We start from the raw sequence: 55,398 nt of genomic DNA, 5'->3' as shown, positions 1-55,398 counted from the left end.
AAAAACAAAAGTGAATGTAAATGTGGGTTTCTATTCACGCTTGGAGAAATGAAAGAAGCAGCGCGACACAAAACATCTAAATGAATGGACGCAGTGTTGTGAGAAAGCAACAGAAGAAGGAAGAGCCGGCGTCAGGCGGCGGGACGGTGACATGTCAAGATCGGCGAATCAGAAAGAGGAAACGAGAACAGAAAGTGTGAAAGCAGCTGAGAAACTTCACGTCTGTGTCAACTTGACCTTCTAGATAATTTGCCTGGTTCATTTCCTCCCGTGTTTCGGCTCTCTCTTCCTCCTCGCTCAAATCGTTTCTCTTTACGAAGACGATCCCGTTTGACTCCGTTTCCTCTCCACCTCTCTGCTTTTCCCGTTTTCTGCTCCAACATCAGTTCTTATTCCGCCGTTGTTGCTGCTGCTGCTGTTACAAATTGGTCTTCGTATGACCTTTTCGTTGGTGCCAATTTGATTTGAGATTTTTAGCCTTTGCAGAGAGCCTCGTACTATGCATCACTTCAGTCATTTCCTCAGCTCTCGGCTGCTCGAGGCCACTCAGGGCCGTTTGAGGATGATGAATGGAGAAGCGGAGCTAGAGGTCAAGGAATATTCTTTTTTTTTGAGAAGTGCTTTAAGTTATCGTTTGTAAAATTGCTGCGGTTTCGGCTCGCGCGCCTCCGGCCGGGTTCAGGTCGGGACAGAAATCATTGCGGGTTCAAACTGGGACACGTCACGTTTGAGGGGAAGAAACGGGACAGAGATGGTGCGGAAAATATTCCTCTAATGGGCGGATGCGACGTCGCAAAGCCATGAGGTCACAGTGTTTTGGTGCGGATCTGTGGCTGATTTAAGAGAATCCGATGGGCAGGGAAAGCCCCAGATGACGGTGGGTGTGCCTCTTCCCATTACACTGCTGTTGTTGTCACTTTGTTATTCGACATCAGCAGCTTCAGAAATAGAAGTGTTACTTGCCAGTGTTAAAGAGCTCGTGCAGCTCCGCTAACAAGAGTCTTTATCGAGATCCGCAGGGGTGTAAAATCGTGCATCATCGCCCCTGGAGAGGCACACGACTGGAAAATCCCACATTGTTGGATGTGGCTTCTCTGTGATATGAAAAACAGCTTGGGTGTAACTTACCAGCCGCAAGATGCAACACATCGTCTGTTGTTATGCAGACGAGACGTTAAGCAGCCAACGTTTCTCTCATCCCCACTGCAATGTTCTCGCTCTGGGATCATCCTGGACCACAAGGTTGTCGTAGCTGCAGAATATCCACTCGTGACAACTCCATTTCAACTTCTTGTGCAGCTATAGAAAAAATATGGACGTGAGGGTGTCACAGCAGGTGTTTGCAGCTGTATCTGGGTGCAAGGTGTCAACCAGCTAACTGTCCAGACATTGTTATGTAGATATCTGATGGTTGGAGAGGCTGAAATCCAACACACAGCCTCCACAGACATCTACGCAAACCATGAAGCCAACAGTAATGTTACCAGCAGCAGGAACCTTATAAAAACTCCAGCCAAAGTTACCTTTGCTGCCTCAGTTTGAGCGCCTACGACTATTAGCTTCCTTCTCCTGCCAACAAGTGTTGGACCACCTCTGGAAAGCCTGTGCAGGTGTCTTGTCTACACAGTGGAGGATAACTGGAATATTCCTGCAGAAACATGTTTTGCAGCATTTGTAGAGATTTGGGGTCAAACATTGGTGCAGATGTTGCGTTCACTGCCTGCACCAGAGTTTGAGGTGTCGTAACTAAAAAACATAACGACGCGCTGATGTTGAGTGTTTACAACTTTTCCAGCTGTGATCCAGAAGAATCTGTTCATCATTACACACTGGTTTTCACAGCTGGAGCTGCTGTTATTTTATCTATAACCCATCGTTAAATCATGTTATATACAAATACAGACAGCCTAAACTCATCCCAAACAGGCATAAGGATTCCTACAATCTGTAAATATCATCCCTGATCACACTGTTAATGGAAAACAGTTTATTTGGATTTAATTATTCAGCTATAAGAAGGTTTCACAGCGACTATCACCACACGCAGACATGAAGGTGTGCTTATTTGTGCTCATGTTTTCCTGCTAATTTCACCTTCAACAGCAGCGTTCATCATTTCAACGTTGTCAGAAGTGAAAAGAAATGTATGTTTGACCATGTTTTGAACACAGAACAGAATCTTTCCTCAGCAAACATCATGCATTTTTCATTATCTAATTTAATGAAAAATTTAGCGTCTTTTTTTTTTGGAAGAAATGGAGAGAACAGAGAGCATTCTGCTTTTATAATAAATATTAAAGCTGCTTCTGTTTTGGTTTGTCTGCTGGCTTCAACTCTGAAAATGGACTTTACAGCTGCAACTTATGATTATTTCATTAATAGTTTTTATATATATTTTGTGAATAAAATGTCAGAAAAAAAAGGAAAAGTCACTTTCAGCAGTCTGTGACCTGAAGACATTCGGTCTATTATTATATATATGTTAAAGAAAAACACCAAATCCTCCATCTTGTGCCTTTCACAATTGTTCTGTTACTTCAAATACAGATTTTTTTTTCCTATTTAAATGTTTTCTGCATATTTTTGAATGCAGATATCGTCAGCATCAAGTAAATTAACTCTCTTAAAGGCGAGAAACTGTGAAAATAGGAAGAGTCATTACATTTTTAACTATCTGATTTTAATTCATGACTTTTAAATAAATCACTTACTCTATGTAAACATTCAACTGACAGCAGTAACCCTGTTCTTTGAAAAATAAAATAAAATAAAAGTCTGAGTTCTTTGGTGCAATCAAACCAGAAAGCCGTTGGTGATTTAGCTGCACCAGTAGCTACGTGACAACAAATCTGAAACGTTTCCGCTGAACTGGGCTGATTTTTTTTTACATTTTAATGACTGAGACAAACATAAAACCAAAGTTTAACATTAAGTAGTTAAAATATTTCTAGCATTTAGAGCCACGTTTTCCCTCCACTGTGGGTAGCACCTGTGGCCACTTGGAAAAATGTTGATTCCATTTTTCAGCAAAGGAACTTTTTCTTCTTCGTGTTTATGGGATTTTAACTGTGTCAAGCTGCACAGGAGACGTTTCTGAGTTCTTTTTACTTTGAGTCATGGCTGTGCTGTTTCCATACATGTGCAGGACTTTATATTGATTAAAAAACATGAGAGGAACCAAAAAACATCAAATCAAAACGTCCTGTTAAGCTCACGTTAAAGTTAAAGCTAAAGTTCGAGCTTTACAAACACTCACAGTGACAAGAGAAAGTTGCGTCATCGCGTCCGGTGTGCGACCGATTAAATAAATTATTGAAGTCAGTCCACAACTGACTGAACAAAGAGGAAGTGCTGGCTCACTCCAGATGCTGCCTTTTCCCACAGAGTCGCTGATGTCGAGGCTTTCAAGACAAGTGAAAGAACTCCTTCCTTCCATGCATGAAGCATGACCCGGCCCTAACATGTGCTCGCCTGCTGGTCAGTCTGCAGCCATGTGTGTGTTAGTGTGTGTGTGTTTGTGTGTGTGTGTGTGTGCAGGGAGGGGTCAGTGGTAGAGAGAACAATAAAGACCAGATGGCCACTCGCTTTCTCCACCTGCTTCAGGCCTCTTTGTGCTCGCTCTCATACACTTCACACTCTTTAATTCTCCTGACTGCTCCTTAATATTCACACACATCCTCCGTGTTTACTTCTGCCTTTGACCACGCATCGTTCACCTTTGATTGGCAAGACTTCATTCACCGACGTACCTCTTTGTGGTGGATGAAATCAGATTTGCATGCAGCACCTAAAAGAATAGCAGTAAGATATCGCCACCATGTGTGACTAAAAATAGGTACGTTTGGAAAAAACTGGAGTAGAAACTGGCAGTGATCTTAAAGTAGGAATGAAATTTGCACCCAATGCTTAAACTAAAACTATTGAAGAAAGTAATATTGTGAATAAAATTTCCATATCGTTCATTGAAGACCTCCTGATGACAGACACGTTGCGCTCAAACAGCCAGAAACCCAGCGAGACCACACCCAGACATGTTGCACTTGATTCCAACTGCGCCTGACAAGTGAAAGCAGCGGCGGGCCATGTGTTGATCCCAAACATTCATTCAGGGCGCCGTGTGCTGCGAGAGAGCAGCGGGATTAAGGCTTTATTGCTGTGCAGCAACACATGGACGGACACCCGCTCCCGCTGCTGCAACTGTCAGAGCCAATAGCACCTGCTTTTATCTGATAAGCGCTGGTTAATTTGTGGACACGGGACACACCCTGGCGTACCCACGATCACGTTAACACACACACCCACTCGGTCGTGAGCAGTCCGGTGGAGCAGCAGCAGCTCTCACGCTGCAGCTCGCCGTATCCGCCTTCGCTGATCTGATGGAGATAATCTCATTTTCCCAAATGTGAAATCTGTGTCACAGCCTCGCTGAACGGGGCTCATTGGCTTCATTTTCATGCTAGGTAACATGAGGCCAGGGGCCGATCTGGCACTAAAAACAGAGCTGGCGGTCTGCCACCGCTGAAGGAATGTAACTGTTGTAAACTGAATTTTAATAAAGGCTTTTACCGAGGAGCTCCGCTGGATCGGTTTATGTGGATCAGTCCGGTCAAGGCGGTTCAGAGCCTGATTGAGAAACTGGCCGGGTTGTTTTTAAATTAAAATACATGGATGCAGATATATGAACACCTGTGTACATGTAAGCCAGTAAATGACAAAGCTGTAGTGCAGAAATGCTTCAGGAGACATTGTGTAACAGGAGGAACAACACAAACAACCTGAAGTGCAGCATTCAACATGTGGCTTTGCACACTGGAGAGACCAAAGTATTCAGACTGTATTTATTCCCACACTGGTCTCCTCTCTGCTCGGTGGAAGCACTTGTTGGTCGCAGCTGATGTTACACTGAAGAACACGGAGGAAGTGATTTAGATGAAATGTCACAATATAAAGATTAGATCTGGTTTTACTGATGACTGTTGGAAAGATGGGTCTTTTTACAGTCTCTGGCTAAAAGATAGACGATTATGTGTTTTTATTTTTAAGCCATCGATCAGGTTTTAGTCTTAAGAGGGGTAAAGACTTTTAATAACAGCTGATATGTCTTTAGCAAATTGTTTGAACTGTCAAATGGCAAGTCTACAGTCTGTGCATTAGCCGCTATGCTGCATTCAACCATTGGTGTCCTGACATCCGGCTAAACTAGCTTACATGTTAGCTACAAGGATGCCCCAGCGTTTATCCTCAAGTTATCACATTAAACTTTAAATAACTTGTCTGCTACTTGTGATTAAACACTTAGAAATATGACTTGAATAAGAGTTTTTCATTAAGCTAGCTGTCTTGCTGCTAAATGATAAAAGCTGCTAAGCCAAAAAAGCTAATGTCATAAATATATTTTCTCAACTTCCTCTTTTTGCGCTCACTTCATTTTCTACGCATGCATTCTCTGCAACCTCAATCCATGCTAACCCTGCTCTGCAGCTTTGGCCGTCACTGATTGGAAATTAACCATCCAGGCTTTAGAATACACACGAATCGCCACATAAAACCCTTTATGAGAACGTACAAGCGCTCAGGTGTCGATGCTGTGTTCGGAGACAAAGGCGGCTTGTCCTGGCCGTGCTGAGACCTTGGCCTGATTTGGAGAATTCCAGTGCAGATAAAGCTTTAGCCGCACACACAACGCTCAGATGCTGTTTGACAGTCGTTGTGGAACGCTCAACTCCCTTCTCCCATAATGGCTCCTGCTGTATTCATACATGCACAAAGAGAATATCCCTTCAGGGATCAATAAAGCAGCACATTATTCCTTTTATTATCAGCACAATGGCGAGGTTATGAAAGAGCACTCATGTGGTTTTGCCCTCTTGGAGTGGACACCTTTATTGCACTAGATGTTTTTTTTTCCTCTCCACAGCACGTCCATCAGAGCCGGTTTTGATTAATAATCATCAAAAAATGAACAATTTCATCCGTTATTTTCTTTGCTGATGAGCAACTTGCACGACATTGGAAACAGCGACGTTGCACATTTTTGTTTGTTTGTGAGATACGAGATGCTCTCACTGATCATCCAGGAAACATGTTGTTTGCAAACAGCGAGTTCTCAGTCGTTCAGAAAGCGAACGGTCGGACTTATGTAGCGCTCCATTGTCTGGTGTATAGCTGCATAACATCCAGTTTCTTCTCTGGATGACATTCATATCTGTCTTTGCACTCATCACACAGAACTCTGTGCTGCTGATTTAAACTCGTGGTGCTTGTTTGGTGACAACAAGGCAAGACGCTACAGAGAGAGCTTGTTTTTGGCCAACTTCATCCTTTCTGTCACCAAAGTATTCCCTTATAACTAATGCAATATTTCTTTTGACAACCAAATCCTGTTGTTGCCTCGTTTCGCTGTGTCTTTGAACAGCCGGTAAATAACGATCTGTCAGAAAGACCATGTTTTCTTTTAGCTGTAGCCCGATGCTTTGCAGTTAATTTGTGCAGCGATACATCATGCAACTTGTACATCATGTAGTCCTTTGTCTCCCACAGACTTGTCCCGATAATGTTGGAATTCGTTCTGGAGAAGTTTTGGTGTCAGCCTAACGAGATAAAACCAAGCAAACTTGGAAGCGATGAGATTATGACATCTTGCGAGCTGTGCGGCTTTAAGTGTCCGGACAAATGATTTGATTAACATCGCGGTCGTGGTGGGAACTGTGTGCCGAGCCGCTCCGTCCCCTCTGTCTGGCCTCAGTCTGCTGTTTGTCTGACGCTGAATGGACTCTCCGCAGTTTCGAGAGAGAAATTACATTTCACATGGTAATCAGCAGGTCGAGTGCTCCCCGCTGAGGGGAGGGGGGTTGTGTACTCTCACAAACACTGTGTTTGTCTTTAAAGCCTCCCTGTACATCTCTGGGATCCCCTCGCTGTCAGAAAATGAACTACTGTACAGCTTTACACACAATACGGCGGTTGATATCTCACTTTGATTATTCACTGTCTCTCCCAAACAAATGCAGCCGTCCATTTACTCAACCTTTTGATGTCTGTGCACTCATGCCAGTATCACCTCTTTGTAATATCCAACCACACACACACACACACACACACATATATACCCTCCTCTCCCCATCCTGGCACTGACTGAATAGGCCGTTACCCCTGGAGACAGAGGTAGTTTCTGGTTGGTTGGTTCAGGGACCCTCCTGCTGCCCCGCTGGGAGACAGAGACGCATTGTTCTGCTTATTTGTCAGTATGTTTTTAACTATTTATCATTCTGTTGTGCTTCGATTGTGTTCGCCGGCGCAGTTTGGGCCAAAAAACATCATATGACGACCTTTTTTTGGGGGCAGAGCTACGATCTGAATCACAACATCTCTCCGCAAATTTAGTCCGACTCGTGTGAGATTAGTTGTGTAATGTCACAGGTCTCTGCATCCGGTTTTCACTCTCATTTTATTTCTGAAGCTCTAACCGGAGGTGGTGATTCGTATGTGTGTCCGACCAGCTGGATAGTGGATATAAATATAATCATTAATTAGAATACTTTCAGCTGTCATGTGCACAACTAAACAGAACTGTTTCCAGCCTGGATTTGAACATCGTCAGCGTTGAGGCCTCTCTCACATCTTCTGAAATCCAGATTTTAGCTGCATGAAACTAGAACGCAGCCTCACCATGTTTGGTCCTGACTCTGGGCTCCAGCAGGAGACCCTCCCTGAGCTTCTCAGAGCCCGACATGGTTCATGTGGCACCAACATGTCAGAGATGCACTTTGGTGCCGGACCATGAGGACACTTGGACACAAGCAGAGCTGTTTTAAACTCAGTTCTCTGAGCGACAGGAAGCCGGTGCAGAGACCTGAGCACTGGACTAATATGGTCGTACTTCCTGGTTCTAGTCAGGAAGTGCCCCAATTTAAAGATAAAACTTGGTTAATTTGCGAGATAAAGTCACATGTGGTAAACTGACAGACTGTCGGATGAATAAAAAATTCTTCCTCTTCTGGCTGATAAATGATTTTATTTAACAAACAAACAACATGCTGCGTCCATATTTGTGCCAAAACCAATCATGACTTTGAGTTCAGATGATGTAGAAAAGTTCTGAGAATACTTTTTTAAGAAATTTATTTAACTATTTAACGACATGACGTGTACGATTCCTCTAAAACGCGGCTCGTCTGCCAAACTGAGATGGTCCACCATGCAGGACCGTCAGATCTGCCCGGCCTTGTTGTAGCGCCAGCAAAAACACAACTGATACGGATGTGAGAAAAGTGGCCAAAGTGCTCTTTAGACTGTGGGACTGGCCGCCCTGCAGGGCTCCCTTTGTGACGCTGTTTTTTTGGCAGATAAGTTTCTCCACTCATGCAAGCGTTTTGATGAAAATCGCGCATGCAGCGAGAAACGGCCACGTCATGCTGCTCCGATCATTAGCTGTTGCATAAGTTCCTTTTTCAGACTGTTTCTGCTTTTTGTGCAGGAAGGCTTCCAGTTCATAGGAAATTATATTGTCAGCCTTTGAAGGCCCTATTACCACATTAGCGCTGAGCTAACCTACGCCTCACTTTAATTCGTTTAGCGTTACATATGTATAATCTATAAAAAGCAGCTGCTCATTTAGCTGTTCGGACACATTTTGCAGCTCGGCGCTCTGCGTGTTCTCTACCAGGTGGCCTCAGAGCGTTGGCAGTGAAAAGGAGGCATGTTTATTGCTTTAATTTTTGCGACAGTCTGCTCTGACTGTACATGTGGCTTCTGTGACCTGCAGGCTGCTGCTGCACGTGATGACATTCAGTTTGTCCAGAGCCTCTGGCCTGTGATCCCTGAGCACTGACCCGGTCACTCCTAATCAGAATCCAGACCCACAAGTCTGGTTTTTTTCATTATTTCGCTGACATTTTTTTGCAGTTTGCTATGATTAAACTGCAATTTTTAGTTGCTCCAGCACAAAATGTGAATAAGATGTGTACGAATATCATTTTATTATTCTTTGCTGGCTTTGTTTGGCTTCTAACAGAAGCTTCTTTTTTTTTTCTCAGAGACATTTTTCTAGTGTTGCTGCATTTAGCATTTACCATAACTAGTGAGCTCTAAGGCTATTAGTGCTATTTAATAACATACTGCATGACTTAGACCAACATCTGGGACACCGTATAGCACAACCGTCCATCCAAACAAGTCAAGGCACCAACATTTCTCCACAATTTAAAACAACAGACATTAAGCCAAAGTGTTTTCCAACAGAGCAATAAGACAAATTTGCTAAATATTAATATTGTGTGGAGGTTTTTCCTCCTCTGACAGGAATAAGAATAAGAAGCGAGATGTTTTTCATTCTTCACCACTTTCTGACCAAACAACTGATCGATTGACCAACAAAATACTCAACTGGTTGTTTCATAATAAAATTCCCCGTTAGTTGCAGCCCTAATGAGCAACCACGAGTATTTTGACAGGTTGTGGTAGAGCTTCTTATGCAGGAAGTGAAATCCTGCTCGTGGCAACGCAGTCAACAGGACAAAAACATGTCAATGAACCCACGTTCTTATTCGTTTCTTTCAGGAACCATCCGTCCGGTGCGGAGGAGTTTCTACGATCCAGCCTCGGCCCCGGGTCAGGGCTGGCAGTGGGAGTGGGAGAACGACGCGGGCACGTGGACGCCGTACGACATGGAGGTGGCCATCGCCATCGAGAGCGCCCACAACCGCCAGCAGCCCTGCCTCGACCTGACACCGCTCGGCTTCTGCTACCTCATTGATTTCCAGAACATGACACAGGTTCGCTTCAGTTTTTTTACTGGGACGTCAGTTGTTTGTTTTACGGGCATTTTTAACTTTGGGGATGTTGTTTTTTGTCTGTCTGCAGGTGAACAGACAGAGCCAAAGGTGTCGGAGGATCCAGAGGCGTGCCGACATGGCCTATCCTTTAGTGTCTGGTCCTCTCCCGGTCCCCAAAGGAGGAGGCGTAGGGGGTGGAGGCCTGACGGGAGCCTTGCTAGGCGTTGGGGTGTCCGGAGCCAGCATGGGGTTCGCAGGCTCGGTCTACTCCAATGGGGGCTTGCCGGCTGCCGGACTGGGCCAGCCCTGCTCCTGCCAGCAGTGCATGCTGGTCCTCAGTGTGAAGACCAACACAGGAGGGACGATGGGAGGAGTAGCAGGGATACAGACTCTTGGTAGACGCTCGCTGACCATGCAGCGGCCCAAGACCTTAGCACCCGCCGCCTCCAAGCCTCTGAGTCCGTCTAAATCGGCCACTCTGGGACGAGGACAGCAGCAGAACTCCAACTCCAACTCCAACTACTACCAGACGCTGCCGCACGGCCTCGCCATCTCCAGGAACACCGCCTCTCCGAGAAGGAACGCCCAGCTCTTCGCTCAGTCGCTCGCCGCCCTCACCGCCGGCACCTCCGCCATGGGCATCTCCGTGTCTTCCAACAGGCCGCCTCCCCCGTCCCTCCCTCCCCCTCAGCCCCCGTCATCCAACCCGGGCCTGAACCCTCCGTCCGTTCCGCCCAAACATTCCTCATCCTCAGCCAACGAGTCGGTGCCAACCGCCACGTTGATCACTCCCGCCAGCAACGTCACCACGCCTCCCTCTCCCGTGCCGTCGCCGTCGCCGCTGGTGATGAAGCCGCAGCGCACGCCGTCGTCCGCGGCAACAGTGTGCCATGCCCCGTTGCCGCAGCGATCGAGCCTGGCCGGGCTGAGCAGACCGGCGTTGCAGAGGATCGCCATGGCTCAGTCCAGAGCGCTCATAGCATCAGGGTGAGTGGACACACACAGGAACCGACACACTCACGTGATCACGAGGGAGGTGATGGTGAACTCCCAGCTTGCAGAAGATAGCACAACTCTTATCTTTGTTGAAATATGATTCTCAGAAAGAGCTATCAGCTGCAGCATCTGGACAGTTTAACGGTTGCTCTAATAGCTGGATAGGGTTTAGAGGGTTAATTACACGATGCTGCAGCATTCTGTAATCAACCGAACACCTATACGCCTCCTATATTGTCATCACAACAGTTTCCCACGTCCTGCAATCACAAACATTCATCACGCTTGCACAGACACGCACCGAGAAGTCGCTGTTGACATTTGCACATGCCCACCTGCACGTTCAAACATGCAAAAACGCTGCGCACGCCCGGGCAAGAAGCGCTAAATATATACACGTACTGTATACCATCAGACTGCCAGTGACTCATTGCAGAAGTACGACTCATCAGATTGGCTTTCATTCCATCTGCAGAGCTGGTGCTACATCGTGTTTTTAGAGGGCGGCTGAGGTCGTAACGAGTTAATGCAGGTGGAAGTTATGCTGCTAATGAATTCCTCCTGAAGGTGACAGACGAGTTGACAGGCAAGAGGCGGAGAATTTTACATTCATGCCTCCTGTGTGAATGTGAACTGAGGTGAAACACTGAGTTATGTACATTTTGAATGTGGATTCATACCAAGAATCCTCATGAAAGCAGAAGTTATGAAATGTTAACCTGACCTCGTTGGAGTGTGTCAAAAATCAGCTGAGCCTTCTGAGTGTTGTCCATCTGCGAAGTGGCATCTGTAGAGCAGAGGGGGATTATGGGAGAGGGCGGACGGGGGAGTGTGAAGGCCACGGGTCAGCAGCGGCTCCTTCTCCCCGAAGCTGTTTCGTGCATGCAGCTTACAGGCTCCCGTTCTCTGCAAACTCGAGCAACTCACTCGGAGGGGCTGCAGTGAACCAAAGAAAACCTCAGTGAACTGAAATCGACTCTTCATCCAATCAGTTGGTCGCAGGGAGAAAAAAAAAAACACAATCTACACATTATGATGGGGAGACGAGCTAAACGAGCCAAATATGGCAGAGCGTCTGAAAACAGCAGCTGACTTTGTTTTATTCCTCAGCGGCTCTCGTGCTGCCATCACCAGCTAATATAGAATACGAACATGTGCAGCTGGTCTGCTCCCAGTCGCTTCTTATTATTTTTAAATAACAGCTTCAAATGATGCCACCCTCTGAACTCCAGGCAGTTCCTGGACCTTGTTTCTGCTGCAGTATAAAGTCCTTTGTGGAAGCAGAACAACCACAAACAGAAGGAGAGAGAACTCAGAAATGTCAGTTAGAGTGACGCACGTCATTAAAGAAGAAAACATGAAAGTTGTATTGTTTGGTAAATTAATAATTAGAAAAAAATGGAATCAACATGTCCAACTTTTTTCAAGGTGTCCACAGGTGTCTCTACATACTACTAAGATATCTTACTATTTATATTTTTAGTTTGTTTCCATGCTTGTCTTCTCTCGGCTTGCAGTTCAGCCGTAAAGTCCATAAATATGTGTCTCGTGGCAGCTGAGGCACTGAGAATTTTCTTTCTTTCTTACAGACTGTTGTTATTGCAGATTACTTTTATTTATTTGTATGAGACGTGTACAATGAAATGACAACAATGAAATATTCTGCTTTCTAGCAGAGATGACAAAAGAGATGGTTTAAAAAACAGTTAAGAGAACGTTGTTGGAGGAAACATTCAACGTAGTGAAACATCTTTCTGGAAATGTTTTTGTGGGCAATTGGACTCCATTTTTTTCTTCATTTTTTGATGATGTCATCCTGCACAGAGGACATTTCTAAGTCCTCTCACCTCCTAGACGTGGTCGTTCTGTTTCCACAGAGGTGCAGGACTTTATGTTGCAGTGAGAAAATGAGCCCACGGTGAGGGAGAAAATGCACAAGTCACCCTTGAAGTCGCACTGCTTGAAAGTTCAGAGGGTTAAACGAGAATCAGATTACGTATCTGGAGCCTGAAAGTGTTCAGACCTTTCTCTGGCCTGACGTTTGTGTCATGCAGGGGGAAGCGTCGCTCGTTCGCCCACGTGGTTTGATCTCAATCAGCTTCCAGTCACAGCTTCCTCGAAACGGACTCCCCGGTACTGCAGTCGGAAAGTCAAAGAAAGTACATTCCAACTTTCCGTGATGTCACACAACGTTTCATTTCAAGAAGCGTGCATGTGTGTGTGTGTGTGTGTGCGTGTGTGTGTGTGTGTGTTTCTGGTTCAAACCCTACACAGGAAGTGATGCATTTTCAGTTTCAGTTTATCACACCAGCTAATGGGATTCCTGCACATGATCACGATGCGACTGAAAGCGAGGTCAGATGGTTTTGAGATGTAGATTTTTCTGGTAATGCCTCCCTCCCTCTCCCACCTCCCCGGCTCCTCTCCTCCCTCCTCTCCCGTCGCGTCTCGGCAGTCTGGGCCCCTCAGAGCCTCATTGTTGGTCTCCACAGTAACCTTTGTTGGATCACCCAAGCCTGGCCTGCATTAGCAGCACAATGCTGAGCCTCTGCTAGTCTTCACTTCTCTCTGCGCTCGTCTCCTTCCCCCCTCACAGCCAGTGGAGTTTTCTTTTTCCTTCCTCGCGTATGTACGGCTCTCTTGATTGTGATGAGCTCTCTTGCTCCGACTGTCGAGGTTTTGGAGTATTTTAAAGCCATGCAAGTTAGTAAACTTATTCCATCGAACAAGCTCAGCCTCACAGGGGAGGTGGATGCACTGCAAAAAAAATAAAAATAAAAATCTGGGCAGTGAGGGTGCCATAAGAAATACATTAAAAAACAAACTCTCTAAAAACTGTGTAAATAACAGCAAATACCTGTGAAGTAATAGCTTTTTTTAGCTGATTTAAATATAGTAAAACTGTAATGTTACGGTCACAAACTGTAAAATTACCATCAGTAAAAATACACGTGTCAACATGTGTAGAAAAAATTTTTACTCAACGTTATCTGTAATTTAACAGAACTAAAATATGCTTTAGTCTCTAATATATGTAGTTTTTTTCTTCAAATAACAGCAAATATCTGTTAAATAGCAAAAATTCTTGCTTTTTTAAACAGTAAAAATAAAAAACAGGGTAGTTTTATGGTCAAATATTGCAGAAGAATGAATAAAAATACAGATTTTTGATGTAAATTTTATGCACAGTTTGATCTGTTCTGTGTTTTTTTGTACAAATAACCTGTAAATGAATCCTTTTTCTGTGATTTCACTGGATGGTATCTGTAGTTTAACAAACTAAGAAAAACTGAAAATGTATTTCCCATTTTCAATCCTTAATATTTAAGTTTTTTTCTTTGTAACAGTAGAAATTGAAATGATTTTACGGTCAAACACTGCAAAAGAGTGAACTGCCATCTTATATAGTTATAAATTGTGCATACAGGTTTTTAAACATGTATTTTAATTCTTTTTTCTGTGATTTTACGAGTCATTATCAGCATTTATCACATATATATATATATATATATGCAGATATCAAAATGTGGATGTGGTGGAATGAACCCCCTCCGATGCAACATATTCATAAAGTGATAATGAATATTTTTGGGGGTTGGGGGGAGGCAGACAATGGTGCCGCTCCAGTCGCCATTGTCGCCCCTGACAATCGCAGTCCCGAGGGGAGGGGTGTGTAGATGTATAAGTGTGTGTGTGTGAGTGTGTGTGTGTGTGTGTGTGCACAGACGGTCTCAGACAAGCGGCCGAGACGACGGCCGAGGGAAGGGATGGGGGAGCGCAAGACAAAGAAACGAGTCAGCAAACTGTCAAAGATTGATCACACTGTGGTGCAAGAAATCAGGCCAGAGAGAGAGAGAGAGGGAGGGCGAGGGAGGACACACACACACACACGCTTGTGCACACTCATGCACTTCACTGCCTGGCTGTGAAGGCATTTACCACACACACACACACACACACACACACACACACACACACACATTGTCCTTCTTTCTCACACAGTAAAAGTAAATATTGACGATCCTAAGAGGAGATGCAGTGAAGAATGTGTGCTCTCTCTCTCTCTCTCTCTCTCTCTCTCTCTCTGTGTCACTATGCAGTGGGGGATTATGGGAAAGGAGACAAAGGGAATGAATGAGTGGGGTATGTGGGGTGCTGCTGCTGGTGGTGCTGGTGGTGGTGGTGGTGGTGGTGGTGGTAGTTGCACCGACCACATACTGAGGAAGAGCAAATCAAACGAGGGACGATACAGACAGAAATCTGTGAGGTTTCCTGTGATTTTCGAGCGGAGGAGAACGATGAGTCGACACCTGTTTGTTCACCAACAGGTTGCGGTTTGACCACGTGTGGCCTGCAGGGGGAGCTGTGACCACAGACAGACAGTCATCAACCTTATCTGGTGCTGCTTCATGCACAATAAAACCCCCGTGCACAGAGCTGATGTCCTTGAATGCAACAGACAAATGAAAAGAAATGCGTCGGTGTTATACTTCCGAGAGCAGCTGTTTTTCTGCAGGGTGGCAGCCGATGCTTTAGTTTGCAGGTTTATGGTCGAGTGTGTGCGCTTTGGACTCCAACTGGAGGCCTGTGTGATGGCTGTTTTCACCTTTTAATGGATTAAAACCAAGGAGAAATAGATGTAATTTTCAAAGAACTACAAGAAAAGTATATTTCCAGTCCGTTTTGCAAATCATCAATCATTTTTAATGCCCTAAAAAAACAGGGTTCTGTATTACATCTACTGTTTTATCACCCAGGCCTGGTATTTATTATTCATTTCAACCTGATTATTTTATACTGAAGTGAAAAGAATAAACCAAAACATTTTTTTAAAAAAAGCAATAAAGGCCTGCTGCATATATTTATAGGATTTCTGAAAATATATCAGCTGGTGATCGCAGCACAAAAACTGTCGAGAAATATAACAAGTAAACTGCTGGTTTTACATGATCTGCATAAGTACATGTTCAATTAACTAAGTTCTTCCTCCTGCCTCCAAAATAATGGAATAACCTTGAAAGGCTGCTGTTTTCATGAAAGTAGCTCCACCGATTGTCCGACCAATAAGAATTTAACTGATTTAGAGCTTCAATATATGTGTAGGACCCAGTGATAAAGTATGCAACAAGTTGTATGCGTGCACATTAAGTAAAGCAGATGGTGTTGCTCTTTATATTTTCTAAATTATTCAACATTACAAGACACCTATGAGGAGCAGTGACCTGGGAGATGTGCTGATTCCTGCCAGCCTGCTTTCTATTTACATCCAGGACGGTGTTCAGCTCAGGTCACTTATAATCAGCTTCCAAACATCCACGTAACTTCATAATTGACTTTTTTTCTTCAAATCTGCTAATTAAGTCGGTTTATTCACCGAGTGGATTTAAAATGCGGCGTGATTTCGTGACACGACTTCGAACTCGTCTCTCGCTTTGCGTCACGTCGACCTATTTCTTTTTTTTTCTCCTCCTCGAGCGAGCGAAGGAAGTCTGCCAGCGTGTGAGAAACATAAGTGTGTGTGTGAGAATGTGTGGGAGTGTGTTATTGTCTGGTGTCTAAATCAGTCCAGCTGATGTCCATCTGTGCCCCGGGGGAACGGGAGGAGCCCAGGCCGCCAGGGATGGAGGCGGTGCGTGAAACAAAGCCGAGGGGAGTGTGTGATGTGGTGGGAAGCGGGCGGAGGGGAGGAAGGCTTTGGGTTTGAGGTCGCGGGGGGTCAAGAGACTGGGGATCTCATTCAGGTCCTCCTCCTCCTCCTCCTCCGCCCCAGGCAGGGACGGGATTCTTTGTTGTTTAAAGGTCTCGAGCTTTTCCTCCTTCGTCGCTGCTCGCATTTCTGTCCAGCATCTCCTCTGCTGGTCCAAAGACGACCCTTTACAACTAGTTGTAGATGTGTGACTTGTGTACACTTGTTAAGAAAGTAGTTGTTGAAGTTGCTGCTGGTATAAATTCAAACTATTTTTCAAAAAGGCTTCACTCCTGCAGTCGAGGACAAACCCTGCTTTCACTACTCACTTAAAGAGGACCCATTATGCTCATTTCAAGGTCTTTATTTCTATTCTGGGACTCCATTTGAGTAGCTTTGTGTGGCACAGTTAAAAAAAATATCCTTATTTATCTCCTCCACCATCGTGGAGGATATTACAAGAAGGATTCAGAAGGACGTAGAAGGTGGCGTGATGTATAAATGCTGCACTCTCGTGGGTTTGATTCGAGAGCTCAGTAACCGCCGTCTAGCTCCTCCGTCCGTCTTTATCTCGTGTCGATGAAGCGAGAGAGAAGAGGTGTTAGCATAATGAAAAGTGTCAGTATATGTGTCACTGTTAATGGGTGTAGCTGGTAAAAAAAAGTTGGATGTATCGTGTCTGCTTTTTGTGAGCTGGTCCACATGAGACGCCTGTAACAGGAGGCAGGTACGAACATTTACCAAAAACAGTGTAGTTTGACTTATTATCGTTATTATTAGCAGTAGTTTGACTTCATGTGTCACGCTGTGCCTGGACCACAATGTCAAATCATATGAAGTCATTTAGAGCAGTGGTACTCAAACTGGGGGGCGGGGACTCTCATGGGGGTCCCACGATAATTTCAGGGGGTCGCCAGATCATTGTAAAACACAAAAAATAATAAAATAAAGCCTAGATTTATCAAATAAATTTGTAGTAGGGCTGTCAAAATTAGAAGTGTATACTTCTTCCCACTCCTTTTTCGAACTTTTTAATATTATGATTCGATTATGCTATATTATTATTGTTTTTTGCTCTTTTTAAAATTATTTTCTTTTGTTTTTATATTTTTTTACCTTCCATTTGTTGGGAATAAATTCAATTCATTCATTCATTTAAAACAAAATGAACGTGTTGATGTGAAGAGATCAATCTGTGGAATGAACACATTTAATGCACAAACAACAGAGTTATTACTCATGCCAGATTAAAAATTCAAATTAGGGGTCACAAGCACAAGCTTATGTTATCTTGGGGGTCGTAGCTCAAAAAGTTTGAGAACCGCTGATGTAGAGGAACATATTTTTCATCGACTCTGTTGTCGATTCAGGTTTTCACATTAATCATTTTAAATGTCTGATCTTCAGTTTTGGCTTAAAGTTAATGAAGAATTTAGCCGCCTGGAGCACACGTGTAGCTAACGCTGTTAGCTTTTACTGAACCTACGGAGAGCTGAGCAGTGAGTGCAGGAACGCCACCAGATCACAGAGAGACACCGTCTGTTTGATGAAGTCCTGTCTTCCATCTGATTCAGCTCCTCGTCTATCACCTCAAAAATACGATCGACTGTCAAAAACGACCTGCGACCGTCCTCATAAAAGTCCACGTGCTGACCCGCCTACATTCAGCTGCTGAGCTTCAAACAGCCAGACAGTGAAACAGACTGGCAGGTGAACGTGTCAGGTCAGCATCCTGGATGGAGATCTCTAATGCTCATCGTCTGCTCCAAGCAGCTAACTTCCGTGTTTCCTTTCGGTCAGACTGAAAACAAAAACATGACTTTTTTTGGAGGGATCTCACACTTGTTGCCTCATTTGTCCTCATTTCATGGAGAGTGCAAAGTAATTATGACCCACAACAGACACACTAATATCAGATCCAGCAGGAAGAACAGGGCCAGACATCCAGCTTTCTTATGGATTCAGAGGGGTTTGGCCTTTTCAATCCACCTGAAACATCCTCCCACTTCTCAGCTGACTGTTTGTCCCGTGAACGATGTGTTTATCTGTGAGCTAATACTGCATTTATACGACATCGGAAAGTAAATATTTCCCCCAGAAATCAAAAGTCACTGCGATGACAACGAGCCACGCAGGAGGAGCGTGAAGCGTGTCGTCAGCGCATCAGTGGGGCAGCTGGAAAGTGTGTTAATATGAGCTACACGGGGCTTATCCGGGATCAGACCTGACTCAACACCCCCCTCCCCGTCTCCACCTCACACCGTAAAGCCCTCCATGCTAACACAGCAGCCTATTAAATATTAATAGATCCGGTGACAGGCGATTAGCGTGTGTGTGTGTGATCGTCGGCGCTCATTGACTCGATCTAAAAAAAGGGCCTTTCCCCTCCGTCATCAGCAGGCCGACTATTCCTACCGCCCGTCGTCATAAATAAACGCTTGTGACGGGTTTAAGATCTTAAACTACTTTGAGTTCATACGACAGCAGAGCCCTCTGATCTGATCAACGTCGATGGAAATTTGATGTGATTAAGACCAGGCAGCCGCCGTCCTGCTTCGCCGTTACATCGCCAGAGGCTCCGGTCCCGTCTGATGAAACCAGAGAAAGTGTTGCTCGTTACGGCTCTGTGATTGAAATGGTGTCGTATTGATCCGTACGAACGCCCTCATGTAAAGGCGGTGAAGTCTTTTCAGAACAAATTTGTAATGACGCCTGTCACGAAACCTTTAGAGAGGCCAAGTCCCTGGAAATAAATACAGTGCTCTGGGTAGGGCTGGGCCGTATCGTAGCGTGCACGGTAATACCGGTGTAATGTTAGGGGATGATGTGAAATTGAAATATCGCGATAAAATTTAAGTGAAACTTGCAGTGCTGTTGTTTTGGTTACATGGAGTGAAAGGCACGGCGGCGACCGAGGAGGAGGCAAATGCAGCGCATCGACAGACACAGTAGGGCTGGACCCGGATATCAGAATATGCAGTCGCTGTGGTGGTGTCCGGGTAGCAAGTTTAAGATCCAAATGTTCGCCCGCCACCCACCGCTACCCTCCCAAGACAGCCAATGGGGAAGCTGCTCAGCTCAACTACGTGGACTTTTCACCTACAAATACCTGTGTACGCATCGACAACTCTTATTATGTGTCAAACCTGATTACAGACAAATTGTGAGATTGTAGATTCTGGTTTGACAACTTCTTCTACACGTTGACAAATCTCACTTCAGACGAACAGATTGAGGTACAGACAGACAACTCTCCATACGCATGGACAATAACGCCCCCATAAACTGGCTGCAGAGTTTTATGTAGTGGATACTGGGCATTGTTATGTTCAGGATCTGTCGGCCCATTTCTATTTGAAATGCTTTTTGATTAAACAAATTGTCAGGAAGCAATTTACAGCTTATGCGCTATTGATTTTGGTACATTACAGCTTTAATGCACATCAAAAACAGCTGCTTGCTAAATGGAAATGGAAACTTGTTCTATTTTTTATTTGCACCAACAAAGTTGTGCAGTTTTAAAGTATTTTGTCTGACGTCGATTGTTATCGCAAATGTTCTCATTTATATCGTGATAACTATTTTTGAACATATCACCCTGCCCTCGCTCCAGGTCACATTTTTCTTGATTGTGGGCTCATTTTTTACTTCAATACAAAGTCCTACAGCTCCATGAAGAAGGAGAGAGAACTCAGAAATGCCTAAAAAAGGGGCATTCTTTATTTATTGTAGAAAAGCAGAAATGACCTGGACTGAATTTTTAAAAGTGCCACCAATGCTGCAGAACAATGGAGGCGCCACATGTTACAGATCCAGACAGACAGAAAGACGTTTCACTGTGCTGAATGTGTCCTCTCTGTATACCGTATTTCAGACACGCTGCATTTATTTTCCTGCATGTTTTATTTCCCCCTCAGTCTTTAGTCGTCTCCTCTTTGCTCTGCCTGCAGTTCAACCTGAATACTACATTGTTTTGTTCAGTCTCTCAGTCGTAGTTAGCCGATGGAGCTCAGATTTTGTTCAGTTGTTTGCAGGATCTTTGGAGAGTGTATGAATCAGACATGTAGAATAAAGGGATTTAAATGAGAGTATCATGTTTTTAAACTTAGATTTGGCTAATTTTCCCGACTTCATTCATGATGAGTTCAAAGACCGTCCAGGAACTCTGGAAACTCTGATGCCTCTTTAAGTTTTTATGATATATATAATTATTTTAAGCCCATCTGTTGAAGATCCAGCGACTCTTTCTGCTTTTACAGGTTTTGTCTCTCAATCAGTTTTGGTGATTTTTCTTTAGGAGAATGTTTTAGGGTTCAGGAGGTTTAATTCTGAGTCTTGGAAGCTCACCGGGTTTTATTATCTGCGATTCTGTTCACATTCTGACCATGATTTAAGTTGACAGTTCTGTGGTGTTGTTGTTTATGTCGAACGCGTGAATCTCCACACTTCATCCCACGCCCTCTTTCCCTCATTCACAAATCCCACTGACTCATCTGCTCGTGTGTCGCCGGGCGGCGGGAAGTGAAAAGCTGCTTAGCGCGCTGACAGAAAGCAGCGACGACAGGAAACGGCAGATCATGGCCGCCGTTCCCGTCAGGCCTCTCTGTGTTTGTTTGGCCGATCAGAGGGACTCGGTGCTGCCCCTTCGATAGCTCAGTTGGTAGAGCGGAGGACTGTAGTGGAGAGAGCAGGAATCCTTAGGTCGCTGGTTCAAATCCGGCTCGAAGGAGGTGCTGTTTTGTTTGCTCTGTGGTTTAATAATTCACCTACAAGGCAGCGCGGACAGATTTCTTCTCTCGGGTTTTAGTTAATAAGCGCCTGAACGCAGCCTCCTCAGCGTTAACTCGCTCCCCTGCGAGGACGGTGAAGGCTGCAGCTCGACACACATCTCAGCTCACGTGTGAGCCTCCAGGCCTCTCAGTGTCGTCTGTAATGGGCTCACCTGCCTCTGACCTCCAGCTCAGCGGCTGTTCGCCGTCACTTGGCCTCAATAAAAGCACATATAGAGCCTCTGAGACGGACCACCGCAACGCTGCTTCACATGCACATGTTCCCCTCTGAGAATAAAGACGGCTTTATTAACCGGCGAGAAGATCTGAATTCTGTACAGTTTATTAAAAACCGTCTCTCAGAGTCTGTACGTGTGCTGCGTGAGCTTCAGCCAGGTAGAGATGATGATGATGATGATGATGATGATGATGGGCTTTGTGACGAGGCAGGTAATCCCCAGCGAGCAGCTGTGTGACGTCCATCTCTCTGAGCTCACTGAGCAGATGGAAACTCCGTGGATTAGCTCGCATAAACACACACAGCGCCGCCGAGTCATCCGCTCACTCCTCAGCCTACAAACACAGTTGTGAGACGCAGAAGGAAGCAGGACAAGCAGGTTTTTTTAGTCTTTTTTTTCAGCAACATTCATCAACTTTTCACTCTAGTTTTGCTCCTTTTGGAAGTATTTGGGTAAACAATCCAGGAGATCCTAAATAGTTCAGCTGTTTTCTGTGTCGCTGTGTGAAAATGACCATCATCAGATTCTCCGAGTGAGTATTTGAGCTGGTTTCCTCCAACATGGGAACACTTTTTGATTTCTTTCCTCCTCTACGACAGTGAACTTATTCTCTAATATGTGTGGACTGAACATTTGTCGTGTCGGGCTTTGGAGAACGCTGACATTTTCAACTTTTTCTGGCATTTAAGAGACCAAACAACCGATCAGTTAATTAAAAACTAATCATTTGCTACAGTGGATTAATCAGTGTGTGTCTTCTCCTGCAGTGTGCCCACGGTCCCGGTGAAGAACCTCAACGGATCCAGCCCTGTTCACCCTGCTCTGGCCGGTAAGAACTCACAACACTCACAACAGCGATCACAGGATGACAGGACGAAGGCGGACAGTTTGAAGACCCTTTTTCTCGCCGGCTCAGTCTCTCTCTCTCTGCTGTATTCCAGGGATCACAGGAATCCTGATGAGTGCCGCCGCTCTGCCCGTCTGTCTGACCAGACCGCCGAAGCTGGTGCTGCATCCTCCGCCCGTCAGCAAGAGCGACATCAAACCGGTGCCGGGCTTCGGCCACTGCTGCAGGAAGACCACCAAGAAGCAGGCTCGCAAGGGTAACTTTGATCCCTGACATCAAACCTTTTGTCAGTTAAAGAACCCGTATTGTACTTTTTTGTTTTTCTTCCTTTCTTTGGGCTCATTTTTTGGCCACAATAAAAAGTTCTGCACTTTTGTGGAGGCAACACAAACATGACTAAGTCATAAAAAACGGAAAACTGTAGATACTTGACTATTTTTACAAACCTTCTCTCTCTGCTGTGCTCATCAGCTACAGACAGATGTTTCACCATGCTGAGTGTATCTTCGGTTACTGTTTTTGAGCCGTGCTGTGTTTATTATATTGATCCAGTAGGTTTTATTCTCCTCTCAGCCTCTCTTGTCGTCTCCTCTCAGCTCGGTGTAATCGCTGCCTGCACTTCACCTGAAAACTCTTGACTGCTGGTCGCAACTAATCAGTCGTGGCTTCTCAGTAGCGCTGAAAAATGCAGAACCTTTTGTTTTGTAGTATAAAGTGATGCCTAGAACTTAAATATTCCACTTTTTGAGCTTACTTTTGGTTATTTTTTCTGACAGTACAGCGTTTCACACGATTGGTTCAAAAACCATTTGTTGAAAGACAGTTTTTTCAGTTTTTACAGTTTCTGGCTCTAATAAGTGTTGTATTTTTTAAAATCTTTTTTGGTAAGAAAACATGCTTTTCAAACCCACCAACAGGTTTTGAGGGTTAAGGCATGCAAACGTGTTTTAATAGACCCCCCAAAATAAAAAGATAAACCTGTACATGTGCAGACTTTGGGCTCTTTCAACATCCTCATATCTTCTCCTTGTGTGCAGGTAAAACTCCAGAGGAGGTGGTAAAGAAGTATCTGCAGAAAGTAAAAAGTCCACCAGAGGAGGTACGACCGGCCGCCGTGTCTTCAGCACAGTCGTGGTCGAGATAAAGCAGAATACGGTTTTCATTTTCCATTTCTATGGGTTTCTCAGGACTGCACCATCTGTATGGAGCCTCTGGGGGGTCCGTCTGGGTACAAGGGCCCGGGAGTGGGGCCTGTGTCCAGGGCGGAGTCCGTCGGGAGACTAGCACAGTGTGGACACCAGTACCACTTCCAGTGTCTGGTGGCCATGTACAACAACGGCAACAAGGACGGCAGGTGAGTGAGGAAACGGGCTCGTCTTCTTTGTCCCGTAAGTTTGAAGACCATCGGCTGAACTTCCCTCCTGTCCTCTCAGTCTGCAGTGTCCCACCTGTAAAACCATTTACGGCGTGAAGACGGGCAACCAGCCGGCAGGGAAGATGGAGTACCACGTCATCCCGCACTCTCTACCCGGACACCCGGACTGCAAAACCATACGCATCATCTACAACATCCCACCCGGCATTCAGGTACCCCAGAACCCGTCTCAGTATTATTATTATTATTCTTTAGAAAATGGGGGCAAACACATGTCAGCACAAATGTCTGTGTCCAGAAGTAGAGCTGCAACGATGAGATGATTAATTGATATTTAGGAATTCTTTAAAAATAAAAAAACTCTCTGACTGCAGCGTCACGCTTCAGTTGACCTCCAGTCTGTGAGATCAGAGCGGAGCGTCCCTAGTTTTTATTTTCTGACAGTAAACTAAATGTTTTTGGGTTGTGGACACCTTGAGCTTTACAGACCCAACAACGGATCGAATAACCAAGAATGTAATCAACAGATTAGTGGAAACTGAAGATAATCCTCCCCAGCAGTGGTGTTTTATCCCAACGTGCCTCCCCGCTAATCGTCCTCGTCTTGTTTCAGGGACCAGAGCATCCGAACCCAGGGAAGCCCTTCACTGCCAGAGGCTTTCCCCGACACTGCTACCTCCCAGACAGCGAAAAAGGACGCAAGGTGAACACAAACTGCCTCCCTGTTCCAGACATCCCTTCAGCAGACGCACACTTCTTTGTAAACTAACCTGTTGCTCTTACTAACCAGGTACTCAGACTGCTCCTGGTAGCGTGGGACCGCAGGTTGATCTTCTCAGTTGGTACTTCGAGCACTACAGGAGAGTCCGACACCGTCATCTGGAACGAGGTAGCGTTAGACTCCAACTGCTGTGTTTCCATCTGAACATTTGAAGTATTGCTTTAGAAAATCATCATTATGTTTGCTTGAGGCGGTTTTAGAGCAAGACTAGGAGATGGTAGCGCTCAATTTTTTTGCTTTAATTTCACTTTTCAAACACTCAAACTCCTCTGGCTTCTCTCAAAGGTCCACCATAAGACAGAGTTTGGCTCCAACCTGACGGGTCACGGCTTCCCCGACCCCGGACACCTCGACAACGTCCTGGACGAGCTCCGAGCTCAGGGCATCACGGAGGACGACGGCCTGGTGGAAAAGTGAAAGCTACGACCGGCGGAGACGGAGGAGACGCCAGCGAGAGAACTGCAAAAAGGTGGAAGCAGAGGAGGAAAGAAAAAATGGAGGAGGTCCTGGACTGAGAAAGACTCTCTCTGCCAGCACTTAGAGGGACGTTTAGAAGATTTTTTGTTTTGCAGAAGTAACCACTTGCTGAGATGTCGTTGCCGGGGGTCGCCTGTCAGTGCCAGTCTGTCCACAGTTTTTCAAGAATCAACAGAAGTGAGTGGAGGTTTGAGGAAGCAGCAGCAGCTCAGAAAGAAAAACCAGGAGAAACAAAACAAACAAACAAAAAAAGGTTTTAGCTAGGTACTAAATGACAACGGTGAGAGTGAATCGGTACTAATACTTAGGACAAAAACAAGTTTACTTTACTGAGAGAGAGAGTGATTTAGAAAAAGATGGAACCATGTTAGAGCAGTTCATTAAAAACAGGGAGAGAAAGGACAAAGGGAAGAAGAAGTTGGAGGGGTTTGGGAAGGAAACCGGAGAGAGAGCCGAGCAGAAAGAGAGAAAGATGGCGTACGGACGTAGCGTAGGATAGGAGTAGAGTCAAACTAACCTGTATGGTGCTTTCTGGTACTTGAGCTATTCGATAAAAACACGAGGAGCGGTGACGGACGGACGGAGGGACTGAGAGCTGGCTTTGTTCAAACCACCCTTGTGGTTGTTGCGCCCTCTTGTGGGTTTTCCGGTGAACTGCATCGGGCTGCAAGCTGCTGGGAAAAAAAGAAAAAAGAAAAAAGCAAACACAAATATCCCTTTGAGTTATCCACCTGTGTTACTTTTATCATTGTTACTATAACCCTCATTTAACGTCATTCCATACTTTACCTCTCGATGGGTTTTATACGAGCTGTACGTTTCTGACTGTGTGTGAAATGACAAAAGACCAAACCGAGGCCTCGTCTTTCGGGCCCGTTCGGAGTCTTACTGTTGAGCCACTGTGGTACGAGTTAACCTTAGATGCACAGGTACCGGTGTTCTTTGTTTTATCTCGTGGGTTCTGGCGGCCCACGAGGAGCTGTTTTCCACTGCAGGAGTTTTCGAGGGAACCTTTGAGGAACCGCCCCCTGTAGAACTTTTCCACCTCCAGGTACTTCTGAGCAGCCCTGACAAAAAAAACTAAAAACAAAAAAAACGCTGAGTGGTTAAACTCCTAGAGGACGACGAACGCCTTAATGTCCTCGTCCAGTAGCAGGTTTCTCCTCACTCACATCGCCATCGTCAAATTCAGACCTCCGTTGTTCTGTTTTTTACATAGAACTGAAATTAGTACGAGAAAAAAGGTCCGATTACAGGGCTGCTGCTCTAAACTTGTTCCTGCTCCGGGTTCCTGCAGTGGAAAGCCGCCGTATGTGTCGGTGGATGGAGGAGCTGTTGAAGCTGGAGCCTCTCAGGCTGGGCAGAGGGTTGGAAGGTTGAGGTGGAGGACGGAGAGGAGAAAACCAATACACAAAAACCTGCAAAACACTGCAATCAGTACAACTTTAGAGGATCATTCTGGTTCATTTTACTCTCCAGTAATGTCGCGTCTCTGTGCTGACTTTACATTCTTCACCTTTTGTTGTAGAGATTCAATAAATTGAGGACTTGAGCCGTTTTTATCAGGCCAAAAAGCTCCAACCTGTTCTAAGTTACTCAAAGCTTGTGTAAAATGACAGTACCTTAACCAAAACGAGTCCAATGTCCTTTAAATGTACTCAAAATTTGTTTAAAATGGTGACTAGGTGACTCGGAACCCGTCTAAAATAACAGAAACTATTCAAAATCAGTGAAAGATTTATTTAAAATGACAAAATCTGGCCTGTGTGGTTTACAAGTTAATAAAAACAGGGATCTGAAATGAGTTATAATTTGTTTAAAATGACTCAAAATTCATTTGTGATGACACAAACCTGTCCTAAATTACTCAACACTTGTCTAAATGACATAGGCCTGACCTAGGTGACTCGGAACCTGCCTAAAGTTACAGAAATGAATCTAAATTTGTTTGAAATGATCAAACCTGTCCTAAATTACTCAAACCTCGTCTAAAATGATTATTCAAAATTTGTTTAAATAAAATAAAAAACCTGAAATGAGTTGCTAACAAATGAAAAAGGGATCCAAAATGAGTTATAATTTGTTTAAAATAACTCAAAATTTATTTGTAATGACACAAACCTGTCCTAAATTACTTGAAACTTGTCTAAATGACAAAAACCCGACCTGAGTGACTCTGAACCCGTCTAAAGTTACAAAAACTTCTCCAAAGGGAGTCAAAAATTTAGTTTAAAACGACTAAACCTGTCCAAAGTGATACAAACTGTCCAAAATGAGTCAAAGGTTTGTCCTAAACATGTGAGAACATATCCAGAAAGAGTCCAAATGTTCGTAAAATGACTCCAAATGTGTTTAAGATGACAAAAAAAAAAACCAACAGCCCTTAGTTGAAGCTCATCTAAAGTGGCAAAAGATGATGCAAAATGAGTCAAAATTGGATTAAAAATGGCTCAAACTTTGTTTCACATGACAAATACCTGTCTTAAAATAAAAAATATTTTAAAAAATCTGTAAAAATAACTTTAAATTGCATCAAAGGTTGTTTAAAATGACAAAAGTCTGACTTAGGTTTCTCAAAACTTATCTACATTGACAAAAATCTATCCAAAACGAGTCAAAGGGTCGTTCAAATGGACTTAAACGTAACAAAAAACTACTTCAAAGTTACTTAAAGCGACTCCACATTTGTCCAGAATAACTTACCATCCCTGAATCTTTAAGACGAAGGAGATAAGAATGATCCTTGAGCAGCTGATGGAAAAAAAAACCTTGATTTAATGGAGGCTGAATAACTTCTACATTACCTGAGGTGATGCTGCATTCAAAGTGGCTGGGAAATTAGCATGTCTGAGATCTAATGAGGAAAAATCAAATCAAATGCTACCAGAAATTGAAGCGTCGTGATTTCGTTCACTCTCCTGCTCTTGTCTCTGCCTCCAACCCGCCGCCCAGCCTCTGAGTCGGGTCAGTAAATGATGTTTTATCGCAAAGAAAATCTGTGTTTACGACCAACAAGCTCCCAGTTCAGGCTTCGCTTCGGCCCTCGTCCCTCCACTGACGACGATGATGATGATGATGGTACTCCTACCTTTATTATGTTCTTCTTTATGAAATGTAGTCACACTTGCTTTTATTAGCATCTATTTTTTTGACACTATCATAGAATAAATTGCCTTTTTGTTTTTTTTTCATTTTGTACATTTATGTCGTATTAATTATGCCCTTTTTCATTTGTTACAGTTTGTTTACAAAGACAGTATTATTAAATACCGTGTCTTTTTTGTTCTTCTTCTCTCTGTGTGTACAGACGTTAAGCTGATTCGCTTCATCTTTTCTTTGGAAAAGGAATTCGATGGTAGACTTTTATCTGAGTGTGACATGTTATGAATTTTAATAGAAAGTCCTTGTACACTTGCTGTTCTGTTCATCTGTTCTGCACGGAGCCTTTGTGACCGTGCAAGGTTCCACAGACGATGTCTCGGTGGATATTTTACCCCCAGCAATTAAAAAAAAAAAGAAAGAAAGAAAGGATTATTTTACATCTTGTAAAATGTTTTTAAAATCCCAGATTCCCTCTTGTGTTGTTGCAGTTTTTCTTGAAAAAGCTGCCCAAAGAGAAAAGTGGGAAAACACTGATTTTGTACGATCAGTTAGTCCGGTTGATCCTAATTTGTCTTTTTGTTATTAAACGAATGACTTTGAATAAAATATTATCACTAGTTTTATTACTGTTTCTTTTAAACTGGGTCTCAATTAAGCTACCTTTCTGTTCTAAACGTGCATTTGTTTCGCCATCACCGTTTCCCATCCCGGCTGACGGCTCCAAACGTGGACACTAGCCCTCCGCGGCATCTTTGTCTGTGAAGAAAAGGTGGGGAATAATGTGATCACAGGTGCTGGTACAGGAGAGGCAGAGCATCGGAACATGAGGAGAAAAACAAAGTGTAAATACTGCAAAAATAATTGCTGGAGTATGAATGATTAATACATGACAAAAAAAATAAAGAATGAATGAAACTTACTGTTTGTGTTGGTTAAATTTTTAGTCGCCTTAACATGCAGGACATATTTTTGACACACAGCTACCTGGAAATGTGTCTGTTCCTTTTGCTTCCCAAAAAAAAATTATCTGCAGAAGCACTTGAACGCACCCCTTCGATAGCTCAGTTGGTAGAGCGGAGGACTGTAGGCGCTTAATGCAGAGATCCTTAGGTCGCTGGTTCAAATCCGGCTCGAAGGAGGAGCTTCCTTTTCAAATGTATCACCATGACAGAAACTTTGATGTCCTTCCCAAGCTTACAAAGATTTGCTTCGCGATGATTTAAATGCAGTTTCTGCTCTTTATAAACAGATATATGCTTCTTTTAACATTTCACATGGATGACTTGTGCACATGCGCACTAGTCAGCATTGGAAATGCATTAAAAAAAAAAAAAAATGAAACGTAGTTCCCCTTACTGGTAGGATTTGTGGATAAAATCTGACATACATATGCCCGGAATTATCTTTTTCCTAAAGAATTTTTTTTTTACGGAGGTAAGTGAACACATCCCTTCGATAGCTCAGTTGGTAGAGCGGAGGACTGTAGGCGCACATTGCAGAGATCCTTAGGTCGCTGGTTCAAATCCGGCTCGAAGGAGGAGCTTCCTTTTCAAATGTATCACCATGACAGAAACTGTGATAAACTTCCAAAGCTGAAATATTTCCCGTTTGTTTCGCGATCACTTAAATACAGTATCTGCTCTTTATAAACAAATATATGCAGCTTTTAACATTTCACATGGATTACTTGTGCACATGCGCACTAGTCAGCATGAGAAATGCTTTTTAAAAAACAATGAAACTTAGTTACCCTGACTGGTAGGAGTTCATGAATAAAATCTGACATACAGATGCCCAGAATGATCTTTTTCCTAAATAATTGTTTGATTTTGTTTACAGAAGCACGTGAACGCATCCCTTCGATAGCTCAGTTGGTAGAGCGGAGGACTGTAGGCGCTTAATGCAGAGATCCTTAGGTCGCTGGTTCAAATCCGGCTCGAAGGAGATTGTTTTCTTCCTCCCACACATTTCACCACCACAGAAACTCTTCTTTCCTCCTCTCCAGGCAAGCTTTTACAGATTACGTGTTTCACATTTTACTTTAAACACATTATCTGCTCTTTATTAACACATACATCCTTCTCATGACATTTCTGTTTCTGTCACCTTTTTTTCCAACCCGGCTGAAGGCCCTAAACGTCCTGGGACACCGGTTGTCTAAGTATGAATGATTAAAATAAATAAAAACATAGAAATAAATAGATAAATAAATAGAATAAGCTTGTCTTGGTTTGTTGGGGAAGCGGGGATTTGATTTGATTGTCTGATGTCGCTTTCCAGGAGAGAGGAGGGAGCAGAGGTAACGCCCAGGGTGGGTGGGATGAGCGTGTTTTAGTTTCCCGAGAAAATGCCCGAATCTACGGACTCTCGTGAACACACCCCTTCGATAGCTCAGTTGGTAGAGCGGAGGACTGTAGGTGCTTAACGCAGAGATCCTTAGGTCGCTGGTTCAAATCCGGCTCGAAGGAGGGACTTTCTTTTCTCATATCCTCTTGACAGTAAACTGCTGTGACAATGATTAAATACTTTCCATTTCAAGCTCATTTAGTCTCTCAAAATCTGGTGTTGACAGACGTGGGGGTTACGTTTTGAATTATGTTTCCACAGTAGGTTGTTTTTTCAAGAACACTTCTATTAAAAAACAGAAGATTTAAATATTATTTTGTTTGTTTTTGTGAGTGTTATACATATATTTCTATCATTTTCTTTACATATTTTGTTTTTGTTTATTTAAAAAATGCATATCAAACAAGAGCTCGAGTCGTAAGAGTTTAAAATCATTATTTACTCCACATACATGTGCTCCTTTTAGATAGATAGATAGATAGATAGATAGATAGATACTTTATTCATCTCCAAGAGAAATTTATAATTTTAACATTTCACAGCATTGCTTTGTGGCACAAATGATTATTACATGACAAAAAAAAAAACGAGGAATGAATGAAACTTAGTTTTTGAGTTGGTTTTGACATTCAATGACGTACACTTTCCTCACAAAAGAAAAAAACATCAAGAAAACAATCGTGAACGCACCCTTTGAAAACGAATCCCATCAGGCATTTCAATCAATTAAAAACCAATCGCGTTAGGAGGCATATCTTTTCAAAGCCAGTTAAGATGCCAGCTCAGTCTTTTGAGAGCAAATTAGCAATTAGTGTATAAAAGTAGACAACAAGTAGAACACGTCAGTTGCTGAGTTGCCTTTTTCCTTTAAAAAAAAATCTACGGAGGGCAGTGAACGTACCCCTTCGATAGCTCAGTTGGTAGAGCGGAGGACTGTAGGTGCACATTGCAGAGATCCTTAGGTCGCTGGTTCGAATCCGGCTCGAAGGAGGGTGTTTCTTTTCACCGCCACTGACATTTCCACATATACATTTCGGAAGAGAAGCTTTCTACTTTCAAGATAAAATTTTTAAAAGCTGGTATCTGCTCTACATAAATACAGATGTGCTTCTTTCAGCGTCGCACAGCGATGACTTGTGTATCTGTCCACTGAGCGACACGCAGCCTTCGGTTCACTGTGGCTGAATGCGGTCTAGAAAAGAGAGATTTAATCGAGGTCGTTATGCACTGTGAAAGAAGATGGATTTCGCAAGCAGCGTGTGTCATTCGAATGTTTATAAATGCAGTACATGTGAAAATTCTAAATAATACAAATTAGAACTCGATAAAAAAAAATAGACCGTTCCCTGACCGGGAATCGAACCCGGGCCGCGGCGGTGAGAGCGCCGAATCCTAACCACTAGACCACCAGGGAAAGCTACCTTTCTATGTGGGGTGTAATGATAAATAGTTGTTTGCCCATATATGCCCATAATCTGTATATTGATTTGTGATGACAAATTTTACTCATTTGTTTTATTCCCTGCTAGAATAAACTTGTCAACTAGAAAATTCACTATAAATGAAGATTTGGCAGCTATGTGAATAACGTGGTGCTTGCAGAAGATGCCCTTTGTTTACCACAGCTCCAAGTCTGAGATGATGACGACTGCGCATGCTCCTCTCCTCAGGAGTTTGCGGTTGCCTAGTAACCGAGGGGCTTCGTTCTTTTTTGCCCCCAGCGATACTGAACCGGTGGTAAGTAAAGCTTTAACTCAAAATAATAATGTGTTGTTTAGAAGAACACTTGTCTTTCTTTTAAGTGTTCAATAGCAAACCTTATGTGTCCACCGTTTTTACCGTCGGTTAAATGTTTTCCTCGACCTGTCTATCTGAGCTGCTACATGTATGCTAACTGACCCTGTGCTAACAAATCATCGTTAACCCTTTCAACACCAAGTAACTTTGGCTTGAAACACCCTTTCAACACACATCGAAGGCAAGCAAAAACAAATAAATAAAGCAAAGGCAAGCTAACAGAAGTACAGTATGTTTATCTACTTGTGTCGCTAACAGCTAACCACATAGAAGTATGCTAACTGTCTACAGACCACCTGTTGTCATGTCAGGTGCGATGCAGAGCGCAGGAGATGAGGAGGAAGGCTCCAGCCGAGATGAGAGAGACACCAACCCGCAGGATGAAGGTGACAAAGCCGCAGAAGACAGAGGAGCGGCTGGACCAGCAGCTCCAGAGGTACAACGTGATGTCTGAGGACTCAGGAGGCATGAGGCAACCTTTATTTTGAAGTGTTCCTTCACTTTGGTAAACCTTTATGAGTGAACCAGTAACAAGCAGCTCACTAGCAACCAACACAAAGCAGTTAGCACGAAACTTGGGAGCTGTATTTGATCAATATTACTAAGTTCAATCACCACATTTAGAGTCTTGCTAAATCCCGCTATCAACAAGTTTTAAACGGTGCCAAAGTTGAGCCAATGCTCTCTGAAAACATACTTAAACAACCCATTCATACCCTTGTTTTCAACCTACTGTAACTCATTGTTAACTTGCCTAAATGATGCAAAAGTTGGTTCAAAACACAGAAAGCTTCTTGCACGTAATTCCAGTTCTACCTTAACTACACTGGCTTTTCGTTGTAGAATTTAATTTAAAATTCTGTTCACTATTTTTATTTCATGGTCTGGCTCTGTTATACACCTTAAAACTCTCAACCTCTTGTTCTGCACCTCAAACCCTCAGATCAGAGAATCAGCTGCTGTTCAAAGTTCCACAATCCAGGCTTTAAAAAAAAGAAAACGAACCATTTTACTGTTTGAGCTCCACTGCTGTGGAACAAACTCCCCCTTACTGTCAGAACAGCTGAGTCACTGGCTCGGTTTAAAAAGCTTTTTATTTTTACACACTCATCGTACAAAATGGTGCTTGTATAATATTTTATAATGAAAATGTTGCTGCTCATGTAGTTGTGTTGCTCTTATGTTTTATTGTCTTTTCTGATGTTTTGCTGTCTTTTTAAAATCGTTTATTGTTGCTCTTTTTTGCAAAGCACCTTGTAACTCCAGTTTCATAGCTGCTATAGGAATAAAGTTGATTATTGTTGCTATTATTATGGACGCGTGTCAGATATGGATGCTGTGATGTTGCACTTGTATTGTAGTCTCTACTGTTGGATGTAATAAACACTAGTCAAAGCTTAAGGTTGTTGCATACAGTGTTGGTCATGTGAAGTCAAAAATGGGGAAATGCAGCGTGTGTCTAACAATGCACATTGTCTAAAGCTTTACTCAAGACCTGCATTCATTCTTTCTGTGTCGCAGCGTGACTCACAGGATCAGTCAGCACCACAGTCTGATGTCGCCATCCCTCAGCCTCACCCTGACATCAGTACAGTGGATGAATACAACCCTGCAGCCAGAAATTCAGGTAAGTCACACAGTAAACAGTACAAAACAGCACAGCATGACACAGCATATTGCAGTCCAATACAGTATCAGTGATCCTTCTCAGGGAGAGCAAACTGCCAAGTGTAGTCAAGTAATAAGTGCAAATTGTATCTCTTAGGTGATGTAAAATGGTTAATTTAGGCTGGTTTGCTCAGGATCTTTTATTTTAAAGGTGTTTTACTACCTTTTCTTACTCAGAAAACCACAGACGTCTGTATCCATGTTTTGGAGACAGTTAGTGATACACTCTGGTTCAAGCTGCAGATACTCAGCCATGGTGCTGACCTGCTTATTTTGCTTCTCAAGTGTTTTCCAGCTTATAAAAAAAATACCACATGGACACACTGACCGGGTAAAAAAGGTCCATGTTTAAAAGTTCTCATAATTGTTGACATCTTAATTTCTTGATTGGTTAAACAATGTGTTGGATTTTGTGTGTTTTAGTTCAAGAAAATGATGCTCATCTTATAAACCTAAACGCATCAGAGGACATGGAAGGTCAGGAGCCACTTCCAGAGGATGAGGAGGAGGAGGAGGAGCTCATCGTTCTTGACCCTGAACATGTCTGTAGCTTTTCCTTTAATACCTTCACAACTGATGCCATCAGTATTTGTTAAAGGAATAGATTTTGTCTTACTGTTTCTCAATTAAAAAATGGTGTTAATGTCTCATTTGTGTCTAGTATAAAAGTGTGTTAGTTCTATTACGCTGAAAAGTTAGCTTATGTTTTGCCATAAGTGGGAGCTCAGGTATCTCTGCAGCCCTACAAAGGCTGTGTTAATTCTGCACTGACATGAATGTACTTTCATTTACAGACACATGCTGCACAGTCAGTTCATAAACATTATAAAACACATCTTGCACTTCCACTGTTATCTCATTAATGCTACTTTTGATTTGTTTGCAGCCACTGGTCAAAAGGCAACAAGCTGCTCTGACCACCCAGCTCAAAAAACATCTGGAGAGGATCAACCTGGAACTGAAGGAAAAGGTTGGCTTCTTTAATGACATAACACCATCAGCAGCCACACTGAAACCACGGACCGGTGACATGAACAACATTGATTATCTCATTACAATGGCATTTATGAAGGGAAGAAATGTGTCAGGCAGCAAGTAGACAGTCAGTTGTTGAAGTTGATGTGTTGGAATCAGGAAAAATGAGCAGCTTGAGGATCTCAGTGACACCAACAAGGGCCAAATTGTGATTGCAAAATGACTGGTTCACAGCATCTCCAAAATTGGGCTTCTGGTGTATTCCCAGTATGCAGTAGCAAACACCCACTAAAGGTTCTGGGAAGGAGGGATCAACCAGTGGACCGGGTCACACTGGTGATGATAGAAAGGTGTCAGAGCACAATGTATTACAGGCAAAATTTCACGTTATACATCCAGAAGATGGTGCTGTTGGTATGTGTGGTAATCAGATCTGTAGCTTTTATCTTGGCCTTTGTCCTCATGCAGCAAATTCATTTCAATGCAAAGCATAAAATTATTACATCAGTGAAGTTACCATGACAGAGAATGTGTTGATGACGAAAATACAGTGCCTGAGACGCCGACAGAATGATTGAGTTGATGATTTGTTTTCTGCTTCCCCTCTGGGCTCCCTCTCTGACTGTCCCAGCGAGCAGTGGAGAAGACGGATGACAGCCAAAAGCAAGAAGCCAGGGTTGAGCTGTTCAGGGTCCAGAAGCAACTGGCCAGACTGCAGAACAAGCTGGAGGACCATCACCAGACCAAGGCACACGCTGAAACCGAACATCAGCAGGCACAGGATCAGCTGGAGGCTATGAAAAGCCACCATTCCCATACTGGCAGCCAGCACAGAGAAGCCAAAGCCAGTGGTGAGACTCGTTTGTCATTTGGTAGTTATGTCTGCCGCTGGTCCAGAATTATATTTCATTTTGTGTTGCAAATTCGCTTTAATGCCTAAATAACAAATCTGATCACTGATTTAATACATGAGGCCATCCCATAATTGGAAATGTGAGAAAAAGGTTGGTCAAGTTAGGCCTGTTCTGCAACTTCTGGAGAAAATAATATTTCAGGTTTAAATGTTTACGCAAAACTCAAACCTACAATTAAAAGATGAAATCATTTAAGCTAAATTTGAACTTATTAGGGACTTTATTCTTGTGACTGCACAGCATGCTTTGTGTTAAAAACAACTTCTTTTTTTGTTTTGTTGTGTGTATACAATGTCATTTAAACAGCAGCAAGACAGCATCAATGTGGGTTCATGTTTCTAAATGACGTATCTGAGGTATTATGTTAATGTTGACTCCTGTAATCTTCTCTCAGTGTCCCAGCTCCAAACAGAGTTAGACGACGTGATGCAACACCTCATCTTCACGCAAGGCGTCAGTGAAGATCTGCACTCTAAAGTCAAAACCATGAACAATGTCAGACACAAGGCAGGAGCTGAGAAAACTCAGGCAGAAGACCAGAAAATGAAGCAGGTAGACAGACTGAAGATGGACACATAAAACATCAGATCTTCTACATTTTGATTGTGTCATGAATGATCATTAATTAACTGTTACTGATTGAAAAATACTCCTGTGTCACTAGGATATGTACGTGGAGCGTCTAACAAAGGACATGGAGGGGTTGACGCAGCAGATAGCCATGTATGAAGCTCAGGCCAATGCTCAAGCAGAGGAGACACTAGCAGTCAAAGAGGCTCTCTCTGAGGTAACTTTTGTATGGCTTAAGATAGTACATACCTGTAAGATGAAAGACTTGATCTTAATTAGTAAACAAATACTTAAAATTAGTGCACTTATTAATAGTACAGTGGTATAATATTATAGTGGCCACTCGTGTGCACCGGTTCTAGCTTTAAAGAAAATAAATGATCTCTTATAAAGTTGCTATAGCTGGCAGGTTAGCGATCTTACGTGGCCACACATCCAAGCGATACAGAGCAATATACTTATTCTTTGTATTTCTGGCCACATAACTAATGTAGGTTCAATATTCACTCAGTTTTTTGCTCTACTTTGATCTAGAACTCCTGAGACGAACATCTGACTCCTTCGATGCTCAAGTCTCGCTTTTTTTAACCAGGTCATCATTAGAGCTGTAACAGTGAATTTTTAGTTGTTTGTAGAAACTTTTAAAGAAAAGCACAAAAATCTGATTCTGTTTCCTTAACTTTGATTATTTTCTGTCTTCTTTGCTTTTCTGTGTCAGTAAAGCGAATGTCTTCGTGTTGTGGACCAAACACGACATTTGAAGACATCATCTTGGGCTTTCAGAAACATTTATTGAGAAGTTTCACCATTTTCTGTCTGACTGTATAGACCAAACAACTCATTTATTAACTGGGAAAGTCATGGAGAGATTTGTTTACAGTAGAAATAATGGTTAGCTGCAGCCCTTGAAGTCACTGACTTTGTTTTGCTGTTTAATGCAGAGCAGGTAGCTTGCCAGACTTTTTTTTTTAAATAGTGAGCTAAATGATGCTAACTGGCGTTGTAGAAATACAGCATCAAATGATAATTATGTGGGAATTCATTACTATGAGTGGCAGCTTTCACTTTAAATCCACTGTGTTATTGTAAAGAGATTGATTAGTAAAGCTTTAAAACATTGACTTTAGGCAACAACTAAAAATAATCATTGTAGCATCTGCAACAACTAAATTATTCTAGAAAAAAGAATAACACCAACATGGAGATCTATTGTTTCCTTTCATTGATTGTATTTAGAAGTGATGACCCAGATATAAGATTTTATGTACATTCTCTTGCAGACTGAGTATGATGGTTAAATGTCGTCAGTCTCGACACCTGTCTATTCACGTTTGTGTCTTTGTGCAGGCTGAGATGGAAACGGAGTTGCTGCTGATGGCACGTAAACAGCTGCTGCAGCAGTGGAACAGCAGCCTCACGGGCATGAGGAGGCGAGATGAGGCCTTCAACGCGATGCAGGACGCCATGCGGTGAGAACGAGGGAATGGGAAGGCTGAATATTAATGTGCTACAGATTCACTTTAAATGCAGTCCAGGTGTACGTGCAGCAAATGATGTTCCTCTAGGAGACATGTTTCATGAATGGTGTCTTAGGGAAGATGTTTCCCTGCAGTAGTAGATTTTTTGGACTCCACACCATTATGATAAAATGTTATTTGTATGTCTACTTACATGAAAATATGCAGATTAGTGTAAAATACAACACAATGACTTTTTTATTTAATGGGGAAAGGTAGCAAAAATCAAACTGAACGCATACATTCTTTCATTTTCCTCTGCTGTAATCCCAACAGTGAGGTCGAGCACCAGCTCATGTTGCTGGACAGAGAGATTGAAGGCTACAAGAAATCCACCGCTGCAGAGCAGGACCAAAACGAGACACTGACTATGCAGCTGAATTGGTCTCAGAAGGACTGTGACAGGTCCAAGAAGCTGATCAGTCAGAAACAGGCTCAGCAAGATGCTCTGCTGGCCCATTACAGCACCTGCCTCCGAACTCTGCACCAGACAGAGCGAACCCTTACCACGCTTACAAAGGTAGACAGAGGGTAAAAGCTCCTGTGTTTGTCCTGAGAATAGTCCTGTTGCAATGCCTTACTATCCACTCTTTCCTTCTGTAACTGCTCCACGCTCTGAGTCCTGCTCAATCACTCTTCCATTACTCCTTTCCCTCGTTTTTCTAGGAAGCCAGTGCACACCAGGCTGAACTGAACGACCAGAGGAGGCAGCTGGAGAAAGAAAGTTCTGTGCGCCTGGACCTGGAGAACAAGATCGTGACCAGCATGCAGCAGAAGCTCACTCACAACACGGCTGCCGAGTACTCCCAGCGGCTCACCAGCAAGATGGCTTCGCTCAAGAAGGAGAAGGAAAGGCGACATTTATGTCATTGTATTTGCTATGTTATTGAATAGATGCTGTATGTTTTCAGACCTTCAGTTTCAAACTGGGCCTGTCGTAGCTAAAGGTCTACTGCAACAATTCATTATTAGATTTATATAGCCACAAAGTTGGGGGAACTCAGAAGAGATGGATAAAAAAAAAGAACATTAAAATATGAAGCAGCAGCTGAGTTTTAGTGCCTCAGACTCTCAAAAGCTGGATTCCACAGTGGCCCACTCAAGTGTTTGTAAAAGTGTGTTCATTTCAGTGCATTAGCTGACAAAATGTCAAAGCAAATGTGATCAAGCAGTATGTAAAAAAAAAAAAAAAACACCTAGTTGTGACTTTGCTCAAGATTTGTTTTCAGCTGTTTAGGTTACAGAAGTGTTGCCTTTAGATTCTGTAACAGCTGCGGTAAAAACGGTTTCAAGTCACTGTTTCTGCCAGAAAAGCTTTCAGTTCATCCACACTAACAGCCTCGATGAGCTGACAGAGGAGCCACAGCTGGAGTTCATTGCATTACTGGTAGAAATGTTCCACTAAGTTTGACAATCAGAACTTTTTCAAATACTTTGGTGCCGTACGGAGGATGTTCATTGTGTCTCAAGTGATGAAGTGGTTGAGTATTCGTAAAAAAATATCTGTTTAAATTTTTCTGTTGATTAAATGCCGGTTGTTATATTAATTGTTAATATACTAATTTTGTAAAATTACCTGACGAGCCTCATGCAAGTTTCTTTTCCAGCCCATTGTATGTAAAACATCACGGGATGCTGAAGAACTTGTGCAGTGAAAGTAAAATTTACTGAAGTTAAACGATGCAAAAGTACTACAGGCCAACAAACAACAAAATGCAGCGTAGCCTAAGTATAAAAATATATTCCATTTTGTTGTTGCTCACCATCTCTTTCACCCCTTTAGACGTGTCAGCTGCAGCAGCTGGAGAACAAGAGACTGACAGTGAGAATGGAGAGCCAGCAGGTCGACCAACATGTGAACAGCTTGGCCACCACCCAGCAGGCCCTGGACGAGGAGCTTGCAAAGTACAACAAGTTGCTGACCTTAAACCAGAATAAGATTTCTTCATTTTATGTACTCATCGACCAGAAGCAGGTGACAATCTCCAACTTGCAAGCCAAGATCTGGCAAATCGCAGCCAGCACTGGGGTGAGAGAATGTCTGGAAGCATTATTCTCCAGTTGTCTGTTGTTAACGTGGATAAATCAGTGACCTTCACAATCAGATGTAAAACTTTCAGGCTGCCTTTGTGTCATGTGCGTCTCCATTCCCAGCACGACGACCTGAGTCCTCTACAAATTAAGATACAAGCAGTCGTGGGTGAGATTGAGGATCTGGCGGCGAACATCCGGAACGACCAGCAGGTCTGGATGAGACAGCAGGGAACACTGGTGGGACTGACCCAGGAGATAGAGTCCAACAGCAGGGAGCTGCTCAAACTGCAGATCGAATACACTGAAATGCAGCAGAAGAACATCTGCTTGGAGAGTATGCAACACACACAAGCAAGCACATGCACTAAATATACAGTCGGAGTAAGTTGTCAGCAGATTATAGTGGTGGGTTGTTACTGAGCTTTAGCTAGTAAAGTTTAGAAATTTTAAGTATTAAACAGTGAAATAAAACCACTTTAATAGTCAAACCATTCACAACTATTCTCTACGCTTTAACTACTTTGAAACATCTCCAATCCCACCAGGTCAGATTGAATCAGAGCGCCGAGAGGAGAAGGAGCTGGAGAAGAACGTGGAGACGCTGAAGAGAGACTTGGTGAAACTCAGCACCCTGCTGAGTAAAAAGGGACAGCTGAGCCAGGCTCTGGAGCAGGAAAATGCGCTGACGGAGACGGACTTTGTTCTCAGACTTAAGGTACGACATCGTTTTATTATGTTTAACGTTGTTCTTTTCTGCCGTTTTATATTAAGTCATTAACTTTCCTGTGACGTAATGTTTTTAGGAGGCTGAGCGGGGATGCATTGAGGTGCAGATGAAACTTGAGGAGATACAAGAAGAAAAAGAGAGGCTACTCTACAGTCTGGTGGAGGCTGAGTCAGTCACATGCTTTTTTCTTCTTCTTGTTTAATCTGAGTTTATATCTCTCACAAAAAAATGAGACCAATAGCTTATTTAGAACAAAACTAACAGTAGCTCATGCCAATCTGGCTTTGTCATTCTTTCTAAATTTAAAGCTCATGTCTCATATATTGGGTGTATTCTTTGTGCATTTGTTGAACAAGTGTCCTGTGTTGTGTTCCTGTTTTTGCATGTGTTGCCTGCAGGCGACAAGTCATGCTGTGGGAGAAGAAGACTCAGCTTCTAAAAGAGACTCGGTCAGGTGTGGACTCAGGCCAGGGAGAGATCCAGACGATGAAAGCAGAAATACACCGTATGGAGGTGAGAACGGTGAACACAATATGACTACGTGGAGAGACAAATACAGTAATATTGAGTTCTTGAGTACTTGTTTGTACAATGTACTGTACATACATTTATGCACATATAATAGCAAACATCCTTGAATAACTTGTCCGACTTGCTCTGATATATATGGTATTGTAATAGCTTCTCACTGCTTTGTCAGGTTTGCAGACAGACAAAGCTATCCTGTCTGAAAATAGGCTCCAGGTCAGACATTTGGATCTTGTAACAAACATCCTTTTGTTTCACCTATTTGCACTGTAAAAACTAACAAGCTCTTTATATTTGGCTGCATAAATCTTTTTGAGACAACACACGGGTAAGGTAGCGAAAAGATTACCTTGCATACTAATGACCTACTTTAGATGAAAATCAGTGTCTTGTTGTTGGAGGCATGATGAAGAGTGAACAAAGATGCAGCAGGGTAGATTGTGTCAAGGTCAGCATCTTTGCCACAAAAATATAGCCTCCAGAGTTATTCATTATTATTCATGTCTTTATCGGAATTGTATGGTGTCCTTGTAGCCCTCATGGGGAACCACTGATTTATATATTACTTGCTCCATTTTGGGCAACTGTGCATGCATAGAAATTAATGTGAACAAAAGCATTGTGCTTTAGGTCATGCAAAAATGGACTATAAGAAAACATAAATAAAGGATAATGGGGATTTAAATTCATGATTTGTGCCATATATTTGCATTAATATCTTTGGACTGCATGTGTTTCTATAGGTGCGACTCGGGCAGCTGAGGAAGCAGCAGGAGCAGCTGCTCAAGGAAAGCGAAGCAACGGTGGCAAGGAGGGAAACCATTGTGCAGCGCAGGGAGGCCATGATCCACAGCTCCCACAAACGGATCACGAAGGGCGACCTGTCCCTCCTCATCCAGGGCCTGCAGCGCAAGATTCAGGAAGCACACAAGGTGGGCGTAGTGGATTTTCCATATCTGCAAAAATGTCCAGAGGATGTTGCACAAGTATCTTATATGTAGTGTGTTCAGTGTGCAGCAGATTGTGAGCGGGCGATCAAGGAGCTACAACAGAGCCAGGTGAGTCTGGCCGACAGGCTCACGCAGCAGAAACAGCAGCTGATGGAACTGCGCAGCACCGGCTACATGCTCGACTCTGACATCGACAATCTCCAAGACACCAAAGACAGGGTGAGGAGCACATACCGTACCTGCTGCGTTACAATACGTTTGTACGTTCCACACATTCATCTGCTTTCAAAGGTTTTGCTGTTTTCCTGAATTACGGTGTTTTTCGTGTGTGTGACTGATACTTTTCTGGCTTGAAATCTAATACAGTAAAACAGTACACCCCCTTCATTCTCCAGGCATTGAGTAACACCTGTTGTGTATCAATCAAGTGTTTTTTTTCACCTGCAGTGTGCGCTTTGTCCTTTCTCAGTAACTCTAATGAAGGTGTGGCGAGAATGTCTCTCAAAGTATTTTTACTGGGTCATGCTGACTTCGGCATCACAGTTTCCACTCATGGAGGCCACTCCTGCAAGCCCAGAATAACAGATACAACTTCTCATTGTTTCTCCGTTTTCTGTGATCACTGCTAAAAGTAAACAAACCGATAGAAGTACAAAATATATCATATCACACGTAACACCTACACTAACTGTCTGGACCTGCAGCTCATCTCACTTTTATTCAATCTATATTATTTAATAACTCTTACATTTACAGAATCATACATATTTGCACCTTTGCACTTACTAAGTTATGCACCTTGTATTTATTACTCTAACTGCACGTTTACATACAGCTGCACCTTGTATGTCGTTTTTGCAGCACTTTAAGCTATGCTTTTTAGTATATGCTCATAAATGTGTAATAAGCAACAGTTCAACATCACTTACACTACTGTTTTTATACTTTCTACTACACCAGATAAGGTATCTTTAAAAGTTTTTTAGATACATGTGATTTTTCTTCTAGATTTTTGTATTTTATTTTTGCACATCTTGTACTGTACTTCAAATTTTGTGAATTAAATTTAGATTTTGTGAGTGTACACTGTGGCATGGCAACAGCGGAATTCCATTTTATTTTTTTATCTTTCCCTCCTTCCAGAAACTTGCCCACCTGGTGGCTCTGCAGAGTCGCACCAAGAAGCTGCAGGCAGCGTGTGAAGGCACCTACCAGGCCTTGTCCAGCAGCGAGTCGCTGGGAGCCGCCCTGCAGAGCCAGACGGAGCGAGTGCACGCCGTCAGCACCATCCTGCACCGCGTTTGCGAGGAGTTCCCCCAACACCAGGAGGCGCTGCGCCAGCTGGTCCTGACGCTGGCAGCACATACACAGGCGCCAGAGCAGGACACGAGCTGAGAGTCAGGGGAAGATGTAGACGTGACAGTGAGTACAGGAGAGGAAGTGCAGAGACGGAATGTGTGTAAAAACGAAGTGAAGATAAGAAGGAAAGATGAGATCACTAATGTCTGCTTCGTTTGCCTTTTCAATGGAATTGTACTGTTTAATTATTTTAAAGTGCATGCTCATTTATGGTTCATCAAAAAGTGAAATGCATGTAGCATTGAAGCGAAAATGTTTTATTTTACTTTAGTTCACAGTTATTTGTGTTTCCTCAGTGACAAAGCCGGATATTTGAAATCCTTTGTATATCCAGTGAGTTGTTGTTCTAGCTTTTGGTATGATTCATGCCTACAACTGCAATCTGTGGCATCAAGGAATCAATTATCATTTCATAGTTGTGACTGTAATTTACCGATGATAATTAATAAAGCTTCTGATGGTGGCTTTTACCAGCTGAGCCAAACAGCTGCAGGCGCTTGCACATGGCAGCACATTGACTGTACGTGATTTCAGCACGTATAATTGTGACTCTCCTTCGAGGTTGGCCACCTAGGTTTCATCTGTGCAATGCTGTGGAACCGGCTCCTCAGAATGTGTCTATTAGGACTTTCCATAACACCCAGAGGCACCTGGCAGAGTGTCGCCGCAGCAGTACATGTGCCGGCCCTGATGCATGGAAAAACGTGCTGATGGTACTGTACAAAGAACAGTTTCGTCTTGCTCAACTTACTCCCTCATTTACCAACTTAGATCTAATCTCTGACACATCAAACGCAGGTTCAGTGTTGCGATACAGATGATAATTCTTTATACAGTAAAAAAAAAAAGAAAAAAAAGTAATAGTTATATTTAACAATGGGTTTTTTGGGCATGACTGTGTTGCGTGCAGTCATAGAGCAGCACAAAAAATCGTTTTGTTCCAGGTTAACAGGTTAACTTAAAAACAGGTCTCACATAAATATTATATTGAACAGGCCCATCCTTGTGTTATTGTTCTCATCTTCAACTAAATGCAGAAATAACCAACAAGATGTATTGTTGTGTAGATGTGAATGCTGGGTAATACTGGGTGTTGTTTGCCTGTGACGTCCCATCCTTAAACTTCTCTGTGTCATCTTGGCATAAATGAGACTTGCGACATGTTTAGTTAAACAGTGATGGTAAACCACCTCCCTGTTACATAACCTCCGTCTTCAATTACAGATCAGGTCTAACCAAGTTCGTATGACCGGATTAATACCATGATTTGAAGGCGCTCTCCCTTTCATCTGCCACGTTTTGACATTTTAGCAGAACATGTGCGCTCGTATAACACTGCTAGCTACACTACTACAAGAAACTAAAGAATCCTAAAAAGAAATCTACATTCTTTACACGCAGTTTTTAAAGCTGCAGTTCTACCCATTCACTGAGACAGAGACTTTTCAGCCTGCATTAACTACCTGTAGTTACTACCAACACTGTGATTTATTTATTTATTTTTAATTCCTGAAAAAAACTATGAAAATCTGGCAGCAAAGGCAACCGAAAACATACGTTAAGAAGTGGTAATATACTGTAACATTCAAAAACTGAAAATACCAGCAAACATCTGTAAAATATTGACATTTTTAGTGGGTTTAAATACAGGAAAACTGTGTAATTTTATGGTCACACGCAAAAAATGAATTACTATTTATTGAAATACAGATGTTTGATGTGGATGTGAAGTACAGTTTTGGCCTGTCCAGTCAGCAAGTAAATAATTTTTTTAATGCAATTGTAATAGATGTCTGTAATTTCACAAAATGGGAAAAATCTGTACAGTAACAGTTAAAAACTATTATTTTTTCAATCTTTAATGTCCTTTTTTACTCTTTTAAATAATGACACATACCTTTAAAACAGCGATATTGTTTTCTGATTTAAATACAGTAAAAAAAAACTAAAATAAAAAAAGGTAATTTTATGGTAAAACATTGTAGAAGAACAGTGCATGTGATATATTCCTTTTGAAAGTGTCTAAAGCCAGTGGTGGACCACCTGCATTTTTCCACTTTGCACTTGTGCAGATAAATAGGAGGGAAAGGAAAGATATATTTTTGTCTAGATAGTGGTTTTGCTCCACCACTTTTATTATTACTGTTCTATTTCCCTGGTATATTATCATGCATGTTGTATGGGGAAATTCCTAGTAGTCTTCAGTCGTCCTCACTGTGTCAAGTGATATGAGGGAGATAAGCAATCTGTGTATTGTTGACAGAAGCCGGTTGGGTTACAGCGCACCGGATCATGTACTGTAAACAGCAGCAGTTTGGAGCTTTGTAGATTCAAAGCGGGGCGAGAGGATCGTATTTTGTTAATTGTCTGACCAGCTTTCTAATCTGTCATCTTTGTCTGTGGGAAGAACGCCACATCATTTTATGAGTCACAGTTTACACGATGTGAAAGTTGCAACTTACTGGCTTCAGCCCCCCTGATCAACAACCACTTCCTATCCTAAACCACACTGTTCAGAGGAAACACAAAAATAGGTCTGCGCCGTGCAGCAGTTTCTGCACTGTGATTGCTCAAGCTACACACAAATGTTATCGTTTGAAATCTCTTCTGTCATTTTTAGGGATATTCTTACAAGGCATTTCTTTCACTGCTCATATTTCTCATAGCTTCATCTGTCTCCGACATCCTCCAGTCTGTCTCCCTGTTTATCATTTACATTATGTTGCTTAACATCTTCCATTTGTGTGCACAAGGCCTATAAAATACAGTACAGCGGGTTTACACACACAAGCAGTAGGTTAGCTCACAGTATGAGGAACCCTTTGACCTTGTACTGACAACAATGCAGACTCCAGTTACGCCCCCCTACCTTATTTCCTTCTGAGACGGACTTTGCACTTGAGCGCTCAGTGTTTGCTCCCGTCAGCAGCCCGGTATGTGTGTTTGCCTCACTGTGATTAGGAATTATTAAGGTTGAACTCACACGTAATGTTTTGGTGTCAATGAGAGGCTTTGTTCATTACCAGCTGCAGTCGTGCTCCACTCTACAAACAAATCTGCCTTCACCCATTAATAAAGCCAAGCAGAGGTTTATGATGTGATTAGATATTGAATTAGCTGTATAAAGCAAACAACAACTGTAAAGCCACCCAGAGTGTGAAAGAAAGGGATATGCAGTAAGTACCCTGCTTGACTAATGCTTCTGGAGTGTCTGATATGTGATTGTGTGAGAAGCAGCTCTGTTTGCGCCAGCATGTGGTCAGACTCAGCCCATCGACGCTCTACATCAGAGAGGTCTTGTCTTTCAGGTTTTCCTGCACGCCCACACACAAACACATGCTTTGACATAAACACCCACGGGGCGTGGAAAGAGTCCGGCCCTTTTGCTGCACTTTCTTTGCCTCTTCCCGTCAGTCTGCGCTTCTGTGTGCTGAGGCGTTGGCTCCATCTGCTTCACCTGTGTCCCAGCAGCAGGCAACAACGACTTTTTTAACACGCTCGAGATGGCGGGGGATTTTGTTCTCGAGGGTCCAGACCTGAAGGAGATGGGCGAGGAGGAACTGTGGGAGCTGATTAACGACAATCGCCACCGGATCTCCTTGGGTGTGCGGCCGTGCATCGTGATCCCGTACCTGAGGCAGGCCAGGGTCCTCACCGAGATGGACGAGGACGAGATCCTCTCCTGCCACAACCTCACCAACCGCTGCATGAGAACCAGTGAGATTTCTTTGATTGATTTGTTGTTTTATGGATTTTAAGGAGAGCTGTACTCTGCCTCAGTTTTCTGTCTTCTTTTACTTCACCTGGTTTGTTTACATCGACTGCCGAGTGCATCGCCAAGAGGCAGAGGAAATTCCAGCAACACTTTAGAACAAAAATTTATTTGTATAACCAGTATGTTGTTCTGCCTGACGGAGTTTCAGAGTGCGTTTTCCACAACACAGTTCCTCAAACTTCTGATTGTAATTTTCGTGTGATGATTATCTTGTTTTCATATTTCTCATAAATTCATGACACAAACACTTTAAACTGATATCCTCTGCACTTTTGTGGCTTGATGAAGTCGATTCAAAGGTTAGATTTGGGGTTAGGGATGATATTAGATTGTATTTTTACTGTTTTTAGGCTACATGCTGGATCTGCTGAGGACCCAGGGGAGGAACGGTGCTGTGGCCTTGCTGGAGAGCCTGATGATTCATTACCCGACCCTCTACACCCAAGTCACCGGACGCAAGCCCAGTACTGAGCCCTCAAGATTCAGTGGTCAGTGCTTTAACTTTCTATACATTTTAAGGGAATATTCACCTTTCTGTGGTGCCTGCTATGTGTGAACTGTGCTGCTCTCCTCCCAGGCCTGATAAAGTACTCAGAGCTGACTGAGTACCTGGTCAGAGCAGTGACGGGGATGCAGAAGGAGCTGCAGGAGGCTCGCTGCGAGGCCGGCCGGATGAGCGCTCGCTGCGTCTCCCTGGAGTCGGAGATCGGACAGATAATGGAGCAGGAGGAGAAGTCGAGATGCCTCCAGTCCGAAAACGAGCGAATGCAGAGATACTTGTGCTCTTTGCAGCGTGAAGTGACCAAGCTGAAGGATGAGAAGTGCGACTTGTACATACGCTACACGGCAGCCATCGAGGAACAAGCGGCTGTGAACGAGCGGCTCCACAACCTGAACCTGCAGGTCAGTGATGGTCACTCAAGTCTGTTTTGCGCTTTGGGAGATACGCAGAATGACCACCTTTTTCCTGCCTGAGACACAAAGCTGTCGTCCCCGGGGAAGGTCGTCAGAAGGCCAGTGTTAAAGAGCTGAAATCTGAGCGTTGGAAAGTGCAAATTTAGGAGATTCTGCAGTGTCCAGGGAGGCCAGATAATCACAGCCTGAGAAAACAGTTGTGTAATGCCTTTTGTGGAGAGACAAGAGACATAACAATATAAGCAGATTTTCAGCACAAAGCCTGTTTTACAAAAAGGGGGCAGGGGGTTTTAAAGAGCAGGCAGATACGGTTGAATGAAAGATGCTGTAGGGAATAAAGGAAGGTGTGCCTGAACCTTTTCTAGTGATTTTACTTAATTGTCAACTTGTCGTCTTCCAACTTCAGGTTCAAGGGACATTTATCACATTTCTTCTGAAACCATAAAAAGACCACTTTTTTATATGAATACAAAACTGCTGCCATACTTTCTAAACATGTGGCTCAGCGTGTGAGGATGAGAGTCAGATGTGAAACTGAACATCGCAGTGGAAGTTTTATCGGACTAGAATTATAACATTTTGATTGTGTTCCCCAGAGGCACTGCTGAAATTTTTTGCTGGAACAATTAATTGTTTAACAAGCATTTTTCTATAACTGCGAATAATCAGCACTGAAAAAGAAATAAAGTATTTTTGAGGGGAAAACATTCTTAGACTTTATTTATTAGGAGTTTAACAACTGACAGTCAGCTAACCAGCTTAATCTATACTGTGTGAGTGTGGCTTGGCCAGATCTGATGGGTAATCTGAGATAACAGCCTCCAAACCAGTGACAAGATTCTGTGTTTGTATAGGATCACAATCGTCACAAGCAGTAAGAAACCGAGTCACTATTTATAAAGTCAATTATAGAACAAAAGAAGTGCAAAAGCTTCTCAAATATGTAGGTCAGCGCTGGTTTTGTCTTAATTATACATTTAAAACCGGTCAGAGAACGCAATCAGAACCCTCACCTTGGACTCTGATGAAAATGGGCACTTTTGGACATTTCATAGACATTCACATTAATTTGTTTATCAGTCGCAGCCCCTTTAGTGTTGTTTGTCTTGTGTGGTGGCAGGTGTATCAGCTGCAGAATGCCCAAACAGAGACCGACATCCACAAGAGATCGCTCAGGTGTGTTTCCACTCCAGAGACGCCACAACTGCAAGAAGAAGTCAGAAAGCTGCGCAGCCAACTGGCCAAGGCTGAGAAACTGGACCCGGTGAGACTAGCACTTAAGCTTTCTGTATTATGAGCTGCTTTATGTGGACTGACAATAGCTACTTGTGTGTTTTTGTGTTTCATTTGCTGTCGCCGTTGTTTCCCTGCCAGGCTCGTCAGGACATCCTGGCCCAGGACCTGGCGGAGGCCATAGATAGCCAGGTGGAGCTGGCCGCGCAGCTCAGGTGTTACAGAGAGGAGAATGAGCAGCTGCACAGAGACAAACAAGGGGTATGTGCCGGTGTGGATTCTGTGTTGCTGTCATCATGGATCAGGAAATGTCATGCAAATTCAGCCAAATAACTATCATGGAAAGTGGCCTTCTAAGAGTCACCCTCCTACCATGACGGGCAGAAGTCTGCAGCCAGAGGAAAATGTCTAATTAAAGCTAATTGTTTTAGAAATGTTTAGTATTTAAAAACTGGTAATAATAATGTGAGAGTTTCTGTCAGCCAGCAATAATACATTAAAAAATCATACAAACTTGTGAGTTAGTAATGCTACTGTTCTGCCGTACATTGCTTACTAGTGTATTAGAGCATTACTCATCAAACCCTGTACATCCTTTTGTGTGTTTTTGTGTTCAGCTCATGGATCAGAAGCAGTGCCTGAGCCTCCAGGTGGACCAGCTGACGCTGGACTGTAAAATGCACCAGCAGAAGAGCACTTTAATCCAGAGCCAGATGAGAGAGCTCCAGGCAGAGAGAGACCAGGTAGGGAGCTGCGAACAATCCCATCACTCACACTTTCCTGTCTGTGGTAAACATGAATTCAGTCCTCCAAGCGGCACTTTTCTGTTTTGGCTTTTACTTTTATGAGTAACTGGAACTGATCTGCCATCTTGTTGTTTGTTTTTCCTGTTGAAATGTCAAGCAGTGCCATGTCACTATCATTGTAGAGTATCAAATATCAACCAACTCTTTTGGCTCTTCCTGTCTGTCACCGCAACAGTTGTGTGTGTAGGTGTGTAGTGTTATGTCAGTTTAACAAAGGACACAAGGTGAACTCACTTCTGCTGGAAATTATACTGTTTTTCTAAGTGAGCAGTATTCTTAAAATAAAAGCACAGTTTCCCGTGTACCTGAACATTGTGTTTTGCTGCACCTGTCTCTGCCATGCAGCAATGATTCATGTAAATGATACCTCCTGTATTCACCCTCAATTGCTATTAAAAATATTCAAAACACCTTTGAGAACGATATGAACAATACACCCACACCTTAGAAACTGTCAGATGGCTTCAAGCTGCCACCAGCTCCACTGGAGCTGTGCACCAACTGACGGCACAGAATTTATTTGACGACTCCTTGGTGTAATTACTGGTTGGTACTTTCTGTATGACGTGTGACACACGCAGGATCTGCATGAGCAACGTTACCTTGTGTTTTAAAAGCCTTGCAAAAACATCTCATACCTGATTAAAAAACACCTGAATTGGCCGATTAGTTGCCATGTATTATATGTACAGACAGATTAAAAATCGAAATCTACATTATCAATTGCATAAATATTCGCACCCTTATGGACTCACCTAATGTGACACAGGTGCAGTACTAGAGGTGTAGTGAATGTGTCTCAAGTGACTGTAGTATAAAGACATCCATGTCACATCAGAGCCAGACCTTAATCCAGCTGAGAATTTGTGGCAGGACTTGAAAAGGGCTGTTCACTTGTGATCCCTGTGCAACTTGGCAGTTTTAGCAACAAAGAATTGGGTAAAATTGCAGTGTCCAGATGTACAAGGCTGCCTTTCCACACAGGCTCAATGCTGTTATTCTTATACAATCACTTGTTTTACACTGATTTTATATTTTTAATGAATTGACATGACTTTGTAGGAATCTGTTTTCCCTTTAACATGAGTCTTTTTTGTAAATTCTAGTCAAAAATAAATAAATAAATAAATAAATATTTTGATCATGATTCAATGTGGGAAAACAATGAAAGTCAAGGACTTCCAAGAGTGGTGAACACTTTTTATAGGCACTGAATATGCTGCTTTTTGGCTTCAAAGTCCAATCAGATTATTAGTTTGTGTGTGTTATGTACTTATTTATAATTATTTTCTTTTATGGGCTTTTTGCCTTTATGAGCAGGACAGTAGAGAGAGACAGGAAAGGGGGAGAAGGATGGGGAAAGACCTGCAGCAAATGGCCGTGGGCGGGAGTCGAACCCACGACCGCTGCGTCAGAGACTGTAGCCCCTGTATGTGGGTCATCATCTTATCTGGTTAAACTACCAGGATGCCCGTTATGTGCTTATTTAGTTTACTATTGTGCATTACAAACAATGACAGATATACAACAAACTAAGTTTCTATTATCTATTGTTCCAGAGTTTTGTTTACAAGAATGTGCTAAAAGACAGAAGCGTGTTGCCTCCTGACGCCTCTTTGACAACATCCTGCATACCACACTTCTTGTTGGCAGCCAGCTCGCGCACAAATACTTCTTCATTCAAACAATCCCTGCCTAAAATGTGCATATCTACGTTTTAAGTTTCCAACGGCGCGAAACAAGTTTCACCATCGTGGAGACATTGTGTTTTCTACATGAGGCGCAAACTTGGCACAATGGTGTTTGTCTGCATGAATAAGGTGTGTCTGTGAGTCAGTTCTGTGTACACTAAGAATGATCAATTTGAATGGCTCTTCTGCTTTTAGGCATACCTGTCCAGAGACGAGGCCCAGGCCATGATCGCCCGCATCCTGGCTGAGAAGGACACCCTGAGGTCCCAGCTGGTGGAGCTGCAGGAAAAGGTCTTCAGCCTCCAGGCGACGCGCAGCTCCAAACAACAACGGCAGAGCTCGGATGTAATTTTGCACACACGTGTCAGCGTGCACACAAACACAACGCATACAGAAAGGTTTTTTGTTCATTGCTTGCTTTGTGTCGGTGGAAAAGGAGGCGGAGGTCGCCTGGGAGAGCCCGAGATCCAGCTGTGAAGAATTCCAAGGTCCAGCTAGACGCAGACTCTGCCGCAGTAATGCAGTTAATCCCTTGTCACTGAGTCCCAGCAGTTCAGAGGTGAGTAAGTGTGCGAGATTAGCCTTAACGGCTGGGCAGTGAGCAATGCTTTCAACAAGCTTAACAATGAATGCTTGGTCACATATTTCTAGATCTAAATCATCACTTTAATTTATTGTATTTCCTTGTAAATCTAAATCTGGCAAAAGTTGTCTGTATTATCAACAAATACCATGAGATGTTGTTAATCTTGCCAGAAAGTACCGTCTGTGTCGTCAAAGCATGACATTGTTCATTCTCCTGAATGTCCCAAAGCTGTTATTCCAACATTCATGATTTACGATTTTGCCGCAGTTAACTTTCGTCTCGGTTACATCACTTTCTTTTTTTACAGTATCGATTTTAAATTTGTATTTGCACACATGTGTAGTGTGAAGATGTCGCAGCAAGTAGCGTCCGATCCCGAAACGCTGAGCCGCCAAGCCCAGAGTCCATCCGGCGGAGGAAGGAAGCTTTATACGCAGACAGCAGGTGTGTCTGTGTTTACGTACTGTCTGTGTCACTGTAGGCATAGCTTATATTTGGATTCTTTAATATAATACACGTCATTCCCACCAACTGACAAGGATGTGGGGCAGCATTTTAACAGACTCCCAGAAGGAAGGATGAATTTAAGGTGTCACGACCTCTGCATTCCTCTCTGCTGCTGTAAGGTTTCAGGTGGATTATTGATTTACAGCAACAAGAGGGACTAAACTATATGTCACCTGATTCCAAAAAAAGACGCAAATGAGTGCGTTCAAGTGTAAAACATACAAAGCAGAAATCTGCAAGCAGGAGGAGCCTGACGAATCCTATTTAAAGCACGCCGTGAATAGACTCTGCAGGTTTTTCTACAGACTCAGATTCCTCCATTATTGTGTTAAAGCTTCAGGCAACTTTTGTGATTCTATATGTGCTGACAGAAGTCATTACAACCTGTAACCGGAAAACCAGCCTGCGTTGTGGCATGACATGATAGTTACCTCACATCCTCATGAAAGTCTGACATACTTAATGCTATTATTGAGTGTGCACATATCTGTAAGTGCAGGAAAGAGAAACACACGAGCTGAATCTGTGAGTGGCGTTTGTGTAAGTGTTTCTGTTTTCTCCTGTAGCTTGGAGGCAGCAGAGGCTGATTATCTACTGGATGACTTTGTGTTCCTGCCCAGTGGTACGTATAGAAAACATGAGCTCACTTTAAAGGAGTGTTGGTGTTTCTGTGCAGAGCGAGCAGTGCTTTGCTGATGTTTAGCTGGGTCCTCGTTAGCTTTTATACACTGCTGGATGTTTTCCAAGACTGTAAAGTGACACATTAACCCTGGCATATTATTTCCTGGGAAACAACCCTGATGCCAGATCATTAAACAGCTTCTCTTTTGTTTAGTGGGCAGTGAAGACAAACAGACACCCAGGCTTTCCTCTTCTTGTGGCTCCAGCTCGTACGGGTGAGACAATCCACCAGACGAACATCAACACAAATCAACAGCTTTCTGTGACGATGCATTTTTGAGATGTGGAACAGATGCCAGTTTACATGACTTTGCGCATTCTGTAAACTGAAGGGCATTCATATGCTTAAGGTCAGTCATGCAGTGAATGTAATACAGGTTAGCACAGAGGATGGAAGGAGATACAGGAGGCTGGTAATCAATAATCCGCAGCTGGTTAATTGGACACAACATCCCTGCCCGTTAGCCATGTATTAACTTAGATTTAACAATCATTGGTGATATAGGATAAACTATAAGAGCACATGCAGGTTAATCAGAAAGTGGGTCACTTTTAATATACCAGCATGCAGATGTTAAAATACTGACTCCAATAACACCTAGTTCTCTTTGCAATAACACAGTGATAATTCTATTATTTATTAAGCGTATACTTATATTCTTATTTTCCTAGTACAATATACATTTACACAATTTATGCTTATGCTTTTCTACTTATGTCTACATTTTGAGGACATATTTTTCGACTCATGTTTCTCTTGTATTTTTTCTGCTGCTTGAATTTCTAAAACTTTTAAAGGGAACAACTGTAAAAAAAAAAAAAAAAAAACAGTTTCCCCTCAAGATCAATAAATCATTTCTGATTCTGATTTAAAGAAAAACTCCTGTAGCAAAAAATGGCCTCTTTTTAACTACATGCTCACAGATGTTTTTCTTTCATCTTGCAGTCTGCAGCCCCAGCTAGTGCCAGTTTTTTTTTTTTATGGCGATTATAGCTTGTTTTTTTTTTTACTCAACTTAGATGTCAGGTTGAGGAATTCATACTGCGCTGAGTTTTATCTCCCAACAGTACAATGTGCTCAGCCACCCCAGTCAGCTGGTTGACCTCAGCCCAACAGAACATCTGTCGTTCTTGCAAATGTAAACGTGGCTGCAATGTTGTTCTGGCAGCGCATCACCAGCAAGATGCCAAGTGTCCACTAATATCTGTGGGTCACTGACTTTAGAAAATGTGTAGAATTTGTGGATACATATTCAATATGGCTTTATTTAGAATGACGTGAATTTTCTAATGACATTTGTGCTGTGAGGTGTGAATGGACACAGCTGCAACATGTAGGCGTTTACTGCTAATGTTACCAAGCTGAGCCCCATCGGAGCAATTAGTTTTAGCAATTGTTGCTGACGGGAATGTGATTCTTTTTGCAGATATTTAACTGATTAACGGAATTATTGGGCAAATTTAAAGGGTGACCTTTTGGAAACAAAAATTACACGACACTTCCTCAAATCTCATCGTGAGTCATCGAATGCTTGCAGAGAAATTTCCCTCTGAACCAAAGATTGTGACCTGCTGGTGAGAAATTAGGAAAAAAGTAATAATAATCAGCACTTTGAGATAATTATCTTCTGGGGAATATGAATGTCTAATTTCACGGCAGTCTGTAAAGTGTTTGTTGAAATATCTGGATCAAAACTGACGCTGTTATCTAATTTAAAGACCTCAAACTAAAGATGAGATTCAACATCTTAAGCTCATAAACACTGTCTTAGTT

The 55,398-nt window shown here is 42.9% G+C and overlaps 3 protein-coding genes and 7 non-coding genes across 12 annotated transcripts; 9 read left to right on the top strand and 1 right to left on the bottom strand.

Moving 5' to 3' along the window:
- Positions 1-9,560: 9,560 nt before the first annotated feature.
- On the top strand, positions 9,561-28,964 carry LOC103374856 (E3 ubiquitin-protein ligase DTX4-like). Of its 3 annotated transcripts, none has more exons than XR_521157.1 (11): positions 9,688-9,773; positions 9,862-10,760; positions 22,231-22,292; positions 22,405-22,566; positions 23,348-23,409; positions 23,498-23,664; positions 23,744-23,897; positions 24,299-24,388; positions 24,476-24,574; positions 24,752-26,144; positions 26,181-28,964. XR_521157.1 is itself a non-coding variant. In XM_008305010.1 (10 exons), the coding sequence occupies exons 1-10, from the start codon at positions 9,666-9,668 to the stop codon at positions 24,881-24,883; spliced, it is 1,935 nt and encodes a 644-aa protein (XP_008303232.1). In that variant the 5' UTR covers positions 9,561-9,665; the 3' UTR covers positions 24,884-28,964. The 3 variants fall into 3 exon arrangements, 1 of the variants encoding a protein (XP_008303232.1); XR_521156.1 differs by having other exon boundaries at positions 24,752-27,219; positions 27,270-28,964; XM_008305010.1 differs by having other exon boundaries at positions 9,561-9,773; positions 24,752-28,964.
- trnay-gua (transfer RNA tyrosine (anticodon GUA)) lies at positions 21,098-21,184 on the top strand. The gene is given in 2 exon segments: positions 21,098-21,134; positions 21,149-21,184. It is a non-coding gene; the product is annotated as a tRNA-Tyr (tRNA).
- A 131-nt stretch (positions 28,965-29,095) lies between the features above and the next one.
- Positions 29,096-29,183, top strand: trnay-gua (transfer RNA tyrosine (anticodon GUA)). Its single transcript is given in 2 exon segments — positions 29,096-29,132; positions 29,148-29,183. It is a non-coding gene; the product is annotated as a tRNA-Tyr (tRNA).
- Positions 29,184-29,494: 311 nt separating this feature from the next.
- Positions 29,495-29,582, top strand: trnay-gua (transfer RNA tyrosine (anticodon GUA)). The gene is given in 2 exon segments: positions 29,495-29,531; positions 29,547-29,582. It is a non-coding gene; the product is annotated as a tRNA-Tyr (tRNA).
- A 319-nt stretch (positions 29,583-29,901) lies between these two features.
- On the top strand, positions 29,902-29,989 carry trnay-gua (transfer RNA tyrosine (anticodon GUA)). Its single transcript is given in 2 exon segments — positions 29,902-29,938; positions 29,954-29,989. It is a non-coding gene; the product is annotated as a tRNA-Tyr (tRNA).
- Positions 29,990-30,425: 436 nt separating this feature from the next.
- Positions 30,426-30,513, top strand: trnay-gua (transfer RNA tyrosine (anticodon GUA)). Its single transcript is given in 2 exon segments — positions 30,426-30,462; positions 30,478-30,513. It is a non-coding gene; the product is annotated as a tRNA-Tyr (tRNA).
- Positions 30,514-31,293: 780 nt separating this feature from the next.
- trnay-gua (transfer RNA tyrosine (anticodon GUA)) lies at positions 31,294-31,381 on the top strand. Its single transcript is given in 2 exon segments — positions 31,294-31,330; positions 31,346-31,381. It is a non-coding gene; the product is annotated as a tRNA-Tyr (tRNA).
- Positions 31,382-31,733: 352 nt separating this feature from the next.
- On the bottom strand, positions 31,734-31,805 carry trnae-cuc (transfer RNA glutamic acid (anticodon CUC)). The gene has a single exon. It is a non-coding gene; the product is annotated as a tRNA-Glu (tRNA).
- A 2,521-nt stretch (positions 31,806-34,326) lies between these two features.
- ccdc40 (coiled-coil domain 40 molecular ruler complex subunit) lies at positions 34,327-43,599 on the top strand. The gene is made up of 16 exons (XM_008305012.1): positions 34,327-34,398; positions 34,743-34,826; positions 35,463-35,682; positions 36,140-36,297; positions 36,410-36,532; positions 37,663-37,784; positions 38,109-38,352; positions 38,499-38,714; positions 39,616-39,861; positions 39,987-40,200; positions 40,412-40,581; positions 40,670-40,761; positions 40,992-41,106; positions 41,865-42,053; positions 42,132-42,290; positions 43,215-43,599. Exons 1-16 carry the CDS (start codon positions 34,327-34,329, stop codon positions 43,464-43,466), a joined length of 2,676 nt encoding a protein of 891 aa, XP_008303234.1. The 3' UTR covers positions 43,467-43,599.
- A 3,250-nt stretch (positions 43,600-46,849) lies between these two features.
- Positions 46,850-53,839, top strand: LOC103374857 (caspase recruitment domain-containing protein 14-like; the record flags this gene model as incomplete). The annotated part of the gene is made up of 11 exons (XM_008305011.1): positions 46,850-47,147; positions 47,556-47,693; positions 47,783-48,108; positions 49,241-49,384; positions 49,495-49,614; positions 49,971-50,096; positions 52,046-52,195; positions 52,287-52,409; positions 52,780-52,880; positions 53,510-53,565; positions 53,779-53,839. Coding segments are annotated over exons 1-11 (1,559 nt in total), but the record flags the coding sequence as incomplete, so codon positions are not given.
- Between the last annotated feature and the right edge of the window lie 1,559 nt (positions 53,840-55,398).

Source organism: Stegastes partitus, unplaced genomic scaffold (genome assembly GCF_000690725.1).
Source record: "Stegastes partitus isolate 25-593 unplaced genomic scaffold, Stegastes_partitus-1.0.2 Scaffold2377, whole genome shotgun sequence".
NCBI lineage: Eukaryota > Metazoa > Chordata > Actinopteri > Pomacentridae > Stegastes > Stegastes partitus.
The sequence above is the reverse complement of the archived record's forward strand: the minus strand, read 5'-3'. Positions and strand labels throughout refer to the sequence as shown.

What these genes read in the sequence shown, in the direction of transcription:
- LOC103374856 (XM_008305010.1), top strand. Translation starts at nt 9,666, where the DNA reads ATGGAGGTGGCCATCGCCATCGAGAGCGCCCACAACCGCCAGCAGCCC. An exon ending in ATTTCCAGAACATGACACAG is followed by an intron (nt 9,774 to 9,861) that starts GTTCGCTTCAGT and finishes GTCTGTCTGCAG; the next exon opens with GTGAACAGACAGAGCCAAAG. An exon ending in TAAAAAGTCCACCAGAGGAG is followed by an intron (nt 23,410 to 23,497) that starts GTACGACCGGCC and finishes TGGGTTTCTCAG; the next exon opens with GACTGCACCATCTGTATGGA.
- ccdc40 (XM_008305012.1), top strand. Translation starts at nt 34,327, where the DNA reads ATGGAAGGTCAGGAGCCACTTCCAGAGGATGAGGAGGAGGAGGAGGAG. An exon ending in CCCTTACCACGCTTACAAAG is followed by an intron (nt 38,353 to 38,498) that starts GTAGACAGAGGG and finishes TCGTTTTTCTAG; the next exon opens with GAAGCCAGTGCACACCAGGC. An exon ending in TATGTCATTGTATTTGCTAT is followed by an intron (nt 38,715 to 39,615) that starts GTTATTGAATAG and finishes TCACCCCTTTAG; the next exon opens with ACGTGTCAGCTGCAGCAGCT.